Source organism: Lepeophtheirus salmonis, chromosome 2 (genome assembly GCF_016086655.4).
Source record: "Lepeophtheirus salmonis chromosome 2, UVic_Lsal_1.4, whole genome shotgun sequence".
Taxonomy (NCBI): Eukaryota; Metazoa; Arthropoda; class Copepoda; order Siphonostomatoida; family Caligidae; genus Lepeophtheirus; species Lepeophtheirus salmonis.
The window spans coordinates 30339242-30411330 of record NC_052132.2 but is presented as its reverse complement, the minus strand read 5'-3'; the positions used below and the strand labels follow the sequence as shown (position 1 = coordinate 30411330).

General features: G+C 29.5%; 2 protein-coding genes across 3 annotated transcripts in view; one reads left to right on the top strand and one right to left on the bottom strand.

Annotated features, from left to right (window-relative positions):
• Positions 1–12730: 12730 nt before the first annotated feature.
• LOC121113687 (uncharacterized) lies at positions 12731–58190 on the bottom strand. Of its 2 annotated transcripts, XM_040707531.2 has the most exons (3): positions 57986–58190; positions 30934–30972; positions 12731–15147 (listed from the first exon to the last, which is right to left on the bottom strand). In XM_040707531.2, the coding sequence occupies exon 3, from the start codon at positions 15008–15010 to the stop codon at positions 13214–13216; it is 1797 nt and encodes a 598-aa protein (XP_040563465.1). In that variant the 5' UTR covers positions 15011–15147; positions 30934–30972; positions 57986–58190; the 3' UTR covers positions 12731–13213. The 2 variants fall into 2 exon arrangements, with proteins under 2 accessions (XP_040563465.1, XP_040563466.1); XM_040707532.2 differs by lacking the exon at positions 30934–30972 and having other exon boundaries at positions 57986–58167.
• A 7764-nt stretch (positions 58191–65954) lies between these two features.
• LOC121132240 (uncharacterized) overlaps positions 65955–72089 on the top strand; it is a 15746-nt gene continuing 9611 nt past the window's right edge. The window contains exon 1 of the mRNA XM_071894126.1: positions 65955–66023. Within this exon, the coding sequence (XP_071750227.1) occupies positions 65955–66023 (69 nt within the window). The remainder of the gene's footprint in view (positions 66024–72089) is intronic.

Genomic DNA, 72089 nt, shown 5'->3' with positions numbered 1-72089 from the left:
AAACAATAAAACTTACCAACAACCGTACAAGTGCATAAAAAACTCATTTTCGTTTTATATTTTTACTTGAAAAATTAACAAATACATTCCTAATACCGATACCATAAGATACATTCATGCTTAAATAAGTTGTAGTGAAGGATGTCCGACACCTTATGATGACCATAGAAGAATTAACCATAAAAATATGGCGCAAGTCTGGTGGGTGCAGTACTTTATTAGATAATAAACCCCGGACGTTATTGATAGATGTCCAACTCTTTCGGTGGATTGACGTTATTTTGTCATTTTTAAAAAAATTCAAAAATAAGTTTGGGTTAGAAATTAATTAAATAAAAACTAGTATTCTTTGAATTGAGTATAGTTTGGGAATCAAATCTTGTAGGTTGCACTATTGAAGAAATTTTTTTTGTTTTTGAGTATGAAAAGAGAATCTGATTCAAATTGGGATACACTTAGGGCTTTAATTGACTAAACAATCTTTTTCGACGATATTTGAATCTCCAAACGTTTATTAACTTTTATATCACACTTATCATTCCTATAGGCTTATATAAATCATCAGTGCTATCATTTTTCGTAGATTTGACAATAAAAGACGAGAGCAAATGGCTTTTTTGTTCTTTCATAAGATCTATATTTCGGCTCTTAAAAGACTCAGTAGACATCTTGGTGGTGAATTTGTACTCTTGAGCAGAGTTTTACTCAAAATTTTCATACAATTTTAATCGACATGTCTAATAAAGCAAATCTTGAATGGAGTTCGACTGTCAGTAATTCTAATATATATTATTGGATTATGCTCATCTTTGACCTATTAACAGTTTTTCAAAGTATATCGCTCAGATTTGGGAAGATGGAGACATAATTATATGGTACAGGATCTTACCAACAGTGGATATCGTGAGACAGAATGAACCAAAAGTATATTTTTTCAAGGGAATAGAAAATCCTAGGGATCTAGAAATGGAAGGAGTAAATGTTTATCTTCATGACCTGAACCCAACCCCGAACTCCCTGTTAAATAGTAGAAAATATCGATTTCCACCTACAAAATCTGCCAGACATCCTTTACATCGAGGGCCTTTGCACTTAAAAATGAGGATTTTGCCTTCATGTTCTTATGTATCCAACAAGATATGTCAAAAGTTTGTAGGATAATTGGAACTGCCAGAGTATTGGGCTCAAACAAAGGAGAAGTGTTTTGTATGGAGTTGTCGATGCAAGAAAGTTTACAATTCCAGATTTTGACAAAAATTTGTTTTTTTCCACGATCCCCGTTAGGATTTTGGTAAGTCATTTAACAATATATTGTGTACTATTTTGATTTCCTTTTTACTCGAATTTGTTTTATCTTAATATGGAGCGTGGAAATATGAATAACTTAAAAGCAACCATTTAGTTCGGTTTGCTAACAAAGTAAAGACGAAAAGACTTTGAAAATCGGGCAGTACATATTGCTCTTTGAGCAATATGTACTGCCTCAACTTTTTATTTCCTTTCAACCTCTCATTCTTTAATGCGAGGAAAAATGGAAACTATAAACTTTAAACAACATACCTTCATAAATGCAAGATTTACTTAGATAAAAAATCCATCTTCTTTTTTTTTTTAATTCCCAAATCAAAATTCACTTAGGAAATTGCCAACAACTGTTTTGCACTAATTTTGGAAATATAAAGACAACACAAACCTGCCAATATTTTTTTCTTACTTTATAAAAAAAAAAAAAAGGTAAGGAGAATAATTTTTTGTGAATAGCTACGGATTTTTGAAATTTATTTTCAAAAAAAATAATTTTTTTAATAGCAATGGTTTTTCGTTTTTTTCCAAAAAATTTATTTTTTGCTTATAGCTGTGGATTTTAAATTTTTTTTCTAAAAATTTAATTTTTTCTGAGTCCTTATGGATATTAAATTTTTTCTGGAATTTTTTTTATTTTTTCTGAGTGTCTATGTATCTTCGAATTTTTTTCAAAATAGTCTAATATTTGAATTTTTTTTCGAAAATTTGTAATTTGTAAACATTCCAATGCATGATAGCGACTGACACTGTATTTCCTAAAAAATTAAGGAACCTCCGGCAAAAAAAATGAAATCACGCTTACCACGCTACTACTTACAGAGCCAGAATCCTCAAAGAACTTTTCTCGTCCCACTCTGCGGAACTATATCATACTAACTAATATATATATATTAAATACTTAATGGATTGCCCAGAAAGGAATCAAGTTCAAAGACTGTGGACTTCGCAATTAGCCGTTGCAATGCATTGATTGCAAAAATAATAACAAAAAACTATAGGTGAGGATGGATAGAAATATTAAAGTTGAAGAGTTAAAGAAAATAAAAACAGTTTCCACTTGTAATTTGATTAATTCCATCATACGATGTTACCTCAGTAGCACAAAAATATAGTGAAATAATCGTTATAAACTGTGTAATTCTCATCTTATTTTCCCATAATCAGTGTTCTGGACGATGATTGGTTTATTTAAAATATGCTTCTTTTAACCTAACGTTCACAAAATTGTTAAAAAACAATTCCATAGTTGGGTAGAAATACTAACTACCAACGGATTTTGAGCCTTTTTTCTGTTCCTTTTATTTATTAAATATAAGTTAGACTGAAAAAATCAATCAAAATCACCATTGTCTTTAATTTCAGGTTTCCGACCAGTATTATGACCATTGGATTCATTACAAGCAAGGGTAGTGCCATGCCCCCAATCTTCTTGAAACCAAAAGAGATTCTGGGTGTATACAGGTACTGTGACCTCCTATCTGACCAAGTCATACTTTGGATGAAAGCTGAGGCCAATGATATAGAGTTCCTGTTTCAATAAGACTCAGATACCTCTCACAAGGCCTGCAATATCCCAAACTTGTTGAAAGAAGAGAAGGTGCCATTTTGGGACCCCAAGATCTGCCTCTCCATCTCCTCCGATATGAATCCCATGGATTACTTCTTTTACGGGGAGTTAGAGCAAACAATAGCATAGACTCCTTGAAGGTCTACATCATCAATCACTGGGGCAAAGTCTCCCCGACAGACATGTTCAAGGCCTTCAAATTATTTAGACGACGTATTGAGTGAATATTGACAAAGATGGGACACATATTGAATGATAAATTTACAAAATAAATTACAAAAATACAATACAATTTTTTTTTTGACAAAATAACTAACCCTCCCCCAGATCCTTTATCGACCTTTTGAGAGGGGAATATAAATTTTATGGAAAAGACACGGAAGCCAATTCCCCTCCTCTTTGATCACAACGTCTGCTAAGCTAGGCAAAGTTGAAGCCTTATATAATACCAAGGGAGTAATGAAGTTATTATAACAGTCAACCCGTGTCTGAAGATTCAAGTGCCTCTATTATACAATTTATTTATATGCCATAGCCCGCAGTGAATAGCAATTACTACTAGATTCCCCATATTTTTGGTACTCTACATATACCCAATATAAGCGCTCGTTCTTTAACATAACATCCTGCAACTTATGTACCGTATATTAGACTCTGCTCCCCACTCGTAAAATATTTGTTTTCCTCTCATTCGTTGCTAAGCCAGATCCCACTCTAAATTTACCACAAAAAGACAAAATTATTTCAATTCTCTTGATAAGTTGGACCTCAGAGTTATCATCTATCTTCTTTCTTTCTATATATAAAGTAACATTATCCACATACAGATATATAATGTGTTTCTGATGTTTGAATAAAACGCCAAATTCACTATATTTACATTTAATTGCTAAAGCTAACTCCTCAATAGCCATAACAAAAAATAGAGGAACAGCCTTTTTGATACATAACAATTCTCTTATTAAGGACTGGTTCTACTTCATTGGCAACCACTCCTCAAAGAATTATGTATGTTACGTTCAATATTATTATTGACTGCCAATGATTTACGTCAGTGCTGTCTCCCTTTTTCAGTATCAGAACTATCTTGCCTTATGTAACTCACTTCGGGAGCCTTTTCCATTATTATCCATAGATCTTCCTATACCCAGTAGCAATGGTGCCATTTTGCTTACTAAACGAGAAAAATACTCTCCCTCCAAATCCATCGGGTTCAAACGCTTTATTGTCATTAGAATGATCCTTGATACGAATACTTGGCCAATAATTGGCTCAAAAAAAAAAAGAAGTGTGGAAGACTTCCTATGTTTCTTAAGAAAGTTGATTCATGCTTCCTCTACATTTGATTGAATGTCCTGATGGAAACAGGATAATATTTCTTCATCTGTGATCAAAATTCTACCATAAAATATAATTTTTTTGATTTGGGAGTATAGTCACCCAATTTCATTTTTTTTTAATCTAAGAGACCCGTTGTTTTCTAAAACCACTTTACTTCTTGTTTCCTACTCAACTGTATCTGCTATCTTCAAAGAATTGATGGTCTCTGACGTGAAAATTTGCCAAAATAAATATTCGTTCTTCAAGATTTCCTTGGTATTCTTTTGAAATATATTAGCATTCCTCCTATGACTCTTATTAAAAAAAAACTTGAAGAATCTCTGAGGCTATGTCTAAAAGAACGCCGAAAAGGAGGCATGAAAACTATGCTTCAAAATTTGGGAGCCGAAATGGTTTTGGAGATGATATAGTACGAATCTCGAGTTCAATGAGCTTATGATCTGAGGATGGCTCAGGACAGTACTTTTTCTTTTTTAATCTCAAAAATAGTAGAGGAGAGAGTAGAGAATGATCCGTCCTAGAGGATTTAACCCCTCTTCTCCAAAATACACAATCACTTGCATTCAAGACACTCAAGGTGTCAATTAAAAAATCAATTAATCCAATAAAAAAGGAGTAAGAAAAATCATTTTATTAAATGTTAGAGGAGGAAGGGATCTGACGTCTAGACATGGTTTGATGAATTTAGTTATTAACTTTTATGTCGGATTTGTGAATTCATCAAACCATGTCTAGACGTCAGATCCATTCTTCCTCTAACATTTTGTAAAATTATTTTTCTTACTCCTAGATTCAGATGGTAAATAGGATTGTTTTCTACTCTTGGGAAGAAATCTGTTATGTGCGATAGCAATTTATTTAGACTGTTAATATTTATTTTTGTGTAGAGATGACATACAAAAACGGTACCTATGAACCATCTGTACCCCTAAGCTGCTCGTAGGGAGTTTTCCCCCTCGCTGGGGATAAAACTAAATCAGATATCTTTTACCAGCAGACTGAAAGCGAAGCCTCGTGCTCAAAACTTGTTGGGCCCCTAGTCGAGGTTTATACGGTTTATTTGGTAAAACAATTATGTTGTAATCAGTACTCAAGCTCTTCCTCGACGACAACCTCGGCGGAGACAACTCTCCACAGTTTACCTCTTCTGTTCAAGTATTACAATCATTTGTACCCCTCGCTGACATTTACCCGTCTTCGTTTCTACGTCTAAGGTATTATCTCCAGACGCAACATTAGGGGTAATCCGGACGGAGAACTAGGTGTCATTTCCTCATTTTTATCAGCTTGACCACAGTTACTATCCACACCCGTGTCTAATACTATACAGTTACGAAGTTCTCGTCAGGGGCCTCGCTCGGTGATACAACATCCATATCAATCAATTAAAGAAAAAGTTATTCTTACTTGATACGCTTAACGGTGTGAATAAACAAATAAATACGATGACAAAGCAAAAATCCTTTTTTCACTCTCAAAGGACTCCGAAAGGCACCAAAAGTTCCACAAACCTATATGTTGGATCAACTATTGGGCCCCACTAAGCTCTAGGTCTTGATGGTTCCAAAAATATGAATTAAATTTCTCCAAACAGTCTGTGACTGAATTAAATTAATTTAATTTAATAGCACAATAGTGAACATAACCGCACACGACAAAAATACATAAAATTCCAAAAAGGATTCTTTTCTTTTGTATTATTAGAATTTGTAAACAAAATTACAAATCTCTTCTTACATCCTTTATTCACCAGGATGCAGTTAAAAGTGGTCTGGATTTACATGAACGACCCTGTATGTAATATTTTTTCACAATTCCAGATCTGTTTCTATTTATCGTTTAGCATTTTTATGCTTTACCGTTTACACATTAATAATGAAGTAGATATTTTTCTACATTGCTATTTAAACCAGTTTTAATATTAAATATAGCTAGGAATATTTAATGTATTTTAACTCTTTTTGCTAACTGTGCTCAAGATAATCTAAATCGTATCTTTTTTAGATATGATGAACTTCCAGAATAAATCTAGGTAGCAATATTCATAAGAGCAAGTTACGAAATGGCACTTCTGAAAGCTTAAAGACATTTTTTACTTTTTTTAAATTATTATAATGTATTATAGAAGTAAAAAAGAGGGATATGTTTTAAAATTTTGAGACTCCTAGATTCAATTTTGATATAAAAAATATAAGCAAACTTATGAGAAAGAAAATTTGCTTAATCTTAAAAAAACTGTAGGTGCTAGAAGAAAAATAAAGACAAATATGGAATCAGCGTCAAAAAATGCTATATGATACATTTAAAGCTGTTTCTGATTAAAATTATATTTTGAATTGTGTAATTAGTTCTACTTAACTTTACTACAATTTAATTGAACCTAATAATTTGTTAATTTATAGACAAATACTGGAAATTATCGTTTTTGAAATTCAGTGTTCAAAATTCAAGTATTATCCTGATAGGTTAAAATTATATATTATAGTATTGAAGGGTATTGAAGAAGTCATTTTAAACAGTCTACATAGTAACTTACAAAATATTTTGACATAACAAGATGACACAATTAGTCAGTAATATGTCAATGTAACAAGGAAGAAGTTTTGGTCAAGATTACGTATAGACGTTGTTTGAGATAGTAAAAACTAGGAACATATTACATGTCAAATTCTGGATTTTTTTTTAATCTGACAGACCAGGAAATATCTCCCTCATACCAGTGACAAGCTTAAGACTTTTCAATTTATTATTTAGAATAAAACATTAGAAATTTTAATGCATGATATAAATTTAAAAATGACAAAATGAATTGGTTGGTAAACATCCATTAAAAAGACCGCACTACAAGATTATCAAAAGGAGAGATTATTATATTGTAAAAAACCCGTTCGAAAAGTATCTACCCAGTTATATGATAATGTTTTAAGGGACTTTGTATTACAATCAAATGTTTCCTATTATAACAGCTTGAGCTGGATTTCTTAACTAACGACAAATTGGTGTAACATTCTTATATATTAATTATTATTGAAAATGAGAGCAATATGGTTAAAAATGGTCAGATAGCAACTCTCACATTATTAAGAGACAAGTGTAAAAGGTCATAACGCTTGTGAAGGATAGATAAAATCTCAGGGATCGGCCTAGAAGTTGTATAACAATAAAATTGACCTAAAAGGCTGCTAAACATACATCTGAGGTAAACCCTACTATGAGCATGTCAGAGTTTTCCAAGAAGAAATGGTAAGCAAATCTACAGTCACTTATGCTGTCCAATGTGCTAGAGAGAGATCTCTTCATTAGGTTGAAGGACCTCATATAACTCCAAAGCAAATGAACGTTCGTGTGGAATGCTACTGGAAGATAACAAAATAACCTCGAAATAAATAGGACCTGGTACGGAGTCTGTGAATGAAGTTTGTGAAAATTATACCCATACATAGTAATGTTCATAATGTGTATATGAAAAAGCATTTGTCATATTTTCCTCTACAACTTCATTCTGATCTGTTGCAAATGTTTATTTGTACCACACTCAAAGAGGTCTAAGACTTCTCAAAGACCAAGTACATTTAAATTTTCTTTCACTAAATATTTTACATAGTAAGTAAACATGTTAATATATCAGACTATAATATAATAACGCCTGGGTTCATTGGACCCATTTTCTGTTATCTTTTTTGTAAACAGATAATTTGCCAAAAAATACTATACATTATATACATATCTTGCTTAAACAAAAAAAGATATTTGATTAATACTGCTCGCACTTTCATAGCTATTCTGATTTATCTAATAGCAATACATAATATTATTAAGCAAATGACTTGTCATCATGCTAAATTAATAAGTGTTCGTTTGTAAAGTAAGACTCCTTATTACAGGGGAAATGATGTTTTGTTATTTCATTTCCTCCTTAGACACACTCAAATCTCGATCAACGTTCATTTTTCCTAATTTTTATCCTACGGGTACATTCGTGATTTTATATGTATGAATCAAAATGTTATAGCACTAAAATTACTTAAATATAAATATGGTTAAAATTACATGCAACTATATTGTGAGGCTTAACTCTTTCTTTCCTTTTTTACAATTCGACTTCTTTAAGAAAGTAACATTCTGGATCTGTGCTTATTTAAAGAATAGACTTTTGAGCCAAGCCTTATTGTGTTCTTTTGTAGGCAGTAAAACAAACACAGTTATAAGTTAAACTTAGTTAGTCCAGTACTATTTAATTTTGTCTCTGCTTCTTTTAATTTGGTTTGTCTACATCTGAATAAATTTGAGTCAAAAAGAAAAAATAAAAGATTATCATGGATCCTTTTCGACATATAAGTATGTAACGCTAGGCAGAAACATGTTAACTTACACATACTAAATATATTAATAAATATATGTTCGATATTTATAGAAAAAAAAACTATGGCCATAAAATAAGTTTTTAGAGTAAAAAGGTTTAAAGTACCCATAATTAAAAATATTAAATATTCTGTTTCTGGTATAAAAGGACATATTGCAATTTAGATTACATAGTCTGGGTTCTTATTCATGAGACAAGAAATGTGCCACCAGCAATAATATTTGAATACATCAATTAATTGATAGAAAAAGATATTGTTCCCCTTTCAATTGCATTAAAAACATTTATAAAAATATATAAATGGCACAATTGTATTCCAAAGACTATAGAACCGTGCACAATCAGTTGCAAACTACTGATTTAGACTATAAAAAAATTAAATTATTCTCAAATATCTTTAGTTTTTTAAACAAGGGGCACTTTCAAACGATATTTTAAATGATATTATATCTATAATACAGAAGAAAAAAACTACATATATCTCCCCAGTTTGACAAAAACATAACACATGAAAAGAAACAATTCAATTAATTAATATAACTTAAAATTGATAATTATTATTAATTAATGCGAAATGAAATATATATCAGTTAAGTTATATCAAAATATATATTCTGAAATTAAATGAATCTTTTTATTTTTTCTTGTTTTAAATAAATATAATTTTGAGTACAAACAATTGTCAAAAGAAGCGTTATTCTTTTTTATACAAAACACATCAAATATGGTGGTTTTTAACCATTGAACGTCATTTTCTCAAGATATTATGAAGCACATATTTCAAATTAACAATAAATTTTGCGAAAAATAAGGTACAGGGTGACAATACTCAAAAATTTAAATGAAAAATCCTCAAACAAAAAGATTTAATACCGAAAAACTAATTTAAGAACCTTGGTTCAGTTACTGTTGGAATTGAATTTGAAATTGTAAAGATTTTTAAAATTCATTTTTTTTAAAACTCTACTATGAAATAAATCAAATTAATAGAAAACCTTAATGTTTTTTTCCGATATTACAATTTTACAAATTGATATCATAGGTCTGAAAAAATATCGGCTAGTTAAGGCATGGAAAATGATTAAAGAATTTACATGATAAATACATTACACTGAGTAGAATATGAGTAGGGTTAAATTGTTGGAACACATATATATATATTTATTTTTATTGTAAAAAAACTGCATTTCATCTTCAATAATAAGGATGCCTATATAACATTTTACTATTTATTATAAACGACATAATTGGAATAAATTCCTGTGAGGACGCCATTTTCAGGTCTATCTTGCTTAAATTTGGATTTTTTCCCTTTATACAAATTTTCATTTAGTTCTATTTTGCAGAACAATTTGCTAAAACATTTTGTTTTTAAAAATTTCCAGGAATAATCGCAGTTACGGAAATTTGACGCAAGAATTTAAATAAAATAGATATTTGTGCATGGAAAAGTATTCATATCAATCTTTAAAAGGGGCTTTAAGCCGTTATTTTGTTTTTTCTATTTTTTTTTTTTTTTTTAATTTGAACTGTACACGTTTCTACAAATGTAAAATCAGAACTTATTCAATCTCATCAACGTAATTGTGTACATCTTTAGTATTACAAGTTCGTTAAAAGTAAGTAATATTTCATAAAAGTTTTAATCGACAATGAAATTATAATTTTTCTACTATAATAATCACAAATTATATCTGTTTGATTTCAAAATCTAATATTATAATAATGAATTTATGTTAATTTGAATCAATGTCAACGTTCTATCCAGAAATAAAAGGCACTTAATATTTGGGCTAATGTTTAACCCATGCTAATTAACTACGTACAAAAAATATTATTTACTAAGTGAGGGTTAAATACATCTTCCAAATTGGTCAACATATCGAGGGGAAAAAATACTTAAGTATTTCTTTGATGAAGACCTCCATACATTTACTTCGTGCCAGAAAAACTGTCGGTGATAAAATTTGCCGTAAGTTGTCAGTAGGTAATTAGTATATTTGGAAATACTCGTCTTATTAAAATAACGTATTGCCAGCTGATTTACATGGGCCCTTTTTCTGTAAATTTAATTTTCCTCATAGTACTTTTATCAAATATCAATGATTTAGTTTTAATTTGATTTTAAATTTTCATATTCAGTCAACAAATGTAGAAAATATGAATAATTTGAATTTGTCTCAAGACCACCCAAATTAAATAAATTTGCTTTAAATCTGTTTGAAATAGATTTTAATTTTTGAAACATCACTAATATGCCCCTTAAAACATCTTTCATAAGTTTTTAATGTCTTTTTGTATTGTCTGTTTTCATATTCTTAATTTAAAGTATACGTATTGCTACAAATGTAAAATCAGCTGTTATTTCATGTATTACACTCGATCTCATCAAAGTTAATGGGTATATTTTTAGTTCTGTATTTTTGCTGTATAAAATGATTTGATGAATCGCTTGTTATATTTTAAGCATGATAAACTAAAATTAAAATGTCTTTTGTTGATTTTTCTTGCATGAAATATTGTTAGACACCAGAAGGGAACCCTCATTTTGTACAAATGAATTCAAGCCATAAAAAGAATTTACCTTTGAGGGCAGAATCAAAAATTATTCTCAGTATTTCACTCAGTCATTTAAATTCTGAAATTATATATAGGATTAATAAAAATTATATAAAAGTGTTTTTTTTTATGATAAAAGAAGTGTTTTTATGGATTTGTATCTTATTCTCAACTTGGTATATTTTCCCTTTTAGGCTGTAAAATGGCACTCATATTTAAATCTTATTCATAATACATCGGGAAAAGGAATATCATAGCTTATATAATTGAAAAATATTCAATTTATAATTTAAAAAAAAAGTTTGCTTCAAGAAATATGCATCTCCAAGGATTTTTATTATGTTTGTATATTTATATGATACCATAGTAAAATGTTAAAATTATTTACTAATCGTGAATAGATCGCTGTATTGTTTCGATCCAGGTATCTCATTTCCAAGGAATGAGTCCATTCTACTAAGGTCTGGTAGTTTTCCTTTCACAGGGTATGACGTCAGACAATTTGCGTTGAAGTCGAAAAAATCTGATAATAACCTTGACCATTTGCGAGTACACCCCCATAAAAAATGGTATCACTTAAAAAATACAAAATGGAACAAAAATTATTGGAAATGCATATTTTTTGAATAGATCTTTTTTTTAAATTATACATTAATTATTTTGCTTTGATATAAGCTATCTCATAACTATGTATTATGAATAAATGTCCAAAGAAGGTATCGTTTTTCATCATTTTTCAGTCTAAAAATGGAATTATATCGAGATAGATACAAGATGCAGAATCAATAAAAACACTTTTTAACTGTAAAAACACTTTTACATACGTTTTGTTAATTCTAATTCTAATTTGGGTATTATTTTAATGGTAAAAAAGGAATATGAACAATAATAGTCCCGAATTTCAATATTTGCAAATATTTTGGAATTCAGATGACTAAGAGAAAAGTGATATCTACTTTGAATTCTACACAAATATCGTATATATTTACAATATAATCATTTAAAAAAAAACAGCTAAATGTGATATTTTACACACTTTTTGATTGTTACCCACCGGTTGAGAAACACTGATATAAGACAGTTTGTCTCATCATGTGGGTCCCTTCAAGATGACTCATGGTAATGTATTATATCCAGAAAAAAATATCTTCATTTTTATATCTGTCCAAATTTGGACTCAATTACTACAGGTTAACTTAGGAAATTCAAAACTTTGAAAAACCCACTTATTACACAATTTATAACACCATAAACCGATATAATCCAAAATATTATAAAAGTATTTCGGTAATAAAGTTTGAATACTTACTAATCTTATAAAATAGTATAATAAGGGATATTTTATGAAATGGTTTACTACATTTCAACCCTTTTTGGAAATGAAAAGTTATTTTTTGATTACTCTTAAAAAATTACACAATATAAAAATAAAATATATTCTCGTAACTGGTTTATTTTAAAGGGGAATACCAGAAGAGTAGGCAATGTTCTCTCTATTTATAAATGATTAATCGAGCTCATAGTAATGTCAGATTTTATAAATGGTATCCAAGGATAAGGTAGTCTGTGCTGAGTATTAAATGAAAGATAATAGATTTTTTTTTAAATATTCGTTTTATTTCATATATTTAAAAAAAAAAATCAATACAAAAGATTATTATACTATACTGATAAAACATTTAAAAGATACAATCAATATGGCGGTTGAAAAACTGAATAATATCCAAAGATTTTTAACTGCAAGAATTACTTCACTTCACAAAAAATACTCATACTTAAAAAAAATATAAAAATCCCACTAACATACAAATATTGAATATAAGATGCCACAAATGAAACAACAGACAATAAATTATTATTATTGAAAAAAAAAAACGACTTCCACCAATCAAAATGAAAAAAAAAAATATATATAAATCAAAAATGCAAAATTCCTCAATTATAATTTATTATGAAATGTAAAATCCACAAATTTTTTCTACAGTAAGACAATTTAGACGTCATGGTTTGTATTTTTCTGACTGACTGACTCAAATACCCTGACAGCATTTTTTTGACAGAACTATATTTTTTCTCTACTAGGGCTTTGAGAGCATAGACTCAGATATGAGTCCAGAAGGACCGGTTGGGTTATTTTTAAAAAATCCAAGTGCGGAAAGAGCTTCTGTTGCATTGCTCACAATAGGAGTTTTCCATTTCCACAAGGATATATCCTTCACACTTACTTTCTTATAGTCCCTATCACATGATTTCTTAAGTGTGGAAACGCAATCTTTACGATAATGCTGAAGATGTCCAATTGAGTTATCTACTGGATAAGATGTACACACTCCAAGGCAACCCAGAGGAAAATGGTTATGAAGTATGAGAGCTTTCTCAGGGTTATGGAAACATTTGATATACTGTCCTGGTTTAGTATAATTTGCGCTTCGATATACGTGTTGCATCATGTGCAAATATTGCGGTATGTCTTTGTTGAAGCCACCATGTGCCTTGAGCATTTCATCCATAAAATACACGTTTCTAAAGTTGTATGAGGCTCTGGTTTCATTTTTGATGGCAAGCGAAGATGCCCTCACATACTTCATCATTTCACTCCATGATTTGTGTTTGAGGGGTGTGATGACCTCATCAATGTCCAAGAGAGCAATGTACTCATAACGATACATATTCCGATAAAGACAGTCGTTGTAAGGAATGAGTTCATTTTGACGCTTATTTGTGAGTTTACTCTTTAAATATAAATGCTGGAGATGAGGCATATTAGGTTGATAGCCAGGAAGAGAAATAGGCGTCAAGTCCACGAGTCCTTTTTTTACATAATAGTTTAAGACTTTGGTCACATTAGGATGGATTTCCAGATTGTATAAAAATACTTTGTCTGCACCCAGAGTATGTAGAGTTTCGATCCATTCAACGAGTCTAACACTCAAATCCGTGGAGGGGAAATCCAAACCCTTGACGCAAACAGCAAACTCCTTTTTCTTAACACCTGTATCAAGTTTATTGTAAATGACACGAAGATTGTTTGTGGCAATATCGCACATGTGTTCCACTACAGAAACTGAAACTGGCTCCTTATACCAATGGCTTTTAGGAATAGGGCAGGCAATGAGATAGGGTTGAAATATTCCGGTTTTATAGTTCCCCCATTTATGATACCAAATATATTTATACTCATAGACCTTAGCTATAACCGGTTCCTTAGAGCCTTTGAACCATAGTTGACAAAATGTTTTAATCGTGGGTTGTATACGATTAATCATACTAAGGATCCGCACCGTGGGACCCAACTGATTCTTTTTCCTAACATCTAAATAAGCTCCGTAAAAGAAAAAAGTTCCGTTAGATGTCTCTGTCTCTTGCCAATATATATTGTTAAAGTGCAAGTCATAGAGGGTTGGGAACTTGGCACAAGTGCTTTGATTCCTATAGTGCCAATTTTTGTTCTTATTTTCTTGAAGATAAACAATTGGTAAATTAGGGAGTTTCATTTGAAGATCCTTGACTAAATCTTGTTCACTTTGAGCTGGAGATTTGTCAACTGCTAGCTCAGCATCAAAAATATTAAAAACAGAGGAAGTTGTTGTGGTAGTGCTTCCTCCACTACTAATGGCGGACTCACTTCCGGATCCAGACAAAGGATTTCCATTCCTTTTATTTGGCTTTCCTGTTTCTACAACCTTAGCTAAAAGTTCACGTGTATTATAAAAGTCGTTGATGAGTTCCTCTCGGAAATTTATCCTAAAAACAAAATAACAGAGACAAGTCCATAGCACTAAAAATAAAATAAGTCTTTTATGAGGTCGACTGAATAGAAGTCCACTATTGGTACATAGTGAGGTTGAATGGAAAATTGAGCTAAGAGAAAACATTTTGGAGAAGTGTTATTGTTGTTGCTCTTGGGTTTTACTTCGTTTCTCTGTTATGTCTACAAAATAGCAAACTCCTTTTTTAATATCATAAAGTCGTCAAAAGAACCTTCCGCATTCCATTCCTTTGAGAAGTCATTCTGAAAAAAAAAAAAAAATCATGGATGAACAAGAGTTAGGTATGTGTAGCTATGGGAAAAGTATTCATAGAATTTGTTGCTTAGCTCTTTGTTAAAATAATGTAATGTTTTGACTACGTAACTTTTTATAATTGAGTTTTTTCTATGATTGTGAATATTTATTGTCATAGCCATGGAGATAAGTAGGCTATTTCAATCATCATAGAGGGTACCATTATAATCAAAATCAAAACATTTCATTAAATCACTAAGCAATAAATTGTTTTGTTACTTGAAATTAAATATTCAATTATGGGTCTGTAATTTTAGTCACAATTAACCTTGAATTTCATGATTTTGTTAATAAATAAAAAAAGACGGTTAAGATTCAAACGTAAAAATTGTCATTGTTTGGTGAGCAATTGTTGAGTGTTTGATACAAAAACAACGACACCTGATGAAATGAATTTAAAGCGCCATCTATGTATTTATGTGAGTAATATACTCATTCTTTAATATGACTACAAAATAAAATGACAAATTTATAAATAAATAATCAAGGATCTTATTAAGTAACAATTAAAAAAAAGGTGATATATTGAATGAGAAATGGTGTTGTCTTACCCATGAGTTTTACGCATTGAATATTAATTCATTTGTATATACATAGGTATGTATGTGGATTTCTTTCGACACACTTACACATGAGAAAGTTTGTTGCATAGTTGATTGCTCCCTCATTATATTTTGCTCTACACACTTCAGTATTAATATATATATACTTTTTTTTTTCAATACACCAACTAACAAAAAACTATAGTCATACTCTGAAGAGTGTTTTATATATATTTTTATTTTTAAGAAAGCTGCGTCAATGTTTGTTTCTAATTTAGGTATATAGAGACAGGTGAAATGTATAAATCCTTAGTAAAAGTAATTGATTATATTCTACGCTAAAAATAATAATTTAAAAATTAAGAACTAGTCAAAATCCCCATTCATGAAGTACCTAAATGATAACAAATAGTCTATTTTTTTTGCATCGTGACCTTTTAAATTACGTAATTATTTTGTGATGAATTTATTTCTTTCCGTTGTTGTATCAATTTTTTTAATACTTTTTTTCTGATTAAATTGTCATGACAACCAACTAGTTATACTTAAACTTCCAGCAGAGAGAAAAAAAATACAAGAAACTTTGTATCCAGTCCGTTAAGAAATGAAATATTATTATTTGTCAATAACACAAAATAATATTCACACATATCTTAAAATCATCAGGAATATGCTCAAAATGAACTCTTGGACCTTATGATGCACCCTGAATGCAACTTTGGTCCAACTGTACATAAAAAATCTTCATATAACACCAAAAAATAATTTAAATTCTTTATTTTGAGCGGAATTTATTCTGGGTTTATTTTCAAATTTCTGACATAAGATTAGATACCGAAGAATGTGAGCTATAGGTTGTCGAGAACAGAGAATCTCAACTTTTCTTGAATTTGACAAATAATTCTTTATTTTCATTAAAATCAAATTGATTGTATTCTCTTTTATTCAAAAAAAAAAAAAAACTTTCAACCGGGGAGAATTGGGAGTACATGCTCTAAGCTACACTTTAGTATTAAAAATAGGAATCCTTAACAAAAAACCAAGAGTCGATGTTAAATATTTATTTCTGAAATAAAACAAGAAATTTCTTTTTAAAAAAAATCCACTTAAAAAAAGTGGACATTAAAGTCAAATTTTAAAAATGAAATAAAGAGCCCACACATTTATACTTACCATAGGTCACCCTCTCAACTAAAACTACCTCTGCAACTACAAATATCATCAAATAACACAATTTACAAAGTTAATGTGATTTAAAATAGTCACTATCCATATAATCGAGATTGCTATAGTACTTAATTAGAACTGGATATAAAAATAATCTCTCCACGACTGTTAAGAAGTCATATCACGATCTAATCACGATCCAGTGGTAAGGATACCCCTGCTAGCTTAAAGAATGCATTGGAGAAGAGCAGCTTAGCTGTCCTGGCTTGCGATCCGCCATGAAAGGAAGGTAATAAACACAAATCCCACTCCGTATATCAGGAAAAAAAATATAGGAGTTAATTTCCAGGGGAGTTCACAGGGGTAGGCTAGAGTGCCTGTAGCCCCTAAATGAAGGAATTTTTGCTTTCTACAAGAAAGGTTAATATTTGATTTTATTTTTCAAAATATTTAACATGATTTTTCAAATGTTTTTCCAAATTTAATATTTGAAATATTTCTGTCAAAACTTTATATAAACATTAGTTTAAAAAAATAATTATTTTTGTACAGTTATAGATTTTTGTAAATTTTTTCTACTTTTAATAATTTAATATTTGAACTTTTTTTTCAAAAATTTTTATTTTTTATCAATAGCTGTGGATATTAATTTTTTTCTCCAAATTATTTAATATTTAAAATATTTTTTCCCAAAATTTTTCAATTTTTTTTTCTAAGATTCTTTTTTTAAATCCAAAAACCAGCCACTCCCCCTTCCAAAAAAAAATGTATATAACTCAGCGGACTCCCCTGGGTTGGGTAACCTAACTTATTTGGATGTGACCTCCTATAGGTCCTTTATACAGCCCTACAACAATATATGTTATAGCATACGCACTGTATGGAGTAGATCTATTCCCACAAGATTTTCTATAACTCCTGAATATCCCAAACCTATCATATTTTAAATCATTTATATATTCGTAGTGAACGCTCTTCGTATGGCCTCCCCATGCTATAAGTTCCCTGTATATTAGATATGAATATAATATACTCATTGATTAATTCCTTGTCATTCATTTAACCTTCAAATAGAACAGGTTTTTAGAGCAAAAACGGTTTAAGTTGAACAAAATGTACTTTTATTATACATCCTCGTCTAGACATATATATTAACATGACCTTTTAATTCACATTAAAAAGGCAATTTGGCCATCTCACTCCAAAAACTTGCCGATCCCTTTCCTATAGCGCCTTCATTTGATTTATAAGACTTTATTTGGCTTTCATACGGCCATTTGCATGGATAATATATTTATTTTCTCAATTGCGATCGGGAATTTTTGCCACCTTGATGTAAATTGTTCCTTTTTGTTTTATTGTTGAAAGGTCATGCATATTGTTTCCAAACTCAATCTGTACCTATAGGCATTTATATCAAAATATATTCTCGTCCTCAATAATAAAGGTTAGAGAAATAAGGATATGATGTGTGAGTAGCTACTCATATGCCTATTTTTTTTTCTTTCATATAAAGGATGTAACAAATATAGAATAGAAAGAATTGCGTAGTAACTACGCATGTTACGTACGTTTTGAAGATGCTTATAACATCATTCAAGATATTTTTTTACATGATAAACACGGATAGAAAAAAGGAAAAGAGTTCCGTTTACACGTCCGTATCTGTGGGATGAACAAGGGAATATAACTTATAGAGAGTTGAACTATATAATATAACATATTATTTACATTGCTTTTTGTCAAATGGTAAAAAACCTTATAATTTATAATCCATTTTTATGAATTATTGCATTTTTGAGACTTTCCTTCTTGCTATGTAGTTTGTCAGACGTCAGGATATCCTTCATTCCTATATATGTTTTTAGAAAACAATTTAACGCAATTTCTTTCTATATTCCTCTCTTCCTAGGTATAATAAGTGAGAGTTATTTAAGATACTTTAATATATTAATATTAACGACCAGTAACTCAATATGTTATATTCAAAGAAGAAATAACACATTTATCTTTGTATAAATAACAGTTAACTTTCTAGATTTACTTATTATATCAAGATGATATTATGCGCCTATGCATTTATCTACATATACTTCCAACCGGGCTATGACTTATATCATGTAATGACATGTAACTTGTACATACATATATTCTATGTCATGCAATATTTTTTATCTATTTGTTGATGCCTCATAATTAAGGTTTTAAAAAATTGGACACCACGCTACCATAAAATAAAACCGAACAAGGACATGGTAACTCCAACAGTTTAAAGAAGGTTTAGGAAAAAAAGAACCAAGCTGTCATGATTTGCAATTAGCTAAGAATGGATGACAATAACCACAAATTTATCTTCGTATAACTTAGAAACATAAAAAGGAATGAGTCCAATGATCATCCTCAATTCTCCTCCGAGTCCAATAAGGACTAAGATTGGCTAACTAGACCTATCATGCGTGGGCACGCTATTTAATTTTAAAAACTTTGTACATTATTGTAATCTGCAAACCTTAATCAATTTCCCCGTGATTTAGAATACCATGTTAGTAATTTTAGTTTCTGAAAATTATATTTATCATGGTATTTACCTCATACAAACATTTATAATTTTAATCACAAAACCTTTTCCTTTTGAAAGGAAAAACTATTACGGGTTGACGATTATAATATGCAAAATTTTAATAATAAACTGTTTTTACGCGTATACGTGTACACACATGATAGTTGTGGTAACACAGCTTTAGAATTATAAATCCCCAACAAATTTTTAGCCTTACTCTCCTTCATTCATGAACACTTTATTCTTAGATGTTCACTCTTAAAGAATTTCAGAGTAACATTTTGGGATGGGAATAATTTCTAAATTAGGGTTAATGTAACTTTAAAAAAAAATCATGTGTATTATGGTAGAAATAATATATTAAGGTCGTAATTGGTAGTAGCGACGGGTGGTGTGTACAAAGGGCAGGGACGTAATCAACGTAAGCTTATGACTTACGCTTACTGGGAATTCCTGGTTCACGGGGAATAATTGCAAGCCCCGATCCCTACCACGAAGGGGGTTCAACGGGTACCCGAACCTCTCGGCCAGGGAAAACACGCTGATCCCTTCAGTGTAGCGCGCGTGCATCCCGGAACATCTAAGGGCATCACAGACTTGTTATTGCTCAATCTCGTGTGGCTAGACGCCACCAGTCCCTCTAAGAAGAAAAGTTAACGCAAAAAAAATGACGTTAACTCTATTTAGAAATACAGAGTATTGTTCGTTATCGGAATTAACCAGACAAATGACTCCACCAACTAAGAACAGCCATGCACCACCACCCACCGAATCGAGAAAGAGCTCTCAATCTGTCAATCCTTCCAGTGTCCGGGCCTGGTGAGATTATTCATCCCTTTTTTGAAAAAAAATATAGTGTATCAGCAAGCACTAATTTATAATGACCCCTGTCGGTTGAATTTTGTCGTCACTCGTCTCTCAAATTGACAATATTTTTTATGACATTCTCTCTTACATAGTTTTTTTTGCTCATGACCATTTAAACAAATTTACCATCCTTAATAAGGACATCAGCTTTGTAAATTAAAAAAATAACTCTGTTCAGACAAAAAGTATTATTCTCGTTTTAGTTCATATTTTTTACAAATCTACACATAATACAATGCTTTGTTCACAAATTAAATAAACTATTATATAAAGTATCATTAAGCAAAATTACTTGCAAAAATAATATCAACGAATGTTCACATCATGCCGATGTGCAATTAAAATAACTTTTCAAAATAAATCTTTGTATTGTTAAAAGCTTTCATAGCTTTTTGTCTCCGGTTTTTTTTTTTTTTTGGTACTAAAGGAAAGTGAATCCGGTAAAAAATGAAAAGAGAAACTGTATTCAGTCAATAATACAAAGAAGAAGAAAACGATTTTACCATCAAAAGAGAGTGGATAGATAAGGTAGATTTATTAATTTTTGAACTTTGACTCTCGACATAAAAGGATTATTTTTGGGAATAGCATAAGATTTTCAACCTGGAAATATTTCCTTACATTACATGTCGACTTTGATTTATTTTTCATGGTTTTATACGAGTTTTTATTCCAACCAAAATATCCATTTTAACCTAGGAGTGATTAATACATGATTTGAACTGACCAATTGACAACTTTGTATATTAGAATAATTGAACCCTTAACAATAATCCTTTTCAAAATGAAAAGATTTAGCGATATGATGGTGTTTCCTCTGTAAACGATGAATTAGACTTTGTAGGCATAATAATTATTAAAAAGTGTTTACAAATTAATATTTTATTGCATTTTCTCGTATACATACAAGAAACATTGTAAATCACATAACTCCTTCAATTTCAAGGAGAATAAGTTAAAGTTTTGATATTATTATACGTACAACTCATGCAAATCCATTGTCAACTCCTAACATGTTGGGACCTCTACACGTTCAATAAAATTGGGAAACTCACCTTTTCCATAATAAATGCAATATTTAAATTTCATTTTAAACCAAGTACATAACTTTAGTTTTCGAAAAAGAGGAACTAGGTTTAAATTTTGTTTCTAATTAGTGAATTACGTCATAAACTGTAATTGTAAGTGTAATGGAGTATATTTACAGCTTATAAGTAAGATATTGTTTATATGCTCAGTACCATAAAAAACCAAGATATATCAACAGTGGACAAAAAGTATAAAAATGTTTTGGAGACACCATTGAGATTCGAATGCATCTTTACACAAAAATTCCATCAATGAATGATAAATCGATGTGGTAATGAAGCAGTAAAATGAATACATTTAATTCATAGATAATCCCCTATTTACAAAAAGGCGTGCAAAAACAATACAGAACTTGTACATCTAAATATGTATGTAACAGGTTGTATCAAAAATTGAAACTTGGTGAATAAAAAAAAATCATTTTTAGAAGAAATTTTAAAATATATAATTATTTGAATAATAATATCAGGGATTATTTTAAACCACATATTAAGAACCCACACGTAAAGTATCTCATATTTACTGCTTTAAAGTCGTATTTTTTTTTTTTTTTTTAGCAATTGGTAATCTTAGCAGGCTTTTATTTTATTTCCTAGAGATGCTGTTATTATTTTTTGATAGGGAATATGCGTTGTTTTTTTTTTCAAAATTGTTTGTTTAAAGGATAGTGGGCTAACTTGTGTTTATTAATAGTTAGTATACTTATTAGTTTATTACAAAAACTAATAAATACCGTCGGTATGACATATGTAGTGATGATAATCTGGTGTATTTTCGGGATGTCAAAAAAGAAACCGAAACTCAAAAACGTAACCCTGACAATTTGAAAAATGTTTTGCAGGAGAGTCCATTTGCTTTCATGGCGTTTCAATAGATCAGCTACTAGCAGCTGTAACAAAGATGGAGAAGAAAATAAGACAGGATATGGGCAAGAATTACTCAGATGTTGATCCTCAATTTTACTTGGAGTACAAATAGGACTTCATCATAACTCCCGAACTCTCCGTCATTTAGGGGCATACACAAATGTTATATCAAGTTTAAAATATAATTGAATGTATTTGGAGAATAAGTTCACTACTTAGGATTTAAATAATCATGACAACAGCTAAGGAAAAAAAATGTATTCATCAGATTACCAATTCCAAAAAAGCTATACATATATGGTACATATTCCCCATCTTTCAGATATTGATGTTTTTTATACACAGGAGAGAACATAGAAGTATAAACTAACTACGTATGGGTAAATATTATAATAGATTCCTCAATATCCGTGATTAGATCATATTAATGACGTATTTTGAAGACACCTACACCCTTAGCAAGCTAGAAAACTTAGGATGTGCCCAAATCATGAGGAGAAAATCTAATAATTAATGTATTATAAGGGGAAAACATGAGTTAGTAACTCAAAGGTTAAAATTAATGTAGATTAAGAAATAGTTGTGCAATGTACTTTTATGTACGTTTAAAACTACCTACATTAAAATGGAAATGAATACCTTGAGGGAACTTCATATACGTATGTAGGTATCAAATTGTTTTTGAAAGAGGCTTGGTACTTCTATTCTCTCTCTCTTTTTTTGACTGCAAATATGTCGTTTCATTAATATATAATCATATGTGTTATGTTCTTTGAGGATGAATGTTTGGTAAAATAATTACCTAATTATACATTAAGCTAATCTGCATCATCATCCAATCATAAATATGAAGTGGGTAAAAAATTATTTTGCATATCACTATAATACATGTATTAGTGTTATTATGGAACAAATATTTTCGCACCGGCTCCAAAATAAGTACTGTTACGTTTTTTGGTACATTTCAAGACTTTTTTTCCGAAGAATATATATGATCTATCGACAAGTGGGTAAGTGTACATAATTTGACGACTCTTCGTATGACATTAAAAGTAATAACAGTAAATATATGAATAAAAATAGTAAATGAATAGTAAACACCTCAAATCTAAGAAAATGGGATACACAATTGAATAAAAACTAAACCCCAATGCAGCAAATAAGAAACAGTGAGAGAGATTGGGGTTCATTTAAAAAAAAATAATCTGAAAGTTTAAGAGGGAACAAGATTATCTCATTACAACCGGGATAAGATTCCAATAGAGTATATTTAGACTTAAAAAAATATATTATCCAACTGGTGGTGGTAAAGTTTGTAGCTTGTTGCTTCACGTAGTTGTTTAAAAAAGAAATGGCACATGCAGAAAAGAATGTTCACAGCCCTCTCTATATTAGTAACATACATCCATTTTTTAATTAAATAATATTATAATTCAGGGAATTTTATCATATTGCTGCAAGACAGCGTCACTCCCTGGCGCTTTGTTTACAAACTAATATATGAAGGCTCATCCATAATTGTGAGCAATCATATCAAAAAAGTTCTACCACAGATGGCTACCATTGTCAAGTGAAATAATTCTTGAAGGATAACCTGGTATTTCTTACAAATATAAAATATAATAGTCGTTAAGGGCCAAGCACATGTTATGAAAATCACTCCAAAGGATTTTTGTTTGGAGTGGGGCTCGGTCATAATTTTAATAATTTTTTTATGTCAGAGGTAGGCCCAAAATAGATTAAATGAGTGAGTACCCCTGTATTAGTACAGTACCGGTATATCGAACAACACTAATATGTATGTTTGTTTATCAAAGAGGCATACTAAAAGTCAATTTTAGTATACCATACATTTATATTAAATGAATCGTTCAAGCACCTCAATATCACATTGATTTCTCTAGGATGTATTTTTTTATACGTGATAATTCCAAATGAGGAATTCACAGGTTATACGTAGGTAAGAAATTTCTCTTTTGGATGTATCAGTGTACATCTATACGAAGGAAGGTAAAATCTCTCTGAATGGACCATCTATCTGTAGAGGGAAATTTTTATTTATAGGTTTGTAAATACTACTTTGAGTCTACGGTATACCCGTATTTTTCAAAAAAAAAAAAAAAAAAAACCATTCACTTCTATAAGTAAGATATAAGTAATGTGTACTTACTTGGTTATATAATAAGATTAGGTTATTTGCTCAAAAGCAAGGTCATTATTTATAATTTTTAGATGTATGAAAATAAACACATAAAATTAAAATTGCCTTTGTTTAAAAAACATTATAGTTAAAAATTAATTTCAAACTTCAAAAGATCTAAAAATCCTAAGCACTCTAACAATCACAGACTAATAAGTACAAAGCTTCACATATTCACACATAAACTATACGAATATATAAAATGACAATGAAATGTATATAAATACCTTTTCTTACAGGTATAAGACATGAAAAAATCTTCTTACAAATAATGAACAATTAATCATTATACACTGAGACTTGAATTTTTGTGTATCATAATTTTGTTCCTCCTTCGAGAGAAATCCTTAATTTATTCGGTACTTTTTGTATCAAATTTTTCTAAGGGATGGTACTTCAATATATTTCAAAGAATATTTAGAATGAATGGATTTTCCTTATATTTTGTCATGTAAGATTTAAAGCTCAAGAGATGGTTGGGGTAACAAGTTGTGGCTTTGAAGGTCATGGTGGCCTTAAAATAATATTTTTTTAAACCAATTTTTGAATAACAAACGACTATTTCATATCAAATAAAAGAATAAAGAATGTAAAACTTTAAGAATTATTCTGCCTGCATGTTGGTATGAATCTTTGCACACTTTTTTTAAAAGAAAAGGATTAGGTTTCGAAAAGAAATAAGAAGAGAAAATAAGACAAAGGATTTTTGTTTCATTTCTTAATATACGACCTTTTCAAAGATATTCCGTCTCCAGCCTCTCAAGCTTTTAATGAATTCTGATATCGGGAGCTAGCTGAATAATGCACCATCCCTAGAACACGTTCAGGACGGACTGCACGAAGTTACTTAATCTGGCAAACTATTGCAAGGGCACCGCTAGATAATTTTATTTTTATTTATGCCCGTACTGATTATATGTTTTATTTGAAGTGTAGTAATAAATGTTATATGATAATTATCCTGCAAGGCCTTCCAGCGATGTCTAAAGGCTGTGATTGATCCTGAAGGTGAATTGAGTCACCAAGTTCACAATGGTCTTGCTTACATGTTTTGTAAAAATTATATATTTTTGTTATTTTTGAAAATAAAAAAATATATTGAAGTATTTCTTAAGCAACCTCTAGAGGCCACGCTTTGCTACTCATTGCCCAATCAAATATTATAGCAACATCTGGCTCAAATAATCCAACATCTATACAATTGCCCTTTTTATGTGATCCTAATTATAAATGCGATAAGTTCATTTAAAAAAGTGATCAAAATAAGATATATGTATCTCTAAATATATTGACAAAGGTAATTATCAAATTTCAAATAAATTAGAAAAACTTTCTCAATATGTATATACATGTAGTGATGAAATAGGAACTGCAATTCATATTGCCAAGAACAATAATGATAATTTATGTCGTATCATTAAACTAGCGGTAACAAAGAATCTAACTATATACGTTTACTCGTATGTATACATACGCACAAACAGGAAAGTGCGCTTCCGATTTGAAACTATACGAATTAAACATAGGAGTGGTTTTTTGATTGCATTTACATATTATGTGTACAATACAAAGCATGCAAGTATTTGGACATTTCTTTATTTAACTTATGTACATTGTAAGGTGCTTAATGACTGAAGCCATTGGGTTATTCTGCCTACCTAACTACCTTTGTATGTAAGTGGTCATACGTGATAATATTTAAATGAAATACAAAGAATATTTGCATATAAAATTCAACTTCTCAATGTCTGATTTTTGAAATATTTATTCCCATGTACTGCCCTGGGGGGGTTTACTCCAGAGTAGTGATTTTGTGCACGTTAAAAAAGTGACAAAAAATAAAGATAGTAACACAGACAATTTGATTTTTTTTTTTTTGGGGGGGGGAGAGCAGTTTAGGTGTCTTCATTAGATCAGTTACTACAGTATCTAAAAAACCATTTGAAAACCCATTTGAAGGAAGGGAAGGTTTAAAACAAGGTTTATATTTCTTCAAAAGGATCAAATGCCCATTTGTGTCGTTGTTCCTACTTATAATGTATATGCGTGAAATACTCTTATTGTATCATAGATATGTAATATAAAACTAAAGTAGCATACATTATTTTATGGTTGATGGGATTAATTTGATCTCAGTAGGAGGTTCTTTGGTGTATGAAAATATTTTATTTCATTGATGTATTATCTTCTAATGAGAGATAAAAATTTTCACATTTTGAGATCAAATTGTTATTCTCCCTCAAACTAAATTTGTTTCATCCCATTTTTATTCAAAATTAAAAAATATACATATCTCAAAATTTGATATGGAGGTCAAATCCCTAAAAAGATCCGTATTTTTATTTTTTTTGGACGTCATCTAACTCTAGAGCCATTACCTGAAAACACTTCCAAAATGAATTCCTTGTTTGTTTCTTACATATAATCCATTATTTTGTCAATTTTGGTCAATAAAATAAAGAACTTAAGTACTGTAAAGAACAGCTTTTCATATTTAAAAATGATTTTTTACTCGTAAGAACAAAATATGTAAAATTGATATTTAGTGAAACAACGTCAAACTGATAATATTTTAATTTGTTTAAAAAGTTTCAAAAATGTTTATAAATATGTCTTATTTTTAAATTCACTTGAAGAAGTTATATCAGTTGTAACAACTCAACCATTTTGAATAAAAACACACGTATTATGCTAATAAACTTAGGGTTGTTTTTTTTTTCCCCTAATATCAGGCATTATTTTATTAGTTGTTCAATGAAACGATAATCTAATTGATCCTCCATTAAATAAACAAAGGAACCATTGCTGATCATTTTTTTTACATGAAATACACGTTGATCATTAATCTCAAATTAGTTTATTTCGTATCAATTCTGGTTTTGAGAAGTTTCGATTTGAACTTTTTGAATATTTCTACTCTTTTTATAAGTTTGATTTTCTTTTGAGTGAAAAAAAACAATAATTCAAATAAAAGTTTTTTTTTGATTTAATTTTTTTTATTACGTTGATTACAAATATGTGTCGTTATTTGTAATGCAGACGTTCAACGCTAATAAAATACCATTTAAAGGTTCAAAAACACTTCATTTTCAGGGATTTGTTCGAAAAGGAATAATTATTGTTTAACTTCTCATCGACTCTTTCTTCAGTAAAATTAAAAACAAATCAATATTGAAGCTGAAATAAACATATTAGAACCAAAAACTACTTAGTTAATTAAATCTATTTCGTTATACTTCATATTAATCAGTTTGAGTATAACCAATTGAAAAACCAAGGCATTTTGTTAAACTCCTTAGAGTAGGGTAGTTAAAAAAATATAAACCTCATTTTCTCAGGATTGATTGATTTCCCTTAAGATATAAACACACATTCGAAATTAATATAACATTTTCCAGAAAAAAATAAACTAACTTTTATGTGAGTAACTTACTTTTTTTCTTACTCCAAAGTAATATCGTATTTATACATTTGTTGTTGATTGTGTTAATAATTGAATATTTTGCAACAAATATAATTGAAAACTTTATCCACATGCTCAAAAAAAATTACAACAAATAGATACTCAATTTCGTTTTATACACTATATATTCTATATATAGAGTGTTTTAATGACGTCACAGATTATATAATAACCCAAAAATGACGTTAAAAACGTAGTTATTACATCGAAAAACAAATGTTAGTCAGTAAACGTCAGACGTGTCATATTTGATGGATGCACCTTAAATGTTTCAATATGAGACCTTTGATATTTTTTTTTAACGCATAAACTGCATGAATGCAATTGAAAGTATACATATAATCATTGGATCATTAAACAAACAAAAAGAAAATGTCTGTACATATGACTTTCAATTCTTACAAACATGTTGCGTCATCCAAAAAGCACTAAAATCACATGGTTCCAAAAATTATTTTCTAATTTTAGAGTTGTTAAATAAAGAAAATCACTCTTATTTTTGAACATCTGCAGGAAAAATGAACTTCAATTACATTAGGAATCATATTCACAACTTTTGAGCAACAGCTCAAAAATCTCAAAATATATAACACTTTTGGTTTTTTGTAATCAAGATGTACAAATAGACAACTCAAAAAAAGTCTGACCCCTCATTTATCGAATAAACATTGTAGAGGAAAACTAAAATGATGTATAGCCTCAGGATTTTTTTTCTCATTAAGTATCACTTATCATTATAGCTTCACGATTACAAAATGATGACGTCACGTGAAGACTCTCTATAGAACAGTGTCTCTCAAAATGTAATAAAAAGAGAATGAGATTTGTAAAACTTGTAAAAGAAATAAAAAAATATGATTTTTACAAAAAAACATAACTTTTTCGTCATTTTTTTTTTCAAGTGGTACGCAGTTTAAAAAGTTTGAGAACTCCTACTCTAGAGAATTTTCTATAAATTTCTTGTTTGATTTGATTTTGGATAGTTTCATATGACTCAAGTTATCATAAGTATTTCATTTCAGTCTATTTGTAAAAAACAGAAACAAAATGTAAAACGTTTATAATTTGTATTCACAAATCTATTCATGAATTAAACCTTTATAGTTGCATGGGCTAAGCAATCATGCTTAGTCACGAAGACGCAAAGTTGAATAACAAATTCTTCTGTTTCTGTGTAAATATCTAGGAGGAATGTTTCGTAGAACCACAAAAATTGACCATTACAGGAAATCCGTGGAAATATGTATTTCAGCATCATTTTCAAAGGAAATAAACTACACGATAATATTTTTGAACAGAATCAATACATAATTACATTCTACGCGTATATATGGTAGAATCAAAATATTTTTAAACAATGAACAAATGAAACCACATTGAATAAAAAAACCTTATACCTAAGATATATTCATCTATTATGTGTTATATTAGACTAAATTACTTTTCCACTCCGCAAATGAAATATAAATCATACATTTGTAAAGATAACACTGTAAACCATTTCTATTTTAGTGAATATCAGAATACTATGTAGATTATAAATAAAATTATTTACGACAATCATTACACAATTGTTTTAATTCAATTCCCTCTTTCAGTTCATAATAATTCTACTCCAAAAAATAGCTTCTAGTTAAAAAAAGTTCTTGCTATAGAAAAAAAAAGAAAAAAATAACCTTTTGCTGATATAAAAAAGAAGGAAAGGGAAATTATTGCATACCTCTTGTACCGGGTGGTCCATTGAAATCTGAAAACTTACTAATTCAATAATTGATGAAGGCTGAGTGATTGAAATTAGTTGATATTTCACTATATTAAACCATACACAATTTTTTGGCCCCTCTACAACCCTGATGCCAACCCCCTCGACAACGTATTTTGGATGCATGTCGAAGAAAATGCCTGCAGTGCCCTTCATCCTAACACCGATGCCCTTAAAACAAATTGGTCAGAAAGCACTGGGACGCCCTCACAGAGGACTAGATATCAACCCCCTCGACTACACCTTTTTGGTGCATGTCGAGGGAAAGGCCTGCATTGCCCTTCATCAAAATAAGAAGGCCCTCAAAGCCACTGTCAGCCAGCACTGGAACGCTATCTCATAGGAATACATCCGTAGCGGATCTCAGGCCTTTTCTGCCGCCTAAAGTCATCATTGTTCTAAGGACGGCTACATTAATCATTCAGAGGATTTAGATAGACATCTATTTGTAGTATTAATTTTGTTTAAATTATATTGTAAAGTAATAAATTTTGTTAAAGTTTAAAATTCAAAGTGTTCAGATTTTAATGAACCGCTCGGTATAGGGTATTCCTTGAATACTCCAAAGGCCCACACTTCCAAGATGTATAATAAATAAGTAATTTTAATAGAACAAAATGAAATCATTGTTGTCAACTAAAATGACGTATTTTGTAATTAAATAAGATGTTATGACACTTACAAACTATAAGATCAGATTATACAATGGTGCAAGTTTCAACTTGTACACTTAAATTGTACAAGTTGGGGGAAAAAGAGATGAATAATTTTGAAGGAGTGATATTATTTACTTTGTAATATTGGACTATTTCATAAATGATCGATATACAGTGTTATTTTTGATTAATTTAATACAGATAACTAAAACACATTATAAAGTGTAATTGTAGACAGTTATACTAATCATCAATACATAATAACCATCTAATTTTAATTGATCAAAATGAAATGAAAGTATGAGCTATGATACAATGTTATAGTTAAACAATGCATTTTAAAACCTGGATTTTACAGCTTGTATAATTTTTTTATACAAGTTTTAATTTGAATGCAACATATATAAACAGATTAAGTTTTTTAATTGCTCAGAAATTGTTGTTTTGTGAGATTCCGTAAAATTTTAAATTTAGAAATCCTGAGAAATAATTGTATAAAATATATACTAAATAAGTTAAATTATATTTTAAGAAGTAATCATAAATTTTAAGCTAGCCTTACCCACACATTCGTGAAAGATCCGACATTAATCCACGTTTCCTAAACAAGAAGTGGAATTAAATTAAAATAATTTTCATAAGTAGGTATATTATAAATGCTTATTTGAGCATCATTTTTATCGATGCAGATGGTACAGCTTAAATTGTTACCAACTTTATTTCTGAAGAACACTGAACAATATCCATTCGATTTTATATAACATGTCATAAATTATAGCATAAAAAACTTATTCACCAAAATAATTTAATGCATCAGATAATGATTTTTCTTGGAAATTTCTTGTAGGTGTAAAAACTGAATACTGAGATCCCGGTAGATAAAGCTCAAGGGACAACATTTTCATATGACGTCCGCATTATTGATGTTTGCCAAATTGGGGGCCTCATCAACAAAGTTTTTTAACAATGAAAATCTTTTTTTCCATTAGATTAAAGAAAATGTTGAACTTTTTTCTTCGAATTTTGATTTGAAAACAGGACTAGCAACTAAAAGCACTTAAGCCCTTCACTGTCAATAAAAAAACAAAATATAGCTCTAACATTAGTTTTCTAATATTGTTTATATAAGAACCCAATATATATTAGCAAAAATATATTAAATCATTATAGATTCATATTTATATAATGTAGGCACTAAATTAACTATTACACTTGTAAGGATACAATATCTTTCTAAAAATGTACGACTTTTCACATGGCTAATTTAGACATTATTCATAAATTTTTACCACCTATAATATGATTTAGTTTAAGTATAACTGTTTTCTTTAGTACCAAAGTTGTGTGGAATGCAGGTGTTTAGTCTTTTTTATTTTTAAAGCTATTTGATAAAGTTTCATCAATTTTTTTGGGATTTTTTTACAAAAATATAGTCAGTAGCGTCATTTTATAGTACTATAGTGCTACACGGTTACTGACGTATGTAAAACAGTATTCTAATTAATTGTTATTGAACCCGGTATTTTCAACTCCATTACATTACATAAAAATGACCCTGCCTATGATAAAACCCCGTCCCAAACAATATCGTCCTCTTTGAATAAAAACAAGAATGGAAATGGTATTTTGTAAAGAAACCTTATCATATTTCCGCGCTGACCTCTCACCGCCTTTGAAACCCCTACTTATATTATTAGGGGGTGGGACTTGTGTGTATTTCTTTCATCTCATAGCTGCTGCAAGATAATCTAATGAACCATTATGATTACTAAGCTGCACTTTCCTTTCAAACATCATATTCTAATTGCCAGGGTGAACACATTTATTTTCAGTTTCTTTCTCTTAGCATAATTTAAATGTAGGTATGCAAAGGGCCAGGACTCAAAAATTAGAATCCTATTCGAAGCCGTCTAACCTCAGTTATAAAAGTATCACAATTTTTGAACCTGGCGCTGATGAAAGAGGTGGCAAAAAGCTAAAATATGATGTTTGTTTTGTGCAATCAAAAATGTCCGAGCAACAAGCAAAAAGGCATAGGTGTATGTTTTTTTTCGTGCCTAATTCGATCTCTGATAAGAAGATCTTCACAGTGGACGCTTTCTGAACAGTAGACATGATCACTTCTTGGCTGAATCAAGAACTCGAGGTTGAGGGAACCTTCAGGGCCAAACATCCAGCTTAGATCATGATCCACGTCGTCATGGCGTCTGACAGAAGCAAGATACCTTCCTGCTTCTTTAAGGTCAACACGGGTGTCTACTAGAAGGTATCCTGGTACCATGTGTTGCCATAGTTGAAGAGCACGTTCCCTGGGACAATTATGTGTTTACCCAAGACGGCGCCTGGCACACTCGTCAAAAAAGGTGCATCATTTCGGTAGGGAGTACATTTGGCTACGTTCTGGCAGGCAGACTTCTTTCCTACGTCTTCGCCCAGCGTGAATCCCCTGGACTTCGCTGTTTAGTGCGTCTTGGAGAGCAAGATAAACAAGACTTCTCACCCAAATGTCGATGCCCTCAAAGATGTGATCACAGAGGAGTAGATCGACTTGTCCTCGGACTTCATCAAGGCTAGCTGTGATTTTGTTCTTCCCCGTATTGAACACATCATTCAGAATGGAAAAAAGTGTAGAAAGTTGTTAGATTACCAACTTTTGCTTCAAAAGTTTGCCCTAAAAAAGAAGTGAAATATCCTTTTCATACTTTCTATTTTTTGAGTCATCACCCTGTACATAAGTTGTACAACATTTTTGATGTATTTTTATTTCATTTAGCTTCTTCCTTTTTCTTTAAACCGGCAGCGAGTATTTTTTACTACTCATAAGCATAACAAGGAAACAATTTTCGTTTATTTATTGGTTGTAAGGTAAGGAATTATATGACAGGAACAGCAAATAAGAAAATGTAACTAGAATAAGTAGGCTGCTAACTGATACTATTGTTATATTTCCCGCGCATAACTAGAAAGTATTTGTTCTATTTATTCTGCAATTTAAAAGCATCAGTAAAAACGTTCTATTTATGTTATAAATAGAAAAATGTATCTATTTTGTTGAATACAAATTTCAATTATAACCTTCCGATATGACGTAACGTTTCATTACAATGCAATTTTGAATCGCTTCATAGAGAAGGGAAAGAGAGGTGTTGCATCTTTAATACATTTTTCCTTGTAAAAAGATGAATTCTACTCCGTTATTTATTATGTAGCATATTTAAAGTGTGCATATTCTTTTAAATTGATTTAAATTTCGCATCACGATGTTCATTCGTTACAATATGCAATACTATTTTTTCATAAGGAAAACCTATATTTATATTAGGGTGGGAATCAATATAAAGTAAACTTTAAAATTTAATTTTTTTGTAAGTTTTACCCTCCAAATTTGTATAATTTGTGTTGTAAAAATCTATGTACCAATGAAAAAGCGAAAGGTTTTTTCACGGTTTTAGCCCGTTGTTAGTGATTTATGATAGTATAGATAAAAATTATACTTATTTCTATGAATCTCCTTTTTATCGAAAATACTGAAATATTACATCAGATAATTAGTAATTTTTTAATTATCTTCTTATTGCCTTGTTTAGGATTTATTCCTAAGGGATTTCGCATCTGGTCTGACTCTCAAGCAGAAAATGGAGATTTGCAGTCGAAAGAGACAAAGAGTTCCCTTGTCCGAGATACAATAACTTCATTTGCTGGTAAGGTACTTCTCTCCTAGGTAAGCTGTAATAGTTCTGTCACTGGAAGTAAGGAGGCTGATATGTTGGCCAAAGTTGGAGCTCTGGATCAACCTCCAACCCAAATTTTTAATATCACTCAGTTATCTCTTTGGAAGAAGGTCTCTATCTATTATATAGACAAATGACAGACACTTTGGTCAAACCTGGACTATTACCATCAAAGCTGTATGAGTTGACCACCTCGCATTGTCTCCTATGCCAACACTATCACGTTATGCACCATGTCTTGGGTGTGGTTTAGTAGAACCACTTCATCTGGTTTATGAATGTCCTAAATGTATGGTTGAACGGACACTGCTATTGGACAATTGTCGACCTTTAGAAATGACATTCAATCTCGAGCCTCTCGAGTTTCTTTATGAATTCTGATATCCTGCGCTGGCTGAGCAATGCACGATCCCTAGAACACACTCAAGAAGGACTGCATAGGATACCTAATCTGGCAAACTATTGCTAGGGCACAGCATGTTATTTTTACATGTGCCCGTACTGATTATATTGTTTAATATAATGTGTAGCAATAAATGTTTTATTTATAATCTGATTTTTTAGTATATTTAGCGATTTTTAATCGAGTTTTTTTATGTAGTTGAATACGTTTTATTTTTGGAGGTTCTTTTTTACCAGGATCACTTACCGCGTTATTAAAAGGATGTTCATTAACGTAAGGTTAAACTAAAGTATATGAACGACTTTTATAATTAAGTTTATATTTTAAATATCTTTTCAGTTGAATGTATATGCTTAAAAAAGCATTTCATCAAATTATCTGTATAATGTAATTTTTATATTATTTTAGAAATATTAGTCGTTAATCGGTATTAGCTGATATTATTATTAATATACATACTTTTTTAATTTATAGTCAATAATTGTTGAAATTTAATACCAACTGCATATGAATTACCACTCTAATGGATGTGTACATTAAATGTTATAGAAATGTAATAAACAGTTGGATTATTTCTATATATATATTTTTTTTAATTATTAAACCATTTGTAAATGTAGGTTAATGAGTTATTCTTTATTTAAGTTCAATAAATTACAATTAGAGCCTTTAACGAATGAACAAATTAATAATGCAAGATGGTTTTTAATAATGCTATTTTAATCCTCTGTTTAATAGAAAAATTTGTTGATTAAGTATGCAAATGCACTAAGTCCTTTTTCCCTTAAATATTAATTCAATAATATATTACAAAAAATTTATTATTTGTAATAAGAGGATTAAATTTCTGAAGTAATTGATAGCTTTTATGAGTGATTTGTCAATCACAGAGCTATTTTGTATTAAGAAGAAGCAGATATTTTGCCTCATTCTATTTTTTTTATAAAACTGGCTAGAGTTAAAGGTTTTTTTTTGTCAGGCCTTACAGTTTATTTTAAATAACTGGATTATTTCTTTTGACTTAGATTCGTTAAACCTTAACACAACATATTTAAATATGCTTGCAATTGTTTCAATTCGTTTATAGTTAAAAAAATATATAAAGTTTTCTCACAAATTACATTTGGAGGCAAAAAAAAAATGTAAACTTTTTTGGATATAAAAATATGCACTTTAAAAAAAAAAATAGGGATTTCCAATGAATGAATTATTTGTTCGCAAATGTAATTACTAAAGCAATTTATGAGATTATACTCATTTGTCTATATTAATGTATTATAATCAATGATTTCATTCTGCTTTTCTGTAAACCTTTCGTTCAAATAATATTTAGCTTTGGATTCTATGGAGACTATAATCAAATACATATTTACAGAAAAACAAAATAAGTATATTTGAAAAAGACAATTATGCAACTTTGGTAATATGAGTGAAATTTATGGAACAATATATACATATTTCTTTAGAAAAACGATATTACATTGTCATTAACCTAACTACAGACGACAAAGAGTCTTAAATCTCTATATATATTTATTTTTTTTTGCTTATGAGAAACTATTCCTATGGAATGATTACGTAAAAATGAATATTGGCTATTATGTAACCTTAGATATTAAAAAAGGTATGATTGGAATCCTACCGTTGAACCTAAAAACCTTTAAGAATGTATTTTCCCTTGGGCCTTTGTTTTTTATTATTCGAGTATAAAGTAAAAGGTAGATTTTGTACTGTAAAATATTCATATTTCGTATTTCTCTCTCCGTCTTTGTACACGGTTTAAATAACAACAAATTTACAAGAAAAATAACACAAAGACCACAAAGTGGGCAAGATTAGGCCTGTGACTCTGGAAAAGGCATAGGAAGAAGAAGAAAGTATGTATACTAAATAAATAAGTACAAAATATTTTGTTTTAAATAAAATATTTGCCGTCGAATTTCAAATTAGCTTGCTAAAACTAAAGCTGTGTAGTCAAACTTTTTATATTGAACATTTTATACTATTACGAAAATGAATTTTCTTATTGTTCTCCTTGTTAAAATACTAAACTTTGTTGATGAAAAAGTCAAAAAGTAAAACAATCTAGTCAAATTTTCCATTATTTATAAAAATAATCGCTTTGCCAAATTTGTTTTAATATTTTGTCAAAACAAAAAAATAGTTTGATATCATTTCGTCAAAAAGTAAAAGATATTGTCAAATTTGTATTTATTTGAAATAAGAATTTGCTAATTCATAATAAAAAAAATCTACAAAACAAGTATATCTATTTGTGTTTACCCATCAATTGCCTTATTGATCATGTAAAGGTCCTTGACACTCTTGGAAAGAAAGGGCTTGGTAGTAATGGTTAGTTCTAAAGAGTGAACTAAAAAAAAGATTGCACACTGAAATGGCAAAGATAAATGATTATTTCTTTTTATTCATATGATGTAAAAGTGCGTTTCATTTCTATATTCTTGCATTAAGGATGAGCACGCTTTGAACTCTTTCCAAGGAAATGAAGATTCACAAGAGCATACTTAATAACTATGAAGATACCTATATGAAACATGTATATGTAGCTAATGCCGTAATTGCCAAAAATCCTAATTTTCATAAAAAAATATATAAGGTCATAGCTATTATTTGAATCTATTAGATCCGTGTAAGTGTAATAGCATTTTTAACCTTCTATATTTGAAGAAGACGCAGGATAATAGTAAAAAAACACATTTGGTGGGTATCTCATGTGTAATATTAGATAGTAAAGAACTCTCTCTTGATCAAGGGATGTCATAAATTATAACCAATCAGGAAGGAATATATTTTAAAGTTATGCTTTTGAATGCATCAAGGTAGATCTCCCATATGAAAGTAAAGAATTACTATTGTTGTATCGGTCCTGAATTAGCAACATGAGCTAGAGTCTGTTCCAATCTCAAATATGAGTTCCGCTAAAAAGTAATGTTTATTTCCAGGGCGTCCGGAGGGAGTACGCTGTACTCCCATTCCCCAACCCCAAGTTTGTTTTTGCATTTTACTATTAAATTTTTTCGATATTTTGGACCAAAAGCTCAATTGTTTTTTAAATAGCTATGGATTTTTGAATTTTTTTTCCAAAAATTTAAGATTTGAAATTGAATTTTTGATATGTTTTAGAATAGCTAATAGAAATTTATTTCTAAAAATTTAATATTTGAAACTTTTTTTTGAAATTTTTTCAAAAAATTGAATTTTCTATTTGTGTCGAAGGATTTTTGATATTTTTTTCATAAAATATTTAATATTTAGTTTTTGAAACTTTTTTCCAAAAAAAATAATTTATCAATTTTTTTGTGAATTCCACGGATTTTTGAAATTTTTTTCCAAATAATTTAGTATAATTTTATTATTTTTTATGGTCATGAATCAAGAGGGTTTAGTTCCGATGAAAACCGATGATACAATGATCCGAAAATAGGAAGCTGTCAAATATTAACCCAAGATCCTTCTAAAAAGTTATTGGTTAATAGTTATTCAATAAGTTTCAACTGATTCTAGACCTACCATACGGGGTAAATTTTCAGTTACTTCAATTGATAGTTTGAAGAAATATTATATATATTTTATGAATGGACTGAGAATTGTGGTACAGTCCAATAACCATGATTGCTATTAATTATGAAAAGCAAAATGATAATTATAAAAAATATATGTAAAAATATTAACTTTATTTTTGAAGTATCTCGGGACTAGAATTGTGACCCTGACTGTCTTTCGGCAGGTTACCATATCTATAATGTGTGTACATAGTTGCAATACATTTTTAAAAACTTTGCAAGCGTGATTTTTATACGTCAAAAACATTACCTTTCAAAATCAAGAGGTTCTGTGATTTAAAATGTGTGCTGTTGGAGAGAAAGAATGTCACACATTTTAACCCACAGAATCTCTTGGTTTTTATAAGGACTCTTGTTGTAGTTTGGAGATTATGATATGCAAAGTATATGTCTACGCACAAATAAGTGTATACGCATGGTAGATGTGGTAATCCAACTAAACTCGAAGAATCGAGACCAGCAGATTTTTTTATCCTCTAGTTGCTCTGGTTTTGGTTCTTTTGCTTTAACACACCCTGATGTTATGGGACCAAGACGAGACCTTCATATAATGGTTTCAACAACTGATTACGGACTGAGGTACTATTAAATAAATTCCACGAATTTTCCATCCCTCTGGTTAATATTTTATTTTATTATACTCCTATTTTAATCTATAAAATATTTTTTCTCAATGACTAAGAAACCATCTGTTATTTTTCGCATTGATTACATGTATATAGGAAAAGGCATTGATAGTTTGAAGGTGAAAGATGTTGTGTATATGTATGTATGTATGTAGTGTAGAATCAATGATGAATACCTCTTCATGGGTAATAAGTGCACAAAATTGGCCTTGCATAAAAGATTTATGACTTTTTCTAAAAACTAAGCAAATTAACTTATATTTGTTTTTTGGGAAGCAATTTTCGTAATGATTAGTAAGGGGGTAATTTGAGATGAGATAATGTATAAAATGCTTTACATATTAAGGTGTAAGTATATAAGTCTAAGGGGGAGATAAAAGTAAATCCTTTTAGCAGCTTCATTTTGCCTAGTGTTAAATTAAATATCGCTGAAAATTTAAGAATTTGAATAATTATAAGTTGTTTAACGACATAGCAGAGTGGACAACGAATTCAAGAGAAGTTATTCTTTTGAAGTCAAAGTGCATGAGTTCATATCTCAGTCACTGCAATGAAAGAAAATTTACTTTAGACATGCAAATTGATTGCAAAATATTTCCTAGGTCAAATGGAATCAATACAGTACCATAATATTTTCTTATACCAGCTCAGTACAACTTGTTCTGACTTTTAAAATACAATCATAATAATTTAAATCATCCCAAAATAACAATATGGGTTATAATTTTATTTAGTAAAAATTATAAAGATGGGTCGTCAGTGACAGAGTAATGTGACTTTCACAGGGATGAGCATGTGATAATTTTACAGCCCTATCGGCTACAAATTTACAAATCTTACTTAGCAAAGAAAAATTGAGGAAAACTTTGGATTTTGTAAAAAAAAACAAACACAATTAAGATCTTTTTACAAATAGGAGCCCCCTAAATTATGGCCCGTCCCCCACTTCTGATTATATATAAAATTTTACCCCGCCTAAAGGCGGGGATTGATTTTTTTAAAGGACATTTTTATTTCAAACTTAACTTCAATAATTTAGAAATAAAAAATCGAATCGAATTCAACCACAAATCCCCTTTCTCTTTTTACAAATTTGCCGCCATTTTTAAAATATTTATGGGCCCCCTTTTACTCCCCCACAACAGGTAGATATATTATGATGGAATCAAGGATTTATTTATGTACAAATAAGTAAATCCCGCCAATTAAGAACCGTTTTTTCTACAATTCATTGCATCATCAAAAAGGAATTCAAAATTAAGCATTTCATACTACATATAATTATGATGTCATAATGTTCATTTATATACAGGGCAATTATAGTTATTTCCTTCAAAAATATATATTTATATAAGATTGATAAAAGCTTAGTATATACAAAGATAATTTTCATTTAATAAGAAATGCTGAGAGCTGTAACAGATATGCCTTAGAGAACGAGCTGAGTACAAATATACCTTGTACTAAAGTGGAGTAACTATATAATATGTATATACTGACCTCAAAACGTATGTATAACATTTATTTTAATCTAGGTTTTTGTATTAGTACTATTTTAGAATTTTGATTACGTTTACTACAGAAAAGTTGTTGTGTGGTAAGAAAATAATCTATACAAAATTACATTTTCTTACAATGTCATCTTTACGTAACACATCTATTTCAAAGTTTGGAAAGAGACCATATTTATTTATTTCGTCAAATAGCAAACATTTATAAAGTTTTTTCCTGAAGCTACCCTATAGAACAAAATGAGGTAAGAAAAAAGAAAAAAATGCGCACTATACGCAGATTATTAATTTTTTTTAACTTCTACACTTTTTATAGGCTAAAAAGAATGTCTCTCAAAATTATTTTATCAAAATATCTAAAAAAGTCTTCTTAGTATCTTATTCGCTAAGAAAAAAGTTTTGCCTTTTTTTCATAATTGGATCAAGATGTACGACCTTCCAAAACAATGAAATTTAGGATAATTATTTTTTATACCATATGACAACTTTTCCGTTGAAAATCAAAGTGCTCTAATGCATAAGCTTAGGTTTTTTTGTAAATATTTTCTAACTATTAATTTAAAGCAGTTTTTTATCATATATATTTCTGGTATAAGCATTGGATTTCCCTAAGGGTAGTTTTATTTTTTTTTCTTTCTTGTTATTTTTCATTAAACTGTGACGATACATTCCCATGATGAAATATGTACACATTATAGAATTAAAAAATATAATATCTGTGCAAGAACATATTGTACAAAGAAACATTAAATCAGTATACACATATCCTAGTGGTCATAAATTGTTAAATTAATAAATACATAGTTTCATTAGAAATAATACCCTTGAAATTCTTCTATGTTTTATGTTTCTTTAACAATCAATAAATTACTTATAGTAGATAATACTAGTATTTTTAGAATTTTATTCTTCTTTAGCAATACACAAGTAATAATGAGTTGTTTTTTTTTTAGTATAAGCTGTCTGAAATGGGTACTACCTAAATAGTTGCTACCGTTTATTGATTCAACTATGTAAACCAACCTCCAATTTAATGGGGGGAGGGACAGCTGAAAATTCTTGTTTATTGACAATTTATGATATGTATTAATGTGTCATATCTTGTTGAGGACCAAAGACATTATTTTTTATTTTTTTAATCCGTTTAAGTGACCAAATAAAAAGAAAAGATACAACACTAATTATATGCACTATGTTGGTATACTTTGAACACTTCTTAGATACTTTAGATCAGTGTTTCGCAAACCTTGCTATGAGAGCCCCATTTATTCGTACGACGAGGTATGCCCATGATTACAGGTGTATGTGAAAGGAGTACACCCTCCCTCACTTAAAGTTTTGTTCTCAAAAATGTAATATTTTGTATGAGACAGCGGATTTTGTAAAAATTATTATTATTATATAATAATATAAATTTTTTTGGTTAAAATTATAATAATTTAATCATAAAAATGTTATTTGTTTTGTTTTTCTGCATAAAAGATACAATTTCAAAATGATGATATTAAAAATTTATAAAACAAAAAAGTCATCCAAATTTTATTAAAAACTATTTTGTTAAGAAGTAAATGGTACCAAGATTCGACAATAACTGTCTTTCATTAATTAAAGAAAAGGTACAAAATGTTTTAAAAGTTTTTTACAAAATTTAATATCTAAAATTTAACTTTCTAAATTTTTACGGAAATAGCTACTGCTTTTTTTTTTTGAGAAAAATTTAATATCTTAAATTTTTTGAAAATACTTTTGAAATTTTTAATTTTTTTTCACAAAAATTAATAATCAAAATTTAATTTTCTACTTTTTTTTCCAACAAACTCAATTTTTTGTAAGTAGCTACGGATTTTTGAACTTTACTTCCCAAAAAATATAATATTGAAAGTTAAATTTTAGAAATTTTTGTGAATAGCTTTGAATTTTTGATTTTTTTTTAAAGAAATTTAAAATTTTTAGAATTTTTTTTAAATTCCAAAAACCAAAAAAACCAACAAATCCTCAGCATTACTCTCCAGCATTATTGAACACACATACTTGTCATTACACTTATACTTTGATGCTTTTTCTTCAAGAATGAAGGAATAATGAGAGCATCTATGGAAGTCAAAATATTCGTTCCAGATATCCCACTATAAAAATCCTTGCACTGGTTAAGGTCATATTTTACATAACTCAATCGTCTATATATGTATTCTAAAATGGTGTTAAATAAGGCACTTCAAAGAGGGTAGTTGAGATTTAGAAAGAATATTTTACAAGTAATACATACCTCAGGGGCGTCTGCAGAGGGTGGACCGGAGGTGCTGTATTCCCCCCTCCTCAACACAGGAATTTTGGCTTTTTTACTAAAATTTAATATTTTCATATTTGATTTTTTTATAAAATTTTAATTTTCTGTAAATAGCTATGGGGTTTTTTAATTTTTCTCCGAAAAATTTAATATTTGAAATTATTTTTCAAAAATTTTTATAATTGAAAGTGTTTTTTTTTTTAATTTAATTTTTGCTCAACAGCTGTGGATTTTCAATTTGTTTGCCGTTAGAAAATTATGTTTGTTAGAATAGATGTCTTTTTGTTATTTTGTTGCCAAAAAAATTAAATTTTTAGATTTCTGTCCAAAAAAAATAATTTTTGGATATATTTCCAAACAAAACCCTAAAAAAAAGTGTCCCTCCAAAATATAATCCTACGGATGCCCTGTCATTGAAACTAAGAATGCTTTAGGCTAATAATTGGGTTAATGAATATATTACAAATGGTACATCACTATCAAAAGGTTGAGAATCCTTGCCTTAAATGTAAGGAGTGGTACGTATACCTATATATGTAATAGTTAGACAGACATTTACACAAAAAACCCTTTATTTGAACAAAACCTAAATATTGTATATCATATTGTAATGTGTATGTAGGAGAGACTGGAAACGCTTGCAACATACCTTTGTTTCTCGAACAATTAAAAATTAACAGGCACAAAAGTCTACATTACAATACTTTAATATAATGTAGAAAAAAGATTTGTAATTTTAATACACTTTTTGTTGAGATATTGAATAAAAGCTGATTTTCCGGAGTAAAAGTTATTTCTTTGAGGAGTATTTTTTCTGTACATGATATGATTCAAAATATTGATTTTTTTATCATTGGGATTATATGTATAACTTCATCAAAACTCACTCTGTGTTAAGAAATATCTGTGACGCTTAGTACAAAAGGGTCTCTGGCAAAATGTGGATCCTGGTAATTTTGATACTGCGTTGTTTATTATTTTATCTAATCAAGTATGTTTACTAATATTCTGAAGATTTAGATGGAAATTCATCCTATCAATAATACTGTTCATTGATCTAGGATATAAATCAAATTATATCCTAATCTAATAAAATACATTGAAATCTAATAATTCAACAATATCAAGTGTCCAGTAATTTATTAATCCAAAAATATTCTTTAGTCTAATTTTCTTAATTTATAACTCATATTTGATTTATTTGAACAGCAAGCCTCCCTGATTTGATAATTGTAACAATTGACGAGTTGCAATTGAATGGAATTTTTGACAAAAGCTAACGACAAGCTATAGTAGACGTTCCAAACCAGATTGAACCAGATCCACTACGTATACTTTTATCTTATTATATAAAATATTTAGGGATAGCTACTAATGAGTACGTATACTACCTATATGTCTATATGATTATATAATTTCTCATATCCATGTGAGGATTATTATTAAAGATATTTATTTATAAGTCCCTTACGTCATTCGCTCAACAAAACTTATTCTCATTTTTATAAATAGTAATTTATAGTTGGACCCAGCTAGGTAAGTACCTTTGTTGTTACATGAATAGATGTTTAAATATTCTACGTATTTTGTCAACATAAACACAACTTTGAAGAAAAATCAATAAAACAAAAATTCCCCAATTTATTTTATTACATCATATGTTCATCAACCTAAATTGGAAAATAATGAAGATTTGGATTCAAATTACTCATATGAATTGAGAAACTCCAAAAGATTAACTATAATTTAGAGTATAAGATGTAATTTGGCCGTAATATTAACATTCAACTCAAACATATTATTTTATAATTCCTTCATTCTAACGATGAATGCTTGGTACTTTAAGGTATGTAATTTGTGACTGGGGATGTGTCGGTCCTTATTTATTCAGTCAAGTTCAGTCTTGGGACCTGTCATTAAGACTGCCTGTCTGTCTTTCGGACCGTCAGTAATAGAACTAATTGAAAAAAATAAAGAAATGAAGTTGAGTGAAATCATCAAGGACCGAACTTTATAAGTTTTTAGGACTGATATACAGGACTTAGCTGTACCGAAACCAGAGTGAACTAGATGAGACTGAAACAACACAATTCATAGAACCAACGAATAATAGATCAAAATAATTTGTTAATAGAAACTGTATATTGTTTCCTGAAGAATTCAAATGTAGTCCATGACATTTAACTTGCACAGATAAAATATGCCCATATTAAAATTCCCTATTTAGATATTTAAGGTCATAAAATACGATGAAGGTTAATCATACTTTTTATAACAAAAACCTAAAAAAATGTCAAATAATTTTTTTTGTAGCATAGTTCAATAGCTATCCAATGATGCATGTTAATCAATTTATAAGTTTACAATCTACAACACTAAATGCAAAGGTCTTCAATATCATTTTTATCAAATCTGTTATGGGAAAAGGGTAATAATTTAGACATAGATGAAATTACATATCAAGGTTTTTTTAATAATAGGTTATGATTTAATATTCGATAAACAAAATTTAATTGTGAATCTCAATTTATATTTTATAAAAAATATTGAAATATGATTGGTTTCATCATTCATACAAAATGGGTATTCTATCAAAATGACTATCATATCATCTTGAATTACTTGCGTATAAAATTCATTCATTTATTCAAAGAACCATAAATTACTTAGTGTCAAAATCAAACGGAAAATATTTTTTTATGGGTAATTCCTACAAAATATATAGTTTGTGACTAAAAAACGTCAAATTATTATTTAAAAAATGAAGTGTGCCATGTAAATGAGGTTACATAAAACCAGGATTCTTGAGTCCAAATATTCTTTTCGATAGTAGTTTTTATCGGCTTCAATATTGATGAGCCATCCATACTTACTCTAATCAAGCCCCTCAATAACAAACCACTGCTGACTTTATCGCTATTAAGCGATATACCTACATAGAAACAAAGTATAGCAATTATTTTTCTCAAACATCAGGCAAAATTGACGTTAAGCAATTAAATAACCTTGCGTAGAGTTTCCAATATCAAATCGTTACCTTATATTATATATCGTAACCTTTCGCCAATAGAAAACAGAAAAAGACTTAAAATCAGCTATTAATCAGCCGATTCTTCCTAACTATAGAATAATGATTTACAATATAGTTGTTGGAAATTGTTAACAGCTTAAAAAAAGCTAATTCGAATTCAACCAATCAACATCAAGAAATACCTACAGCTGACTACAATATACAATTTTTTTTTTGTGTTAGTGAGATGATAAATGTTGCCCTGTTCTGATATTTGTAAGATTTATATATATTATGTCACATGATTGAGATTGCTTTTCTGTCATTCTTTTCTGACGGCAATGTCAACGAAAGTGATGGAAAATTGGTTGCATTTTTTAGCTACTCCATTTATTTAGAGTTGACAACCTTAAGAGTGAATTTTATTTTCCCATTCAAAATAGTCTTGCAACGGAGGAGATGCGTGTGTTTCATTGCTGGTGTCAAAAGTGGTCTTTCCACCCTCACAAAGCTATTTCCACACATTTTTTGATAGCTCTCTGCACAATTTGTTGTGAAACTCCGATATCTCTTGAATGGGCCCTTAAGGACTTGGGGAGATTGCTTTTGGCTGTTTTTTTAACTTCTTGGGGTCCAATTTTCTCTTTTTGATATATGCCCTTCTTTTTCTTCAACGTTTCGGACTTACTAATGGTATAGACAGTGGTCATGGAAACGCCCAACTTCTTAGATTGCGCGAATAGAAGTTCAACGATCACGTTCAAATGTCATTTTCTCGACTTCTATGTAAACTAGAGAACTCAGGTTTTTTTTTTTGTAACTAATTGCTTATGCTTTAATATATCCTAATATGAATAAATGTCATTCTGTACAATATGTACGCAGCATATAGTTAAACCTATTTAAGTTATATCTTATCAAGCATCTCATCACAGTAATAATATATGAGGCGTAAATTGATGTTTCAATGAAATAAAATCATATGTTAGCAAATATATTCACTTTTGTGGGAGCCATTTCACTCCCCATTTTATTAATGAATAATTTACATTATGCTCAAACTTACTTGTGATCAGAATATGACAAAAATGAAAATCTATCAGGTATATGCTCAATATGTTTGTCTTACAAATGGTTAAAAATTCTACAGCATGGTATAAAGTTCAAGTAATCAATTTACATTACAAACACAAATATTTTCATGTAATGAGGTAAAAAGCAAACTCAAAAAATAAAACTAATAGAAATGTAATAAAAAAAATAAGTAAACATGCCACACATAAACAAAAACAACTTATTTTATCCATTTTCCACAGCAAGGAGTCACAATCATTGGCTATGCAAACAAACTACACTTATGTAAATAGCGCCTCATTTCAATATTTAAACAAAAATGATAGTTACCAATGAATAATAAATGATAACTAAAATGACTACTGGCCTTATGTGTGTATAGATAAGGGAAAATGAGGTGAAGATACAAATTGTAATTTTTATAAAAGTCCAACTTGTACACAACGTATACTAAATACAGGGTGTAGGGGATGATGCTCCCCCCCACACCCCACAACAAAAAAAAATATATGGAACTTATTTTTTTTACTAGAATTTTTGTATAGTCCGGATGAAAAAAAAAATGCGAAAATATGGATGAAATTCTTTTTTTTAAAGGATTTATTTTCTGAAAAAAAGGTCATTTGGGTAAATTATACAACAGTGCGAAAATTTAATTTTTTGTGAATAGCTTTGGATTATTGTTTTTTTATGCTGTTTTTTTTCAAAAAAATCAATTTTTGTGAATTGCTATGGATTTAAAAAAAAATTAATTTCTTTTGAACTTCTGTGGATTTTTGCAATTTTTTTTTCAAAAATTTATATTCTTGTGAATAGTTGCAGATTTTTGAAATTTTTTTCGACAAAAAAAATAATTTTTCGTCATCAACTATGGAATTTTTTTAAAGAAATATGGAGTGAGTTCATTCAAAATTAATTTTGAACAAATATCAGCAAAAGAATCATTTCCAAATTCATTTTTTAGAACAATGATTAATGTTGTTCTGTATACCACTATACTTTAGTGGTACTAGTGTGCTAACGCCTTAAAAACAATTCTATAATGAACTGGTATTTGAATCAATACTTGCAAAATCATTACAGGATTAAATTATTGGGCAGATAATGACGTAACTTTCAAATTTGGAGCTAGACCTCCCACTCACAAAAAAAAATGCCTTCAATATAAGTATTACAGTGAAAATAATCTTTTATAAAAATTTTTGGTCGAAAATATTACATTAATAATATCCATTTTGTTTCTGAAATCAGTGAAAAAAAATGATATACATAGTCACAACATAACCACATACACATAAAGACCAATATCCCATATTTTGGTAAATTATAGCTTCTGTATACCAATTTATCTGATGATTTAAGATATCCAAAAATGTTTAAAATATTTTAAAATTATTTGCAAGACTAATTTTTGGTCTAAATAATATAGCATTTTATATCGAATTTCTAATTCCTTCAATGTGACAATAAGTATTTATTACCTTAAATTCAATTTACAATGCTTACAAAATATTACTCAGACTTTTTTTTTTGATAGAAATTAAAAATAACCCAAGAAGTGGAAATACGTGCATTTTTGTATCTCTTTCAATAAAACAAGTCAACAAAATTTTACTTTTTCAAAAAGCTTTTAAATTCCATTTTCCATTTTGTGGTACTTGGCGTTCTGGTTAAGAATATGTAATCGTGTAGTTTTTTTGTATCAAATCTTCTTTTGGGAATTTTAGTATAAATTTTAGTGTATTTTTACAATATATGTACATAAGTTTACTGAAGATTGATTCTGGAGTAAGACAAACAAAAATTCTCCAAGTTGAACACCATTTTTCAGCTTAAAAACTTATATATCTCCCTCCTTCTTTGGAGCCTTTTCAATTGTAACTGATTAGAATAATTATAGATAAAAGAAATACATAATTTGACAATTAAATATTTTTTTTTTTCAGCTAAAGATGTTTTTACAAAAAAGTAAATAATTTTAATGCAAAAGATAGAAACTAATATTCAATTAGATTCCTAATGTATTCGTTCTCAAGGGGTGATTCTAACCTATACAAAGAGGGAAAAAATCGAATAATTGTTTTTCGAAAACCAGATTTGATACAAATATCACATAAAAGATTCGTAGTCAAGTACTCTTAAAATGGACTATGGAGTTTAAAATATAGGTACCTTTTGGAGTCAATCCTTTCAGCTTGCTTTTGTGTTGACATATCTACATTGAATAAAAAAAATGTATTTCTCTATATTAAAAACAAAGAGAGTTGAAAATGACACAGAACGTTTCATTTTAATTTTCTTTCTAAATGTATGCAGAAAGAATCAAGTTTCATTCTTTATTTTAATATACATATGTTCAATATTCATACTTTATGGTAATACGTGTATTGCACTCGAGATTTATGCGACGTTATCATTATTAATTTTTGCCTACAATGTTGTACATAAAATAATGATTTAAAGTTACGAAAATGAGGTTAATATTGAAATATTGAACACATTCCAAATATATGTTAATATACAACTAATATATCTTTGTATGAATATACCATACAGTTTAAAATGAAGCCATGGTTCCTCTTAGCAGACTTAGAAAGTTAATAAATAAGCGTTTAAAAAAGAAAAATTGACATAATTTATTGTTTTAATTAACCCACTTTTGGTATAAAACATTTTTTTCTCCTTTATATTAGTTACATAAAAGTACATCATTAACTAATTAGTTGCTCATCTAAATATACAAGATAAATTGCATGAATTGGAAATGAGCTATTTAGCCACATTTTCTGTTAATGCAATACTTACATGTCCTAGTAAACATACAAGTAACATAAGAATTTGTATTAATTTATAATGTCTGGGAAATTTGTTCCTTTTGGAGAGGATTGTGGCTGATTTTGTCACGACAACAATATTTTCTTAGCGGTTCTTGCTATTGGTATATGTATCCATAATTTTTCACCTTATAAAAACAGTAAATCCAAAAAAAATGTTCAAGTCGATTCAAATACACTTAAGATCCGTAGGATTTCTTTAAAAGACTCAAAAGTTTTTAATAACGGAAAATTTTGTTGAAGAAGGGTGTGACAGCGGGACAATATTTTGACAAAGTAGCGCTGCAACTACTTGGTTCCTCTACCAATTATTTAGAATACTATTTTCAATACGTCAGTACCTCGTACATCTGTAGTACTGATATACAGATCAACATTAATCGTGACTAGGATTTTTGTTCGAAGGAGTGAGTTGCTGACAAGCAGACAAATTTTATATTTTTAATCAATTTTTCACAAATATTATTTTATAACTTTTTTTTGGAATGAAAACTTTTTCATTTTGAATTTTTTTTTTTTTTGTATTTTACCCTTTTCACAAGATAATATGGCAAAATATTTTGAAATTTGTCGTCTACTCTCCTTTAGTCAGAGACACGCTGAAAGAACAATTCTAACATGCCTCCCATTCAGTTTATTAAAATCCCCAATTCATTTTCTCTATATTTTTTAGATACACATAAACTTAATTTGTGGGATGGAACGACGTACCTCAATGGAAAAAGCCCATGAAAGAAATTACTGAACTCAATATGCAAATATTTATTTAAATAAGACAAAAAAGAGTAAACACAAGTCCACAAAGTTATATTAGAGTATAATGCAATGACAGAAGTTTGGAATTTGATATAGAGAATGAACCTTGGAACTACATTTGACAAAAATATATTCAACACTTGGTATAAAAAAACCGTGTATTGATCAGTAAAATTGAAGAAAAACAAGAAAATACAGGATACCAAAAGAGTATACTTATTAACATCGTTTTTAGAACTAAAATACTCATAACGTTTGGTTACTGAGAGTCGTGTTGTTATACTATTGTTGAAAAATATAATTCAAATCTACAATACTTAATTTTATATCACACCATTATCTCGACTAAACTTGATAATTTCATTGTCTCTTTGAAATTATTAAAAATTATTATTTTCCTATATTTTTAAGTCAAAACACCACATTTTTCATATTAAAAAAAAAAAAAACATTTTCAGACATTTGAAAGTTATTTTCTTAATAAAATGAATAAACTTTTTTCCATTTCAGGTACACTCTTGAAGGGCGGCCGAAGGATTTTTTTAGAGGCCGGGGGAGGGGGGTAGAGGCTTTATTTAACAAAAAATAGGAACGGTTAAACTGTTTTAAAAAGAAGATACAAATTATTTTTTTAGTTTTATTAGTTTAGAAAAAGTCTATATATAATGATAAAAAAAAAAGAAAAAAAAGCAGGACTCCCCCTCTAGAGTGTACCATAGTTAAAAAAATTCAGAAGTGGATATAATTGAATATTTTGTATTTTAAAATAAGAAAATAATCTTCAAGTATCTGTAATAGTGGGCTTTGATTCTCATTCTCAAGATTAAAAAACTGTCTTGAAGACTCGTTTTGATTCCACAAACGTTTTAATAAGATTTAAATTCTACAAATATATGGAATCAGAATATATTCTACTTTTATAAGGTTTGTTTGAAGCATTAGTAGTATTCTGCAAATTAAACATACATAAATAATAAAAAATATATGTATCTGTTATACTAGAAAAAAAAAATGTTCTTTATATACACATATATCACATGAACAGATGACGTTTCATCGTGCTAATAATACATACTACAATATATAGAATGAATTCAACAATTTTTGAACTCGTCTATGACTTGCAAAATTATTATTGGAAAATACACTTTAAAAAAACTTGTACATAACGTACTCAAACTAGTGATCTTGCAACAACTTGAGTATGGTTGTTAAAGATCGATTTGAGTCCATAGAGTATAAATTAAAAAGATTGTGATGCAAAGCATTTCAAATGACGTGAATAGGAGTGATATAAATTACATTATGATATAAAATTGGTAAAATATCGGTTTTAACAAAAATAAAATATATATATATATGTATATAATTAATCTGCATTCAAGTGTTGCAAAATATATCTATAGACTCATAATTATTCATGAAAATCCTTCGAATTGGTGGCACGTTAAAAATAAAGTACCCCAAAATTAACATACTAACCCTGACAATTTGAAAATTTGATTGTTTTGGAGGAGAGTAGGTTAGCTGTCATGATGTTACATTCGATCAGCTAGAATCAGGTGTGACGAAGGAGAAGGGAAAAAACAAGAACATGGGAGGATTTACTCCGACGTCGATTCTCAAATCTACTCTGGGTCCAACCAGGACTTACAACTATAACTTTGAAACAAATCCTTAGGGTTACACTCCGTCTGTTGTTTCCACATTCAAATGCCCAGTCAGGTTTGTTATATAGTTGTAAGTAGTAGAAAAATAAGTTAACTCCTTGGGAATTAAATAATCAAGATAAAAGCTTAGGAAAACTCATATGAGTTTGCCAATTACAAAAAAAATGAGTGAGCTCAATGATGCTAACAATTTGCATAATCTTACATGGTGATAGAGATTAGCTGAGGTATCTAGTATTGCTCCAAGTTATTAGGTATTTATTACCTCTGCTTTAATGATTCAGATAAATTTTTCCCCATCCTCTTTTCTATTTACTAAGACACATTGAGCTTATGATTCTACAAATATTTATCCGCTTTATATATTATACATACATACATATAATAATTCATCTTCAGTATATCAGGATTTCCAAATAAAAAAAATGATTCCTTGGGAATTTTCCCGATAGTGAAGAAATAAGATATCCCGAGGGAAAACTCTTAATGTGACTACCATATTATTGTAGGTTTGTTATAATATTTAGGTGGCATTTGATTTTAATTAAATAGTTTAGGAGGTATGAGCTATAACACTCGTTTTCAAACTGTGATAAGTTGAGGTTTTCGGAGGGGGTGTGTAGTTCTATGACCATTTCTTTATAGGTCGTCCAAAGAAATATTATGTTTATAAATTTTTTATATAAGAAGCTCATCTTCAAAAATATATGTTCCTACAATAAAAAAAAGAATACTTTTAAAATCAAAGTAAAAAAGTCCTTTTAAAATTATGACGATTTTTCAAGATATATATGTATTTACGCCCTTACTATGTTTGTGAACAGCTGGTCTATATTATAAAACTATGCACCAATTTGCATGGGTTATGATATAAAGGACAAAGTATATCTACTTGACAAATTTGTATTACATCTGCAATAAACTTATAATTTTCACATTATAAATTTAATACATTAAGGAAATATAGAATAAGGACGAAGCATGTTCACAAACTATTAAAAATGTTAACAAAATATCTTATCTAAATTTTAGTTAATGACCATAAAATCAATTTTTGATAGTATTTTGAAGCAAATATCATAGGGTTTATATATATTTATAGAGTCATTAACACTATAATGCCAAGTAGGTAAATACATAATTTTTTGATTATTGAAATTTAAATCCATGTCGATTTCTAAAAGCAAAAATCCTTTAATTTTAAATTTAGTTTTTGTTCATAAATTGATAATTATTTTGGTATTCATTTAGTTTCATTTGATTTTCTTTCTATATCACTACTAAAATTAGATATGTCATTTGTAAAAAAAAAAGTCGTTCTAGCATTTTTTCGACAAGGCACTGCATTTGCAATGCTGGAATATTAAATATTTGAAAGTTACATTTTTTTAAATGAGCCTATGATTATATACAGAGTTGATCTTATCTTGTGGTACACATTTTATTTTCAATTTTTTAACAGAAAAAATTCAAAGGAGAGTTTTTGTGTGAACATTTATTTTACCAAATCATCTAAAAAAGTGATTGGCACGATTTTTATTCAATATGTGAGACCTTTGCTCTAATAATTGCCTCAATACGAGCCCTAAATCTCTTTCAAGCCTTGACTATATAGTCAGACTCGAGCTTGCTCCACTCCTTCTTGATGGAAGCTTCTAGAAAGTAGACACTCCTTTGAGATAAGCACACATCCTCTCCTTCAGACGTACCTATATAGAGTAATCCAATGGTTTGGCGTCTGAGGAGGAGGGTGGCCACATGTTAGCATCCCTAAAGTCTGGAAAGTTGTATCTTAGGAAGGCATGTGTCTTAGGTCGAATGAAAACAAAGTTGTCACCGAACTTTTCTTTGGCTCAAGGTAAGCTGTAAGCATCTGCATTGAGCAAATCCTTTCTCCCCATAAGATTGGGAGGGAAGACCCCTTATACCATTGTTCCGGGTGGATTTTTTGTTTTGGGGCTGAAAATGAGACATTGTCTGGATCTTCGGTGGTGATGTAGGGGCTGTTCTGCTCATTCACTGCGGCATCAACAGTGGAATTTTTTTCATCAGAAAAGACCAAAACTTTGCTCGAATTTTTGTTGGCCTTGTGAAAATTTAGAATCACCTTCTCTCTTTCCCTTTGGTTCAGCTTGTTCTGTTCAGAGATAAGATATTTTGTTGTCTTTCTCCGTTTTTTTGCACCAAAGTCATGCCGGACTGAAATTAATAAGACTGTGTCCCCCTATATAAAATCAATCCTGTAACGTAAGTAAAGAAAATAGGACATCATTTAAGGGTACATATACGTCAATAATAAGTAGAGTGGCAAATTAAAAGCAATACTTGTGATGGCATACATTCTGTTCTTCAACCAGAAATTATGAAACTGCTTAGTTCCAGAATTAAACAACTGATACGACCAATATAATACGTATGGCGTTAGGTGGCATATATTTTTTCGAGGTTGAGTAATTCAAAATCGAACAAATTTAAAGCAAATTTGAGTGAACATGCGGATTTTTATATTCCAAAATCGGCTCATAATTTGAGTTGAATTAAAGTATACACAACTCAACTCGAATCAAACCGGTTCGATAGTTTTGTAGAGTAGACACAACACTGCATAGTTCAAACTCTCTTCATAAAATGTTCTTGCAATTGATCGTGATGATGTTATTTTATCTTTTACAGTTTTTATTTTTGTATGAAAAAATTATTACGCTGTGGACTGCATTTCTTTTTCCCTTGCTAATAAGGCAAGAGAGAAAATATATCTATGAACATACAAGCATATTTTTTTCATACAAATCCGATGTGGTAAGATCATATTCTAAGTAATAGGTAGAAATAAAGTCTTCATACTATTAATCTTGTTTTAAAGATAGTTACCTCGGTTTGATCAAATATGACTTTTTTCGTGTCATTATTACCAAATATTTATTAACAAACTGTGTATTTGCCAAAGTTTAAATTTTATAAAAGGTTGAATATTATGAACATATGTATAAGTATTTGTGATAAACATATACCCACATTTTTTTTGGTAGTTTTTATTTAATCCATAACATTGCAAGCGAAAAGAAGATTTGAGGTTGAAATGTTCTCCCGTATATCAATCTGCAATTGATATTAGCAGGGACTTTTCATCGTCAGTTATTAACTATAAGCTGCTATAAAATTAGTGGAAATATTGAGGAAAGCCTGGTCAAAGTAAGAACGAGAAATATTATTACAAAGGCTGTCGTGAGGGCCATCAACGAAGGGATTTACGAAATCCTAACTGTATGATCATAGGGATAGCTAGGAGAACGGATTTGTCAGCAATAACCATAAATAATGGTTATAGGCTAGAAATCATCATTATCATGCAACCCAATGAATAACAAAACCTTTCCCCACTTATTAAACTATTTTAGATTAAATATGTGTTGCTTTAAATAAGGAAAATCGGTACAACATACATTTAGAAAATATATTTACCCATCAATGGGAGTTTTTGTGCTATATGTACACGTTTTTGAGTAGGCAGTGAATCTATTAGCTCTTGGTTATACGTTCTATGTAGATTCAAGCGAAAAAAAGTATGTTTTATGAATCATTAAAAGCAAAAAAAAAGAAGACGCAGTTAGAACATATTATGTTGGGGAAAAAGTAATTTCGTATTTCCTGCCCCCTTTTTTTAACTAAGTACATTTTGTTCATGATTTGTAAATCGGATCATATGATAAAATGTGAGTATATACTACATACAGTAATATATAATACAATACAGTATTACTCTTGGGTGGAACAATCTCGATTGATTGTGTGTCCTGTATGGAAGTATCAGAGAAAGATATTCGCAATATTTACATTTTTGCTACATGTAAGGGAAAAACTCATCGAAAGTGACCACTAAAATTTGCAATGTAAAAGGGGTTTGTCGTCTATTTTGTTAGTTGATAAATGAAGAACATTCCTTAGATATTTTTGCATTATGCAAAAATCGTGTAATTATATTATTGAGCCACAAACATAAAGCAGACTCTCTGGCTGTTTTTGTTTTTTCACATTGAATAAAGGTCATAACTCAATGATCTTATCTTTGTTTACAAAATTAAATTAAAAAAAGATTTCATGTCTATAGATAATAACTAAGACAAAATGACAACGAATCATGAATCGATATGTGTTAGGAATCGGTTCTATAACGATGATACGTTATTCCTTCTGGACCAATATTTCGATCCAGAATGCGGTCTGAAACCGTTGGACCATATGAAGATGATTCAACGTTACATAAACTATAACGGACTTATACCTGCCTATGATTTCTAGATCGTATCCCAGCGCTAATATATATATACATATTTTTAATGAGATTGAATGAGACATATACATAATTTATCAGCTGTTCTAATAACATCAAATCAAAAAATAAAACCTCTATTACGCCAATCCAATGACTTTATAAGCCACATTATGTAATAAAAAATGGGACGGTGTGGTTCAATAAATATTATGTGAAAAAATGTTTATGTAATCCCAGGTCGTAAAATGAGATCCCATTGAAAAAAAATTATTGATAGTTTTTTAGGCAAAGAACTCGCAATTCTTGATGAAGGGTTAAAGTATCTATGTACAAGCAAATCTGACTGCATATATATGTATATTTAAAGCAATAATAAGAAGTATATTTTCAACCGAATGTACTTAAATGCGTGCCTGTAAATTGCTTTGTTTTTGCGGAAGAGTATTGAATCTATGTACGTACTGATATACATAATTCAAGAATCAAAGCAATGAAGGTGTATAACCATAGTTAAATGGATTTGCAAAGAGATAATCGCAATTAATCCATAAGGTATTTTTCCACTTCAAAAACGCAGATGAACATAATATAATAATTGAAGGTTGACTGTTATAAAAGTAATATTAATTTGATTATATGTTTAGTTGTTACTTGCTACATCCTGATATATCTGCAATTATGTTTTATATATACATATATATATAGTTAAATGTTTTCATTCAATCGCTTGAATAATTACAAAGTTACGGTAGTTGAAAAATTTCATATTATTATTCAAAAATTAATTCATGAGGAAAAAGTAAATTCCTATGTCTAGAAAGAAAGAAAGAAAAAAAATCATTTAAATAACAGATTTCTAATTTATTTTAGTTGCTTTTTTGCTGTTGACATTTAGTTTTTCGAATTTTTTTATATTAAAATTTTTTCAAATATCCATAGATATTTACAAAAAATTAATTTTGGTCAAAAAAACTATGTATTTTTTTTGGAAAAAAATTCAAAAATCTACATTTTATTCTCGAAAATTAAATTTTCTTAAATAAAATTCCGAAATCTATAGTTATTTACAAAAAATTAAAATTTTTTCTAAAAGTTTCAAATATTAAATTTTTTTGAAAAAAATATCAAAAATCTATAGTTATTTCAAAAATTAAAAAAATCCATAGTTTTTCACAAAAAATTAATGTTGCTGGGAAAAAAAAATTAAATTCAGAATATATTGGAAATAAATCAAATACTAATTTTTTGTTCTGCTGCAACACCTCCCCCAATGAAGGAATTTTTTATTCTATTAAAACGAAAAAATATTAATTAGGAGGGGTGTTGCAACCCCTCCAGTCTACCCATAGGTGTACGCCCCTTCATTTAAGAGGTAATAATAAATTGGATTTTCTCCTTTCTTTAAATTTTTGTTCAAGATTGCTTTTGTGTTGATACACCACGTATCTCATTAATAAGAAAGAGAAAATTATATTATATTTATGCATGTACTTATGAAGTAGACAGGCAAATGAAATTCGATGCTATATCTAATCAATGTATATAAAAACATGAGATAATTTATGAAATATCAAATAAAAAAGGAATCTTTGTTAAACAATGTAAAAAGACAGGTATATGATGATGCCCGAAGACACCTGCAAATTATTGAGCACCCTGTAGTGAATGAAAGAAAACAAGGGGAGAAAGAGTGTGTGAGGGAGAGAGAGAGAGATAGAGGGGGGGAAGCCAGGTTGACCGACCCGTTTTTACTTCTTTAGTTATTTTTTTTACTTTGACAAAAAAAAATATTTATTTCACCCAAATTCATGCTCATTAAATATATTGGACGTTGGTTTTGCATCTTGTCCCTTACCTAAAACAGTCCTCAATATGTCGTATCAAAAGGGCGTAATGAAGGGAAGTCTGAATCAAACTAAACAACACTGCACATTAAATTAAAGATATGACGTCAAAGTACAAAATAATCTCTCATTGCCTAACTCAAAAAGTATAACTTCGGGTATCTACGGATGGATATAAAGAATGACTGAGACTGGGATACTTACTTTTTTATGCAGAAACCTGCTTACTTACATGTATTAATAATAATATCTAAGGGCAAGCTAAACGTAACGTCGGCCCGTAGTGAGTCAGTTTTTTTTTCTTCTTCTGCCCGACAGTGTTTTATATATGTTACTTATATGACTATGTTTGTAAGTATACGATATGTATTCAAAGAAGATTTTTTTTTTTTTTGTTTGAGAGGCTTCCTTTTATCTTTATTATATTACTTCATACAATATGATTATCCAAATTATTAGAGGGTCTTCTTCCCCGATACTACTACCAACACAATCACCACCACCACGAGGGAAAAGAGGAGGGTCGCTGCCCTCATCTTGAAAAATAACTAAGATGATGTAAAGGAAAAAGTACAGCTATAATAATGTTGCTTCTGAACGCTGCTAGCTATTATTTATTGCGGAATGGAATGTAAGAACAAACATTTTTAAATCATTTGCAAAAACAATATGAATATTTTTTCGCCCTCTCTGTGCCATTTTTGAAGAAAGTTGTGTAGATATTATTTGAGTCATGAGAATAAATGACGTAGAAAACAGAGGTCTTAGATATTAAATCACCTGAGAGGAGAAACTGTACTTAATAGCATGTGCAGAAGTGATATTGAGTACGTTCTAAAGTCTTATGCACGTTGCACAATCTGACGCAAAGATACACTCGCATCAATTCGATTTCATTTTGAGACGATCTTAAATTAAAGTCAAACTCAGATACAGTATCAAATTTAATTATACCCGATAGTTTAATTTAATATACCTGAAAAGGATGCCTTATAGAGGGCGCTCTAAAATTTGGGACTTTCTTCATGGATAAACAACATATATGAGATGGGTTTGAATGGGACATGATCGATTTAGGTCCCACATTAAGAACCAATGTGACTCTAATTAAATTTCCGTTTGGACAAAAGTGTCTGAGATTTCAGGTTCCACTTTTGGGGATTTTTCGATGTTGTACATTTTTGAGTTATTATCAAGATCTAATATATTTCTTAGAAATTCTTGCATTTCTTCATTTCACTATATATGGAAATGTTCCTTTTTGTAATTTATTGAATGAATACTTATTGAAGATTCAAATTAGATAAAGCTTTGCAAGAATCATACTAAAGTGTATCTACAAAAATGATGTCATACAAACGGCGTTTTTACTACATGTGGGAGGGGGTTCTACTAGAGTAATGGTTCTCAAAAAGGGGTACTTGGAGGCACTCTAGGTGGTACGTCGGATTTTGAGAGAATAATTTACAAGTGGTGCATAACTCAGGGGCGTCTGCAGGGGGTTGAGCCGGAGGGGTTGTAGCTCCTCCAGTCAGTAATTAAGGATTTTTTGTTTTTTAATAGAAAATTTAGTATTTATTCTTTTTTTTCAAAAAATTTAAGATTTAATTTAATTTTCTGTAAATAGCTATAGATTTTAAATTTTTCCCCGAAAATTAAATTTTTGAATTTTTTTTCAAAAAATTTATAATTGAAATTTTTTTCAAAAAAAAATTAATTTTTTTCAAAACCAATATATGGATTTTTGAAAAAAAAAATAATTTTTTTGTCAACAATTAAAGATTTTTGAGTTTCTATTTCAATAAATTTAATTTTTGGATATTTTTTAAAACATTTTTTAAAAAATTGTTTTTTTATAAATAGCTGTGAATTTTTTAATTTTTTTCGAAAAAATTTAATATCTTGAAATGTTTTTCAAAAAATTTCTTTATAGAAATTAATTTCCTAAAACAAGCAATTTTTAGATTTTGTTTTAAAAAAATTATAAAATCCTAATCCCGACTTAGATGATCCACCTCCAAGGATTTGGAATGGTTCTCCTTGTATATAGGTCTGGTTACAGGACAGTACAATAAAAAACCTACGAATGAATATTTGAAGGTTAAAAATTGTGAAAATATCTATGATAAAAGTATATGTAGAAAAATCAAAAACTTGTTGAGGATTTGAACCCTTTGTAATCAAAAACAGAGGAAGACTCAAGATTGAAAATAATTTTGTGGCTCGTCTACACAAAAGTATGTTAGAATAACTGTTATCAAAATTAAGTTAAGATTACATTTCTATGTTTTTTATACATTTAAAGGTGGAAAAAGTTTTTTAAAGCCTATCGAGGCAAAATTAATTTACGTTATCTAAATGATGGTTTGAAACTATTGTTGAGAGACTTGGGTTGTTCAGCATACCCAGAAATTTGAATACTGTCTCCTGTAATTGGCCAAAACATGTTTATGAAATATTGGGCTGTGTGTATGTATGTTTTATAAGCTCCAACATGAACTAATTGGGCTTTTCTACTTTTTTTATTCTAAATTGTTGTTGTGTTAGTACTGGAGAATAATTCCACCCGACAAATCAATTTTAAAATAACTTAATTTGACGTAGCTTAGGAGAAATTATTCAATTGAACTTAATGTGCAAAGGTTCGCGCCTCGGTTGTTCCTAGAGAAGGGCATTTACCTTATGTATATGGACTATAAAAAAGATTCCTTTTTCAAATAGACCTCATTTTATGTATCCAACTCTAGCCAGGATCCGGGAGAAAAATGGAGAGAAAGCGTTGACGAGATTGTTCCTTGGCGTATTCGTACTAATACAATAATACATTCTCCCACGTCAAAACAGTTTTTGTCTTCTAAAGAGATTCTAAGTAAAGAGATGACTGGTTGAAATAAGAATTGAACAAAAAATATGGCCTTAAATTAATTTTATCTATTTACGGAACTTTGACTAAAATTTTTTAGCAAGGACTAGGGATGGAGCTTTTGTAGAGTGTTAAGAAACAAAACTGTTCCATCTCTAATATACACGCGAGACAAAAGATGAAGTAATACTTTTTAAAACTATCTTAAATAATGGTGATAACTTATTCCAAAATGATATGATAAATGGCTCTATTTTAAGCGTATTTTTAGCGCCTACTATTAATAGTAAGCCCTAAAAATGTTCAATTGACCATAAAAGTTACATTTTGGTTTTGCTAGAAAATTGGAACTCTATTGATTCTCATAGATCGGGTTTGTATCATATATTTTCTAGGTCTGGAATAATTAAGTTAGGATCAATTACTTAGATGTGTGCTTATTTAACCCCGCACAACTTCTTAATTATTCGTTTTATTACCAAATGCAGTTTTAGAAAGATTTTTTTCTTTCAGCGAATACAATCCTAATACGTTTATATTCTACTTGTTTTTATTAATTGTATTGTTATAAAATTGTTATTAATTGCATTAGTCTTCTTGATGGAGGAAATCTTAGAGCTCTTGATATCGTCATATGTTTGATTAGTTTTCGATTCAACGTAGCACCAGACAAAATAATCAATCGGATTAAGATCCTAACCATGGGTGGCCATATTCCCTTTCAAATAAAGTCATAGCTGTCCTTACTCTGCCACTATATCGACCCGTCTGGGATCATCAGTAAAGAAGAGCCTTACAAATCTTTTGTATGATCCGGATTGCCAGGCTAGTCATATTTGAAACCTCCTAATTGTAAATCTTCATGGTGTTGTGGACCAAAATCATCATCATAGCGAAACATCGTTTCTGTTCTGTTAATTCTCTGTCACCATGATGCCCAAAACTTCACTAAAGTTTGTTTATACAACAATGTGTATGTTGGCAAAAAAAAGGAAAGAAATGGCATTGAGCAGCTGCATCACAACAAAAGTACAGATTTGATCTTAAGATCCTGTATGTATAATCAGGGATTTTCACCGGCATCTCTCAATGAGGGACAGTTTCCTTTAAAAGGTACAAGTATAGTTTGTACATGGTTTTTGAACAGCCACTTAAAAAAATCTATATATCTAATTTTTTTTTTAGAATGGGTAAGAGTCAGAAACGATTTCAGTGAGGCATTTTTATGAAGCGTCCCTCTTGAGTAGGGAAAAACTCAAAAATCTAACATTTCAACATTTTTTGTCCTTTGGTTTAGGATTTAGAGGATTCTAAAGTTTCGGCCTCAACGCCAAACTATTTTTAAATTGCTGTATTTTGAATGTTTTTGTAGATATCAGTCTACTTTAATAACCATTTAATAGATAATTGTTTTATCCTTTTATTTTAATTAATTGTAAAAGCTAACAAAATGAATTTTTATCCATAAGGTCACAAGGTCATTATTTTGACATCAAAATAAACATATATTTTCAGTAATTCGTTCTGCCTACGGACACATTTTATATATTGTATTTAAATGGAATCAAATGTCCCTCTAAAAACTTATTGTTAAGGTTGGTAATTTATTACAAATTAACATCAAAAATTATAATAAAATTGTAAATGGGCCTGCTTGATTTTATTAGGCCAAAATATGGACCTCGTAACCTTTAAGGTAAAAACTCAGGCTTTCAATGATTTAAAACGAGTAGTGTTTTCTATTTTGTGGCCTTAATATAGAGAAAAGTATTTTTTAACTGGTTAGTTTCAGTGAAAAAATAGCACCCTGCACAAATATGGAGGTTATATCTTAGTTGTTACACTATGATGGGTCATTATTGTAAAATAAAGTCCTTACTATAATTTATACATAAATGTAAAAAACTAAGCTTAATAAATAGCTAAATCGTTCACAAAGATTTTATAATATTTAAGATAAAATGTGGAAAGTAACAATGCAATTAATAAAATCAAGTAGAATATAAACGTATTAGAAATGTATTCGCTGAAAAAAAGAAATCTTTCTAAAACTACATTTGGTAATAAAACGAATAATTAAGAAGTTGTGCGGGGTTAAATAAGCACACATCTAAGCAATTGATCCTCACTTAATTATTCAAGACCTAGAAAATATACGATACAAACCCGATCTATGAGAATCAATAGAGTTCCAATTTTCTAGCAAACCAAAATGTAACTTTTATAGTCAATTGAACATTTTTAGGGCCTACTATTAATAGTAGGCCTAAAAACACGCTTAAAAAAGAGCCATTTATCATATCATTTTGGAATAAGTTATCACCATTATTTAAGATAGTTTTAAAAAGTATTACTTTATCTTTTGTCTCGCGTGTATATTAGAGATGGAACAGTTTTGTTTCTTAACGCTCTACATAAGTTCCATGACTAGTCCTTCCTAAAATATTTTAGTCAAAGTTCTGTGAATAGGTAAAATTAATTTAAGGCCATATTTTTTGTTCAATTCTTATTTCAACCAGTCATCTCTTTACTTAGAATCTCTTTAGAAGACAAAAACTGTGTTTTGACGTGGGAGAATGTATTGTATTAGTACGAAATGCAATTCTTAAAATATATCAAGTTTACCGTAATGAAAAAGTAATTAAAATAGCCCATATTATTGAATATATAAAAAAAGATAACTTATAATGTATATATATACGAAGTATTCTGCACTAAAGAGAGTTTGTTTATGCTCATTTTGATTATGATTTTGAACGCATTTTTTTAAATAATGAATATTCATAAATGCAGTCAAACCTGTATTAAGTGTTCAGTCAAATGCAACTGAAAAAGCGGCTGCTTAGTGCAGGTGACCTCTTATACAAAGTTTCTTATTTTGCAAACATTCTAAATTAAACAATAGGATATGGCATCTTAGTACAGTGACAAGCTGACAACGGTTGCCTCGTAGACCAGGTTTGACTGTATGTAGAGTGTACCACAAAAATAAAAATAATTTAAAAAAATGTATATACCATTTTTTTTTTTTTTGGTATTTGATCTCAGCTACAAAAATATGATTTTTTCCCCTTCAGAATAAGGATAGTAGGTTTCAACTTGAGTACTTTTTTTAATTTTCATATAAGTATGAAAATTCCCCCCGTCTCCCCTACTCATAAAGTAAAGTTAAAGTTGAAGCAAAAGTCAGCAACTGGTTTCCCTGTTGTAGAGGAGAAAATATTTGGTGTAACTGAGATGAAATAGAAAAAAAAATATTTTGAAGAAAAATAAAACTACTTATATGCCTTCGGACAGTACAGAATACGAAATAGTTATTCTACCCCCTCTTTAATGTATGTATTTTTATAAAATGTACAGAGTTTTAATCAATAAATTACACATTTTTTGAAAAGCTAGTGTTTTTATCTTTTAAACAGGATATTGTTAGGAAATATATTTCACTTCTGAAGATAGACAGAAACAAAAGGGTCGGAGATTACAAGTTAGATCTGCCCTGACCATGCTACCTCGGGCATCATCATATCAGATTGCTACATGGACTCAAATCTCTGTAACATATTCAATTACAAGTATTATTGAATTATCACTAAATGATAAATTAATTTGAAAATTTCTCATAGAGTCGCTTTGATATGTTTGAGGTCATTATAAAGATTCCTAGAACGCGTAAAGAATTTTGCATGCCTTTGAATCAATAATGCTCTCTTTTCAAACCTTTTTCACTTCCTTCCAGATTTTGGACCACTTTTAATATAATATATCTGTCAAGTGGTTTTATTTTTTTGCAAGTATGGCCATGAACATGGTCGGGTTGGCCTCAAAAGAGTGTTCAGTAGCTTTGGAGGTTGTTTTGACTGGGTTATTGCTTTGAGGACAATCCTTTAGGATGAACATATCTTCCAGACAATAACAAACGCGGTAGATGGTGTGGCAATTGACCTGGAGATGTTTGACGATGTAGGAGGTGTCATGGCAAACGCGGATCAAAGTTGCAATATTTGTTTCAATCTTTGCCTAGAAATGAGATATATTTGTTTCAAATATTGCATTAAAAAAATAACAACAATAATTTTTTAATAACGTGAACAACTGAATGATTGAAACTTTCTACACCTCTTCAAAACACAGTTCAAGAGGTGGTGTCATACTCTTTATTATCCTGTATGTTTTTATGATAATATTATTTTTTGTTAGTAACATCATTTCCAGAATTTACAATCCCTCAGTAGTGTCAAAAAGTGAAGACTTCCTATGATAAAACGTTTTATATTTCTTACAAGTACTATGAGTGATACTAGATATTAATATCTAGTTTTATCTGCAAATGTTACAGCAATCCATACAAGATATTTGTAGTTTGGTGTTTAGTTAACACAAAAACAATCTTATTATCATTTTTTTATATCCTAAAAATGTTTGGACGTATTATAAGTTTTGTATTCAAACTTCTGGGATGAATTGAGATACTCACGAATGTAAATTATACTTTAAAACCTTCACTTTGTTTTGGATATATAATTTGACCCTAATAAGGTCTTCCAAATAGAATCTATCAAATTCATGAAATGAATATGCTGATACACATCGAAAGAATGGCCTAACTATGCTTGAAGTATCTGAAGTGGAAGGTCCAAAAGTAGTATTTGAGATTGATAAGTACCTAGGGAAGTCATAGAAACGGGAATGGATAAAGACACAACGTGTCAAGGAGTAATTTTTTTGTTTTTCGGAGGAGCCTAGTTTGGAATACAAACTTTTTAAAAACTGGAGAGTATCTATTAGAATTGGCTTCATTACAGGGCATATTTCCATAAGTAGGTATCTAAAGAACATGGGAATGATTGAAGATGTAACTTACAGACTGTGTGGAGATACAACGGATATTCCAATTCATTCATGGGAGAGTGTGTATAAGGATGGGAATATGGAAAACTCAGCTAAATAAGAATTACCATTGATTTAAGTGGATAAATAGTCTGGATATTTTAAGGACGTTTTTTCAATTGGTGCTGTTATTTTTTAAGAGTTTTTAGGGTCTTGCTTTGGTTTTATACATTAATGTTGTAATAAATGTGATTTTATTAGATGAAAATATATTCTAGTCTTATAAGGATATGTTACGTGGGTTGTGGCATTTAGTTGGTGGATCCGTGGGCTTAAGGAGAGGTGGCTATCGAATCAACGTACACTTGAGGCACGTATGATAAAAAATCAATAAATATTTAGTTTTATCAAATTGACTATGAATTTTTACTAATCAAATAGTAATTTGCTACATCTCTAATGTATTCATTGGAAAAATTTCTTTAACAGTACAAATATATAATTCAGACTCAATTTTTCATTTTAGCTTGTTTTTTTGTTGATGGTTCACATATCTCCTTTGTAACAAATATCATCTTTAATTTAGATCATATTTTTCACTAAAATTATTGGCTTCATCAAATAACGAAAATATGAACAAAACCGTTTAGTAGTAAACGCAAAGGTTCCATTTAATGAAAGATAATCATTTAAGACGATTAACGTATTTTTTATATACGTTAAAATAAAGTCACTTTTAATAAATGTCTCACAGATGAAAATGTTTTAAGTATAAAATTCACAACAAGCGTTTCAATATGATATAAAGACGTGAATTTAAAATATAGAAACTCGTGGTGTACACATTAACATATATAAATATACATTCTGAGTAGAGCTCTTCAAAAGTAAACAAAGAAACGCTTTCTCATAAATTAACTAAATATAATTTGTTTCCATACTCTGAAATATACTCATATACTCGTATTTATTTTATTAAAAAAAAATTACAATCACACATATTTTCCCTTAAGAAGTTTTTCATAATGTTTTTCATCTTAGGTATAGATACACAAAAAGTAAAGTTGTAAACATAGGTAAGAAACTGTAATCTTTCTACTACAATGTAAAAACACAAGTGTAAACTAACGACACGACAGGGAAACATTAGAAATAGAGTTTCATCAAAGAAACTAAGGTTTAAGGTACTCATTAATTAAAAGTAAGCTGACTAAAGAATATTTAATAAATAAAAAATGTTACTTAAGTGTATGTTGTGTACAAGTTAAAGAAGACAGTTGATCAATCAAAAATGTTCGTAAATTAAAAATATATTAGACTTAAGAAGTAGCTTTGGATAAATACTAACAATTATATTTTTTTCTACAATAATAATTTTTTGATAAAAAAAACTTGATGCCAAAGTATTTGCGAACTTGGTCACTCAATATGACCCAGATTACCAGTAATCACAGCCTCGATACGGAGAACTTTATGAGACATTTAGCAAGTGAACACTCGAGTAGGAAGTTCTGTTGGTTTCCCTCTTCTCCAAGGTCCCCAAATCAACAAAGTCCAGTGAATTCAAATCTGACAAGGATGAAGGTCATATGAACTTGCACCGAATTCCACCTTCTTTTCTTATAAAACTTCTAGTAGTAGCTGATAAGTATGACGGTGTGCCGTCCTGTGACTATATATAATATATTTCCATGTAGTGTTCCTTCAACCATGCAAAAATGATGTAAAGGAACACCTTGCAGTAGGTGTCTTGGCCTATTTCCCCGGACTTATGGAAAACAAGGCCATATTTTCGCCATTGGCGCCCAGAACATCAAAGACTATTATTTGGGCTGTATTTTTGGTTCAGTAAAACTCTAGAAACTCTTTTTTGTTTTTACAAGCCAGCAGTCATTATGTCAGGTATACACATTGGCTTTTATTTGTTGCATTCTTTTAAAAACAATTATTCTCGTCCAAGAAAAACTAAAACATTTCTTTATGAGTGGTTACTTGAGGGGGTTGAGGAGTTTATGGAAGTGCTTTAAGTGCTTTCCCTCCCCTTTTTTGTCAAGATCTGGCCCTCCTTCATCTTGTATGTGTAGTAACGAAGGTTTTCGTGAATGCAGAGCCTGAAAGCAATTCTGACCGGCCATCTTCTCCAGCAACTACCCTGATTTACTTCCCTTCGTCCTCATTGACGATTTGCTAGATTATGGTCACAAATTCTGGGGTACGGACAGAGTCACTTCGACCTTTGACATTTGCATGGATTGTTGTTGCCTCAAAATCAGTTTTAAATACCTCAAATTCCCTCCAAACCTTGCAAACGTACTTCTAACTGAGTCTCAGAGTTCGAGCAATTGTTATATTGTGGTTTCTTGCACGGATTCCAAGGATGGCTCCTTACCTTTTCCAAATATTTAGGACAACATATTGATGAAATGATTCACTTTTTTTTCTATTAGTGTTGGTTAAAACAAACCATCTATCGAAAACAAATCATCTGTAGTGACAACAATATTATTACTCCTTTTTTCTTCTTTTTACCTACATATGGACGGGTGAAGAAGAAGATGCAAGAAAAAAGTTTTTCTTTTATTCCGTTGAAAGGCAGAACATTTTCACATTTCACACCTATCTTAATTAATTATATTTTATTATGAAATCATTACTATATTTGTATTTTTAACCTTTTAACAAATTTTAGAACCTGCTTTTAGTTAATATTATTGTTGAAATTATATTTTAAGAGTAGAATTAAATGTGTGAGCCTTAAATATTTTATGATAAATTAATTTGATTACAATACTAATTTCTTTTTATATTAAGAAGATGCTTTTTTAATCAATAATTAATTCATTCATTCCATAATTGGAATAAGAGATAGATCCAAGTTAATTTATTTACCTTAAGATCTACACATCTACCTAAGAGCTCGCGGTTGTCCAAAAGAAGGTGTCAAATTGTTGGCAAATAAAGTTTGTGCACTAAATAAATGACAAATAAAATGTTTCCCAATATTTACATATCCATTAATGTCATGTTGTCCATGTTTTCTCATCGTATATGAAACATCTAGGTTTTTGTTAAAATATAATTGATCTTTGCACTCCTTGTGCTATTAAAAAAAGGTTAAAATTCATCATTATCGACCTTACATCCGAAAGTATTCTTCAGTAAAATTTTAACTTCCATGAAAGGATAATTTATATGAAAAATTCACTTAAAAAATAGTCTGTCGTCTCTTATGTTCTGCATGTTCTGTTAAAGGCATTCCTCCCCCCCACCCTTTTTTTTCTATACAAAATTGGGCTCCCACTTTAAAAATTCCCATAAGTTTTTTTTTATATAAACCATTTCTCGGCAAATTTTAATAAAAAGTTCTTAAAAGTATTTACAAATATAGTTTGACAAAGGCTGTCAGAGCCCAAAGGACCATTAACTCCGCTGGATGTTTAATTCAGTGCATCTTTTATTTTGTCTCTGAACGCTTTGTTCACTTTATCCAATATGAAAATCTACTTCACTCAGAAAACTTTCAGCTTTGACCCATTTTATCTATATCAATTTCAAGACTTTATTTCATCTGTTAAGTCTTCTGGCTTTCAAAGATTCTGTCAGAAGGTGATGAGGGATTCTTTTATATGAGAACAATCCTATGTCATCCTTCAAGACCCTCCTGATGGTCACTGCACCCACAGAGAATTCGTTGGAGAGGTGATTTATGGATTTTGTGCGGTCTTCCTTGATCCTTTGTTCCAGACTGGACATTTACGCAGAATACCTCTGCAAATTGTGTTCTCCACTTCCAGATTTTCCTTGAAAGTCTTTTCCATTACTTTTTATTGTGGCAATCTCGAAAAAAAGGCTTCTGGAGAACTTTAAAAATGTTTATATTTTCTTCTCCACTTATTTCTGCATCAATGAGATCAGCTTCTTTTTTGCTTCTTGCTCACTCATGATTAAGAACTAGTAAAATGTTTATTATTTTATTTATGCACAAAAGACCAACAACGGAATGTTTAAAAAAATCGCAAAACCTCCTCATAATAAGGAGAAAACGAGAGTTAATTACCTCTCCACGTTTTGCTTACGATCCATGTATGATTTATATAAAATATTCATTCATATGTAGATAATGTATGCATGTGTCTTGTTTACTTTAAAGCTTTTATAATATACTTTAATAATTATTAAATAAACATAAAAAGTATTTTAATAGGGCTGAGCCATGGAAGAAAAGGAATGCACGGATTATTTTTGTGGTTATTAAAGAAATTTTTCTTTGACTGTGTGGACAGAAGTACTAGGTGATTCACCAGGAATCCAGAAAATGCCACTCCAAGTTTGAGATATACGGGAAGGTTCTTTATCAACCATAATGTATGGAGTTATTATAAGTAAAGGGAAAACCTTTTTACATTTTTGGTTAATAGCAAAATTAATTTGATAAAAAAGTATTTTGGCCCCTTTAGTTTTTCCGCTCCTAAGGATTTTGAAAATCGGTCATGGACTCAAGATGGGGGTCCATACTACACATCGTCACTCCATCCTACATAAAAATAAGAGGGATTTTTATAAAATGAAGTTTGGCCTCTGTCATCACCAAAACCTAAATTCCCATGATTACTATTTCTAAAGCCCCATTGATAATAAGGCTTGTACTATCTATTATCAAACTATAAAATTCTATACAGGAGGACTGTCCCACATGTTTACGTCGAGCACAAAGTTAGTCCGCCAAACTTTAAAAGAAAAGAGTAGAGAGACATTAATGCAGGAAGGGGGTGGTATTTTTGAAAAAGTAATTCTTATAAATATGTTGTTTATGTAGTGTTAAAAAAAAGTTATGTAAAATTATAATAAAAAAGTTATTAACTTATTTGCTTACATTGTAAAAGTGTATAGGCTACATGCAGTAGAGTCAGATTGGACAAGTTACATTTCTTGTCTAAATTACGCTTTATTTCAGTATAACATTAGTTATACAAACTATTTTAATGTTTTCACAGAAAGTAAAGTGTTTGGAAAGAAAAATTTAAAGATTAAATTAAATTTCAATTATTAAATTTCTTGAAAAAAAATCAAATATTAATTTTTTTAGTCAAATACAAAAAAATCCTTATTTTACACCTATGCAGACAGCCCTGAGACAACAATTATACTAATATATTATTTTGCACTTTATCCAAAAAGAACTTATAAATCCCCAAATAATCTTTTACAATTACAAACACTTTATACTTAATTGTTCCCTTAATAAAAGCTTTGGAAAATAAATAAAAAAACACTGGTTTTATTCCAACTATATAAAGTGTCGCTCGTCTACGTTGGTATTTTGTGTAATTCCAATTATTTTCAATAACAAGAATGAAACAGAGAATCCAAATAGCAGAAATAGACATCTTTATTCACTTCAGCAAATGTAGTAACTCTAGTTTTGTCTGGAGCTGTAGAAAATATTCCCTGCAGCTATGTTAAAAAAAACAAAAACAAAAAAACAACGAAAATGAACATGTTAACCTGCACAATTTGTAGAATGTTTAATATAAGAGTAGCTTAGTTGCCATAGTTTATTATTTTCTTATTTTTAAGGAGCTATGAGATAAAGGAAATAAACTCAAATCTCACTCGTATCTAGCAGGAAGGAATGAACAAATATTAATTCGATATAGGTCCTCAATTCTTCTCTGATTCCAAAATGTTTTCAAGTATTGGAATGCACCCGGCTAAAATCCACATTTATTACTCATATTTAAATCGTAAAAAGGAAAATGACCATCAAAACCTTCAACTGCAATAGGTTTGGCCTTTAAAGCTTTTTTTTTTAAATCACGTGTTTCGAGTATAGTTGCGATTTGATACCATATTTCGACCTGGAATAACTATATATGAATATTAAAGGAAATTTCAATGCGTAGAAATATTCTCCAACTTAAAAAGACATATAAAAGTTCGATTTTGATTGATTTTTGATTTAAATTTAAATTTTCTTATATAATATTTAATATAATAGCTGCAAGAGAGTTTGCATATTTGTTTAATATTCTATCGGAAAATTTTAAAAAAATCTGAAAAAAATCAATGAAAACCAAACTTTTTTTTGAGTGCTAATCTTTTAAATTATAATCTAATTTTCATACTTTAGTTTCAGCTATAATATAAATCAATTGAGAGTAAACCCTTCATTTGACTTATTTTTTGTATGACTAAACATATTTTCTTAGAGCTCTATAGATGATATCCAATAAATAATTTATCTTTTAAATGCAGGAATGTTTTTTATCAATTGTTGTTACTTTTAATTATTATTTTTTATTTATTTCATTTCGAAATTTGCCTTTAAATCAAAATTACACTCTATGAATGTAATTTTAAGAAAAAAGATTTTAGTTTTAACTTATGGCCATTAAAAATTTCAATGGTTGTTGTTGTGCCCTATG

What these genes read in the sequence shown, in the direction of transcription:
- LOC121113687 (XM_040707531.2), bottom strand. Translation starts at nt 15,010, where the DNA reads ATGTTTTCTCTTAGCTCAATTTTCCATTCAACCTCACTATGTACCAAT.